The sequence below is a fragment of the Arvicola amphibius genome, chromosome 11 (assembly GCF_903992535.2).
Source record: "Arvicola amphibius chromosome 11, mArvAmp1.2, whole genome shotgun sequence".
Lineage (NCBI taxonomy): Eukaryota > Metazoa > Chordata > Mammalia > Rodentia > Cricetidae > Arvicola > Arvicola amphibius.
Genome location: NC_052057.2, coordinates 34461140 through 34522087, shown reverse-complemented (window position 1 = coordinate 34522087; position 60948 = coordinate 34461140). Strand labels below are relative to the sequence as shown.

Genomic DNA, 60948 nt, shown 5'->3' with positions numbered 1-60948 from the left:
GTGGGCGTATATGTGTTGAACTCTTACTCCATCTTGTGGTGATACAGAATTATCCATGACTTGAATTCCTAATATTAATACATATTTCCCTGTTTATTAGTAAATTATTCTGAGCTATTTCGTTATTGATAGAGAAAACATAAAATTTTTGCTTTGGTATTGTGTCCTTCCACTTGAGAGTTTATGATTAACTCTCTTGGAATGGAAACAGAGGGAGAAGATTATCGGATCAATGCATTTAAATGTCTGGCCAGCATAACCCATGTAATTAAATCATTGGTAAGTAGCTCCTGGAACGCGAGGAACCCAGCCAGGCGAATGGCCAGCCTGGGGCTGGGGCTCTGGGGCTGGGGCTGGGACTGGGGCTCTGGGGCTGGGGCTGGGACTAGGGCTCTGGGGCTGGGGCTCTGGGGCTGAGGCTCTGGGGCTGGGGCTCGGGGCTGGGGCTCGGGGCTGGGTCTCTGAGGCTGGGGCTCTGGGGCTGGGGCTCTGGGGCTGGGACTGGGGCTGGGGCTCTTGGGGCTGGAGTTCTGCGGCTGGGGCTCTGAGGCTGGGGCTGGGGCTCTGGGCTGGGGCTCTGAGGCTGGGGCTCTGGGGCTGGGGCTCTGGGGCTGGGGCTGGGGCTCTGGGGCTCTGAGGCTGGGGTTCTGGGGCTGGGGCTCTTGGGGCTGGGGTTCTGGGGCTGGGGGCTCTGGGGCTGGGGCTGGGGCTCTGAGGCTGGGGCTCTGGTGCTGGGGCTGGGGCTCAGAGCTGGGGCTCTGGGGCTGGGGCTCAGGGCTGGGGCTCTGGGGCTCTGGGGCTCTGGGGCTCTGGGGCTGGGGCTGGGGCTCTGGGGCTGGGGCTCTAGGGTTGGGGCTCTGGGGCTGGGGCTCTGAGGCTGGGGCTCTGGGGCTGGGGCTCTGGGGCTGGGGCTCTGAAGGTGGGGTTCTTGGGGCTGGGGCTCTGGGGCTGGGGCTCTGGGGCTGGGGCTCGGGGCTGGGGCTCTGGGGTTGGGGCTCGGGGCTGGGGCTCTGGGGCTGGGGCTCTGGGGCTGGGGCTGGGGCCCTGGTGCACAAGCTATAGGCTGTGGCCTGATGTCCTTTAACCAGCGGGAGCCTAACAGCAGCGTTTGTCGCTCTGCAAGTCAGAAGTCAAGACTGGGTGCTCATGGGTAGATTTTATTTTTTGCATGTTTAGTGTTTTCTGGCAGAGACTTGTCTGGTATTTGGATAAGTCCTCTCGGGAAATATAACGGTTAGAAAAGAATAGAATCCTGATTTTTCCAGAAGTAGAGAAGGTAAAATACGAAGCAAAAATGAGCATTTTTATTCCATTGTTATTGGCGACTGAGGATCCCAGACTACTCAGAAGTACTCTTTTTCTGGTCTTACGGTATGAAGAACTTGTGTTCCGAGGTTAAGAAGAAGAGCCGTCTCAGGCTGCAGTCGTTGGAGTAGGAGCTAGCCTTACAGGTGAACAGAGCCCACATCAGGCTTCTCATGAGGGCTGGAACCGCCAGCCCTGTGGTATTCAGCACCTTCTTCTGGCTTCTGTGGTTACCTGCACACATGCACAGTAATAAGAATAAGATTCTGGCTTGGTAGTGGTGGTGCACGCCTTTAACCCTAGCACTCGGGAGGAAGAGGCAGGTGGTTCTCAATGATTTCGAGGCCAGCCTGGTCTACAAGAGCCAGTTCCAGGACAGGCTCCAAAGCTACAGAGAAACCCTGTCTTGAAAAACCAAAAAAGGAAAGAAAAAAAAAAGAATAAGATTCTACTTTAAAGGAATCTTCTATAGTTTTCTACTGCTTGCCAGTTCGACTTTTTAATAATTTTTAACAATATGGTGCCAAGGTTCGAGCCAGGGCCACTCTTTCTAGGCAAATACTCCGCCTCTAGAAACATCCCTGGCTTGCTTCCAGTGATTCTGTCTTTTCTCTTGTCCAGTGAAGAAAGACTTCCTAGTAGAATGCTAACAGCACATATTACTGCAGTAAAATCTAAGCCAGAATGTGCCATTGCTTTCTTATTTTCCAAGTGGTTCTGAGTTTACAAACTCAGTTTTCAGAGTGGGTGTTTTGTTGGTTTGAGACAGGGCCTCACTACAAAGCATAAACTACACTGGAATTTAACCAATTTCTGCCTTGGCATACCCCTGCTCTCTCATACACACACACATGCCCGTGCGCACACACATGTGTGCACACACACACTCAGGTGTATACCACCACTCCCACAGTTTTTAAGGTATTTGGTTTTTATTATAATGTAGCTGCCTAGTCCTCTGATGTCTAATGTCCAGATTGGTTTGCAGTAATCTAAGGTGTGGGCTTAGAAGGTCCCTGGAAGCCCACAGGCTTGGAGGTTCTTTGAGAGAACAGTGCACATTAATTATCAAACTCCTGAGGTTTTACGGTGGGAAGTTAACAGCTGCTGGGAACTGCTTGTCTTGTCTGTGGAGTCCAGGCTCCTTGTGCTAAGTTCCTGTCCTCCATCCACAAAGTCCTGTTTATCTTAGGGGGGTCAGAACCCAAGCAGAGCACTGGACACAGATGGGGAGCCCCGTGTAAACACTTGCCGAGACTAGACACTCACTGCGCATGGCTCACGTCCTCTAGGAAGTTTCTGATGTCCCCTTTAATCGGCGGCTCTCAACCTTCCTATTGCTGTGATCACTTAATACAGTTCCTCACGTTGTAGTGACCCCCACCCTTAAGGTTATTGCATTGCTACTTCATAGCTATAATTTTGCTACTCTTATGAGCTGTAATACGGATAACTGATAATACAGGATATCTGCTATGCAATCTGAGGGCCATGATCCCCAGGTTGAGAACCACTGCTTTAACTGTTCTGTGAAATCAACATACTTATAGCTCCAGTACATTGAACTGGCCTGCAGACAAGTTAGGACTGTTTTCCCTGCCTCGTTTGCGTCAGGGTCACTTGCCTGTCAGAAGCAGGAGGCTCAGCCACCGTGACTGGACTGGACAGAGCAGCTGACCGCAGGGCAGTTTCCGTGGGTCTGAACCGCTGACCCCCTCCCTCTCCATGCCTGGGAGCTGTTATGAGCCTTCAGATGCTGAGGTGGATGGGACTGCCTGCCGTGGCCTTGCCCACAGGCTGAGGCCCCTCTGTATGGCACACATTTCCGGCTTGGACTTCAGCTCTTCAGAAACCACATATATACTTTGGGAGGGGGGTGTTGAAACAGGGTTTCTCTGTAGCTCTGGAGTTTGTCCTGGAACTAGCTCATGTAGACCAGGCTGGTCTCGAACTCATAGAGATCGGCCTGTTTCTGCCTCCCGAGTGCTGGGATTAAAGGTGTGCGCCACCAACGCCTGGCTCCATATTTTGTTCACTCTTGAGAATTTGCCCTAGGAATTCTATAACTTTTGCAACTTTTATAACAACATTAACAATAACTGATTCCCAGCACGTGAGTTATCTTTTATCCTCTGTAAATTGGTTTTACTGAAGGTCAGCATGCCCCTGCTTTTTCCTCTACTTAGGTTGAAACCAGTTTTGGCAGATACCCTGACTGAGCAGGAACCATCCAGTCATGACCATGCCAGCCGACTTTATTCTCATTGTACTTTTTAGTAAGTGCTTTTGTGAAAATTCTGAGATACAGTATAGACTGTAAGGAACTCGCATATGTTCTGAGCTGTTTCTTTTTTGAGGTAGGATGGCACCCAGCTGAGCAGCTACTTGCTGAGTAGCTGAGCTGACCCTGAACTTCAGATCCTCCTCCCTCTACTTCCCGAGTGCTGGGCTTCCAGGCAGGCATCCCACACCTGGTTCAATAGGTACAGTTTTCTCGTCTTCTCAGAGTTTACAGAGCACAGAAGACGCAGCCTTGCTGTGCTCTGTGGCAGCGGCGGATCTCCACTTTCAAGTACCAGTTTCCCAGAAACAACAGTCTTAACGGCTGTTCCTGAAATTTTTGTATTTCCATCGTGGCTGTGTTTGAACTATTAATGACTTAACTCACACTGAGCCGACACAGTCCGAGCTCAGGAAGTCACAACAAGGGTATTTTGAGGAAGAAGTATCAGGGAAGTTATGATCCAGGCGAAACTTGGCATCTCCCATAGTTGACCGTTTAACTGCAATAAGGGCCCGAAATGCTGTCTCTGGCCACGGCTCTTTCCAGGAAGCATGCGGGAAAGACCAGAAGGAGGCAGACACCTGAAATCCATCTGCCACACACACCGCCATCGCTTGTAGAAATTCTTAAGCTGTTGGCGGCGAATGTGTGAAGTATTTTAAGCAGATGTGGACAGAACAATCAAGTGGTGGGGGGCGGAGGGGCAGCGGTGATAGCAGGAGTTCCACTCCTGCCCCTTGCGTATCTGGCACAACCTCCTGCCTTTCGCCTTCAAAGTTGTGAGCCAGCCTCGCTATCTCCCAGGACCTGCCTAAAATCCAAACATAACTAGAGTGAATTCTGGCCCCTGTTCTGAAAGGACCTTGGAATCCTGGCTCGTTTCTGTCTTCGGCAGTCCCAGCCCTGACAAGTTTCCTGTTTCCCTGACCATTGGTAGGATTTGTCTCACCTTCCTTGGTGCTGCCATTTGGTAGTCTTTGTTTTGTTTGCTAGTGTTTGTTTTTTTCGTTTGTTTGTTTTTAGATGACTCTGGAACTTGGCTTCTGTTGTTTTTAGCCCGAAAGTGACCAGTTCTAGGAAGCTTCATAAAAGGACAGTAAAGAAACCCTGAGGAAGGGAGCGAGGGAGCTGGAGACCCCCTACTAGCTGCAGTTATACAGTTCGTGGACGCCCAAAGTGTGTAACTGTTGGCTTCCTTTAGTGTCCCAAATGTTATGTAACAGGCAACACGGGGTAGAGAGGCAAAGGTGTCCCTTCCTGGACCAGGGGACTTGGTGTGCTAGGGGGAGATGCATTTCCTCTCCCCACCATGCCAGTTTCCCAGGCTACGACAGCAATTGTTTGTTCAGAGATCCCCCGTAAGCTCATGGAGGCGGCTAAGAATTAAGTTGCTTATTAATTCATTTAGTCTTGACCTACATATGGCTGAATAATCACAGGGCCATCTGTCCTCCTTAATTAACATGCAGAGACGAAGGGATTTCTCTGTACTTCTGTGGGTGGCGTGAGTCCTATCAAGGAGCCCAGAGTGACTTGTCAGGAGCCCTGGCAATGGCTCTGAGGCCAACAGTCAAAGGGCCAGTGTTGGCTGTTTGGACTGATTGTGTCTTTTAAGACACCTCCTGTTGGGACAGGTCCTCCTGTTCCCCAGCCAGCACAGGGCAGCCTGGTAATGCAACCTGAACTCTTCCTCACACGTTCAGGAAGGGAGAGGGAGCTTCCTGCAGATGCTCGGGAGTTCCCTCTCCCTCTGGCTTCCCAGCTTCTCCAGTCTTTCCTTGGCTGTGTGACAGTGTGGCTCCTTGGTTGTCCCCTGAGCTGATCGGGTAAGAAGCTGTCAGCTGAAACTCTTAGCAATGAACCTTGGAGAATCTATGAACTTTCATGACCAGAAAATCCTACTTAATGGTTGTCAAGGGCCTGACCAAGAATGCTTCATGACTCTGGAGAGATGGAAGATCAATAGTCAGGTGAACGGTAACAGCTTCCGAGTTAGCAAACTTCTCAGTATTGCAAGGACTGTCGCATGCTTCTGTCAGTCGGGCCTCAGAGTATCTCTGAGAGACTGGCAGGGCAGGTAATGTAACCCCCACGGACGGATCAATGAAAATAAAAGAACGAGGGAAGAGCTTTGGAGAATTAACACTGCTGTGTGTGTGTGCTTGCACACTCACAAATGTGTGTATGCTCCTGTTCATCTGTGCACACTCGGGTGTGCGTACTTGCACACACGTGACTGTGCACATGGAGGTGGATGTCACCCTCTGTCCCTCTCCATTTTATTTGTTGAGACAGTCTCTCATTGAGCCTGGAACAACAGCTAGCCAGCAAGCTCCAGGGATCCCCACACCGTCACCTCCCCAGAGTTGGGGTTGCCGATGCGTGCTGCCCAACCTACTTTTTATGGGATGTGGGGATCCTAAACTCAGATCTGGGTGCTTTAGCAGCGGTGTCTTTACCGGATGGGCCCCTCTCCAGCTCCAAGCCTGTTGCAAAAAAGTGCAGAGTTGGGGCTTGTCTTCATTTTCTGGTTTTGGATTTTTTTCAATCCTCCTATCTTAGCTCCCTAAGTGCTGGGTGGACCGGCAAGCTCTGCCACGGCTAGCTAGGACTCTAGTGTTCGTGCAGCTCCTTTTATAAAGCTCCAGTGGGTTTTCCCAGGTTCCTTATGCCACGCCCATTTGTCCATAGTGTGGCTGCGTTACAGATGCCTTACATGTCCAGCACAGTGTGACCCACTCTGAGAACAGCCATTGGCTCCTTCAAAAGGCAGAGCTCAGGGCCGGAGAGATGGCTCAGTGGTTATGATCACTGGCTGCTCTGCCAGAGGACCTGGGTTCGATTCCCAGCACACACATGGCAACTCACAACCATACATACAGACAAAACACAAGGTAAATAAATACAAAGTTCAAGTTGGAGAGCTACAAGAGAGCATGACTTTGGAGCCTCCCTGTCTTGTGTGTGTTCACCACACTCTCAAGTCTAGCTGCATAAAAGTGACCAAAAAATATTGAGAATGAGCAAAGTTGACTCATTCTTAAGTTTAAAACTTTTAAAGGTACAGTAATTGAAACTGTGGGCCCGACACACATACAGATTGGCACAGACAACCAGAAGTAAACATCCACATGGCTGATGAATTCTAACAGCACCAAGACTATCCAATAGGGAAGCAACTACCAGGTCAACTAATGGCTCTGGGAAAGCTGATCTATATGCAAAAGAATGAGGCTGAGCCAGATGTGGTGGCGCGTGCCTTTAATCCCAGTACGTGGGAGGCAGAAGCAGGTGGATCTCTGTGAGTTCAAGTTTGAGGCCAGCCTGGTCTACAGAGTGAGTTCCAGGATAGCCAAAGATACGCAGAAAAACCCTGTCTTGGAAAAAAAATGAGACTGAACACCTGGCATCATGTACTCCAAATGGATTGAAGACTATAACCTCTTGGTATGAAGCATAAGGAAAATTTGTATGACCTTAGGTTTGATAATAGTTTCTTTCTTTCTTTCTTTCTTTCTTTCTTTCTTTCTTTCTTTCTTTCTTCCTTTCTTTCTTTCTGAGACAGAATTTCTCTGTAGCTTTGGTGCCTGTCCTGGAACTAGCTCTTGTAGACCAGGCTGACCTCGAACTCACAGAGATCCACCTGCCTCTGCCTCCTGAGTGCTGGGATTAAAGGCGTGCGCCACCACCACCCAGCTGACACTAGTATCTTAACAAAAGCAAAAGCAACAAAAAGGGAATAGGTAAGTTGGACTCCACCCAAACTGTGACTCATGTGTTGGCTACTGTGCTGCTGTATCTAATACCTGAACCGAGCAATCTAGTGGAAGAAAGGATGGCTTTGGCTTCCCGTCCAGAGTTTCAGTTCATCGTGGGTGGGAAGACATGGCAGAACGGCTCAGTTCCGGGCTGCAGGAGTGTGCAGGGGAGGCTGTTTAGTTCACATCCCAGAGGACCAGTAAGCATAGTGAAGCCCAAATGCCAGGGCAGGATGTAACCTTCAAAGTTTCTTCCCCAGTGATCTGATTCTGCCTAGAGATCTGCCTGCCTCTGCCTCTTGAGTGCTGGGATTAAAGGCGGGCATGCCTACCTTCTAAGGATCCACAATCTTCCAAAATAATGCCACTATCTGGGAAAGAATTGTTCAAACATGCCAGCATCATCAAACATCCAAACATCTGAGTATCAGAGGACACCATAAAGAAAATGAAAAGCGGGCTGGAGAGATGGCTCAGAGGTTAAGAGCAATGTCTGCTCTTCCAAAGGTCCTGCGTTTGATTCCCAGCAACCACATGGTGACTCATAGCCATCTGTAATGAGATCTGATGCCCTCTTCTGGCCTGCAGGCATACACACAAGCAGAAAACTATGCATAATTAGTAAATAAATCTTTAGGAAAAAAGAAAAAGAAAAGAAAAAAAAAACCCACAGGTAGAAAGCATTTTCAAATCCCATATCGGATAAGAGGTTAATATCCGGAGTACAGAGAGATCTATAACTCCACTACAGCAGAGACAGCTCTAACATACACAAAGGATTTCAGCAGACATTTCTCCAAAGATTTCTACATTAGGAACATGCAAACCAGAACTGTGATGAAATCCTGGAGTGTATTTAAGGGGAAAGGGAAGCTGGGCTTGTTGGTGCGCGCCTGTAATCTCAGCAGTCCAGGGGCAGATACCGAGGGCCCCGGGTTCACCAGCCTGTTCTCCATCCATTCATTCACTCATTTCCCCCAGATCCCATATCTACAAACACAGCTTTGCTGTGTTAAGGGCTCTGATTTGTTCATTGATCAGAGGAAAGGAATGAGATTCAATATTTAGGGCAAGGAAGCCAGGAGGAGACACTAAAATTCTCCTGGATGATTGTGTTTGTCTGTTTTTCTTTGTTTGTTTGTTTGCTTATTAAAGTAGTGGAGAAAAATCTCAAATTCACACTTGTTTAAAGACAAAGCAAAGCCACGCATGGCTCATGCCTATAATCCCAGTGTCCGGGAGGCTGAGAGCCAAGGACTGCTGCAAGGTCAGGGATAGCCTGGGCTACGATGTTACAGAGAGATCCCATCTTTGAAAACCAGAACCGACAACAAAACCAAGCATGGCATTCTGGATAATATAGGCCTGTACCTGGGTGTCCTAGCCAGCGGGACTCAAACAGGGGTCCCTGATAAACCTGGAGGAGGAAGAGGAATGAAGGGGACAAGAGACAATAGAAACAACACCAAGTCTGGCTTTCTGATCAAGCTACCATTTTATTATTCCTCGGGAGCTGTTATATAGCAAACAGGCACAGAGGAGGGGAGGGGGTCAGGTCAGCTGGAAAGTTATTGATCTAACTGCAGTGTCAGGTCTGGAGACCTCCCTAGCCGATAAGGAAATACTGAGGGTCTGTGACCGTTAACTAACAAAGGAAATGCTAATTGCTTCTAAAGCCTAGTACCTGCTGGTCTCACTAGGTTAATTTCCTAGGTCCGGAACTTGCCCTGCGAAGGTGAATATCTTAACTTGTGAACTTAAGGTGGTTATAAACAAAATACAGGTCTCAGAATACAGGTCTTTGCTTCCGGCACCTAGGTATCCCGGAGGCTGAGGCAGGAACCCATATTTGTAGGCCAGCCTGACAAAATAAGATTCGCCATCTCGTAAAAACAAAGTAACAGCAAAAACCAACCGAACCCTAGCACGCATTGTTTAAAAAGGCTACCGGGTCACACAGTGCGTGGATCCCACTGAGGTGTTGCGTCTCTCCAGGAGGATTAATTCCGTTTGTCTTTTACTCTCACCAGATTTGGTAACTCATTTCCTTTTAGAGGGGCGGTTATCAAAATGATCTGATCTGTAATAAGATTAAGAGCATCCTGGCGCCGAGAAAAAGGAATTAGTATGTGCAAAAGTCTGGTGATTGTGGAGAAGGAGAGCCAAGGGTGGCGGTGCCTGCTTGGGGGGCAGGAGTGTGAGTTTGAGGCAGCCAGATGTTGCCTCTTCCATAATAGAGGGGAGGAAAAGTATGGATCCTTAGGGGAGCCTGTCCTTCCCAGCTTCCCTCGGGTCCCTCCAACCTAAAGGCTCACAAAGTCTCAAGAACAGCCCGTGTGGAGGTGTGCACCGCTCTCCCAGTTGATATCCTTTCCTGAAAACAGGAAGCTCTTAACAGAATGAACATGGTCTTGTCACCTCCAATGTGCCAGTGTGGAAGATAATGCTGATTCATTCTGGAATGATTATAGCTTAACTCAATGACTCCCTAAAATGGCAACATTTGTATTTTTATTTGAAATTATGTACTTTTACCCCATAAAGGAATCAAGGTGATTTACAAGAAGTTTAACCTTATGCTAAATAGAAATTTTAAAGACAAATTGTTTGAGACTGGGCTTGACATTAGAGAATAACTCCTGTGACCCTAGCACTAGGAAGGTGCCAGCAGGCAGGCCAGAGTTCAAGGCCAGAGCTAGAGAGATGGGTTAGTAGTTAAGAGCACTGACTGCTCTTTCAGAGGACCCTGGTTCCATTCCTGGTATGCATATGGTGGCTCACAACCACCTGTAACTCCAGCTCCATGGGACCCTTTGCCCTCTTCTGGACTCTATGGGCTCCAGACACACATATGCTGCACAGACATTCATGCAGGCAAAACACTCATACACATAAAATAATAAATTAAAAAAATATTTCAAGGCCAGAGTCACACACAATGCAAGTATGCAACCAGACTGGGCTGCGTAAGAACCTGTCTCAAGAACAGCAAATAAAAACAAACAAACAAACAAAACCAAATGACTTAAAGCTAGGCGAGCATACCATAATCCTCCTGAGCAGATGGTAGCCTAAGTAAAAAAGGAAACATGAGGAATTAAAGTTTCACACCCATTAAAACATAACTCAATCCCGTAAGAGAGAGAAAACATCCTTTTGTTTGTCAAGCACCTGTACGCCGCTGTCCTGTGCGGGCATCATGCAGCAGCAGGGCCCCTGAACACCAACCCTTGGTAAACGAAGGAGTAGCTGGGGTCTGCCTGCAATTTCTCTATCATTTCTCTGAATAAAGCAAAGGTACAAGAGCATACTGCAAACCAAAGGCAACTGAAGGGCAGTGACGTGTCGGTGTCCTAGACAACACTGGGACGGTCAGGAATAAGCACAGTATAGCTAGCTAGATTCTTGCAAACTTCCTTTAAACTTTTGATCGAGTCGAACAGCAGAGATTCCAAGAGCATGCTGCTTTCTGTGAGAGTGATATTCAGCTACTCTATAGTTAGATAAGAGAAGACCTACAAACAGGAGGAATGGTACCTTTATAAAAAACTGAAGGCTTAATACCTCGGGGATTCTATCTCCTGCAACTTCTAGAAAGTCCAATTCAAAGAGGATGAAAACATGGATACCTCAGTGTTTATTTCCTACAAATTTCTTTAAAGTTATTGATGACCTTGTGCAGTGCTGGCAGAATCCCGTAGATCTGGGCGAGGGTGCGGTGGGGTGGAGATGGGGAGGGGTCCATTTCCATCCCCGCTAACCTTCTGTGCCGGCTGCTGTTTTCAGTTTCCAAGTGTGAGATTTAACAAGATGTCCTCGGGTGCTAACCTCCATCTTCTGACAGGTGGCAAGGTCAAAAGGGACTCCCCTCCTTGGCACATCTTCGGCTGTTGGTACGAATGCATTAAGCTACTTCTGTAAGTCTGTCTTGTGCTCTTGAAAAGAAAGTCTGTTGTCTGTTGAATGCTGTTTTCCTGACCAGGGTAAGCTTACTCGTTTCTGCCATTCAGGTCTTTGCATGTCTCTGCATAGTGTCAAATACATTCAAAATCCAGACAGAGCTGGAGGGACAGTCAGCCAGGACATGCATAAGGACCTGAGTCTGATCCCAGAGCTCTCACAAAACTGGGCATAGTGTAATCCAGGCACAGAGTAGGCAGAGACAAGCAACAAGCAGACCCTGGGGCTCACTGCCCAGCCAACCTAACCTAACCGGCAAGTTCCAGGCAGTGAGGATCCCTGTCTCCAAAAGCTAGGGGAATGGCATAGGAAAAGTGACATCCAAGGTTGATCTCTAGCGTTGGTGTGCACACACAAGCACACGCACACATACAATGCATTACAGTCTAGGAAAGGGGAATTCCAAGGGCTTTTGTTGTTGTTGTTTTGTTTTGTTTTGAGACAGGATTTCTCTATGTAACAGGCCTGACTGTTCTGGAACTTGCTCTATAGACTAGGTCGACCTCAGACTCAAAGATCTGCCTGCCTTTGACTCCTGGGTGTTGGGATGAAAGGCGCGTACTGCCACCGCCACCTGGCAAGGTAATCCCAAATTCTGAAACTCAAGACAGCAACAGTACTCTTGAAATAGAATTCCTGAATTGGAAGACCTGGGATCATTTGAGCAGTATTGAGTTGAAGTCCTAGTCCGAATGGTAGATGTAGAAATGTCAGCGATCAAAACTGTGCTCTTTGCCCTTAATGACTTAACTGTATCCAGAAGCCTGCTGGGCTGGGCTGAAGAGACGAGAGAAAGAGAATGGTACGCTGGCTACTGACGGGGATGCCAAAGAAAGAGTCCTACACCACTTCATCCTCTTAGCTACGACCAGTTTATAAATGGACACAAAGGCTGTGACTACCTTGGGAGGTGGCGAGACACACAAAGCAGTTCTGGTGGCAAGAAAGATCACATGGGACTCTGCCGACCTTGGTGATGTCTTGTGTGCTCGGCATGCTTGGAAGCAACAAAGGACAGCAAATGGCTGGTCAGACCTGAGAAACAAGACCTAGAGAAGTGTCCTAATGGAAGCGAAGGATTTTATTTGGAGTGGTTTCAATGAGAATGATCCTGTAGGCTCATATATTTTAATATTCGGCCCTTGGTAGGTCCAACTATTTGTGTTGTTGGAGGAGGTGTGTCTTTGAGAGCTTTGAGGTTTCAAAAGACGCAAGCCATCTCCAGTCCTCCTTTCTCTCTCCCCTCTCTTTCTCTGCTTCCTGTTTGTGGATCAAGATGTGAGCTCTCAGCTGTTTCTGCCCCCTGCATTTTCTCTGCCATCATGGACTCGAACCCTCTGAAACCCTAAACCAAATTGAACACTTTCTTTTAAAAGTTGCCTTGGTTGTGGTAGGTACAGCAAGAAAAAGGTGATGTAGTGTTCATTCACAACTCGGGAGATCCAGAATCACCTGGGAGAAGGGCCTCTGAGAATATCTGTGAGGAATTATTGCAATAATTAATTGCTGCATGAGGACCAGCCTACTCTGAGTGCACCATTTCCCTGGGCGTGAGATTCATCAGAACTGCATAATTGTGGAGAGAGCCAGCTGAGCACTGGCACGTACCCATTCATCCATTGCTCTCTGCTCTCTCTCTCTCTCTCTCTCTCTCTCTCTCTCTCTCTCTCTCTCTCTCTCTCTCTCTCTCGCTCGCTCGCTCGCTCTGGCTCTGCCACTGTTTGCTTGCTTGCTTATTTATTTATTTATTATGTATACAATATTCTGTCTGTGTGTGCAGCTGCAGGCCATTATAATGGGCACCAGACCCCATTACAGATGGTTGTGAGCCACCATGTGGTTGCTGGGAATTGAACTCAGGACCTTTGGAAGAGCAGACAGTGCTCTTAACCACTGAGCCATCTCTCCAGCCCCAGCTCTCTGCTCTTTTTTTTTTTTTTAAATTTTATTTATTTATTATGTGTACAGCATTTCTTCCATGTAAGCCCGCATGCCAGAAGTGGGTACCAGGTCTCATTATAGATGGTTGTGAGTCACCATGTGGTTGCTGGGAATTGAACTCAGGACCTCTGGAAGAGCAGTCAGTGCTCTTAACCACTGAGCCATCTCTCCAGCCCTGCTCTTTTTAACTTATAAAAATTACGTATATGAGCGTTTCGCTTGTGTTTCTGTCTATGTACCACCTTCGTACCTACAGCCTGGAGAGACCAGAAGGACTAACAGGACTCCCGGAACTGGAGTTAAAGGGGGCCACTATGTGCGTCCTGGGAACTGAACCAACGTTCTCTGGAAGAGCAGCCAGTGCTCTAAGACACTGAGACATCTCTCAGCCCTCGGCTCTCCGCTCTTGACAGTCAATAGGATGTATGCTTCAAGCTCCTCACAGGATGGACTCTACCCCTGAACTGTGAGCTGGAATGAACCATTCTTCTCTGAAGTTCCTTTAAAGGGACTCTTGTCACATCAGCAGGAAAGACACGAGGGCAGGGCTGGCGACTACTGTCCAAGCTCCAGGACTGAAGACACAATTTGTGGAGAGCAACCGTGAACAAGCTCTAAGTGAGAGTCCATCTTTCCCAGTGCTCGCAAAAAGGGTGAGCGGAGTATCTTTGATGCTGTGTGCATGCATGTAGAAGCCCATAGATCTAACCTGGGTGTGTAGGGAGAAGGTTTGAATGGGTACTTTTAAATGGATCTAATTTAAAACAAACTCACTTCCTAGGATTAACATCATGCTTTCAAATGCCCGGCGTACTGTTCCCTGTTGTTGCGTGGTAAATCTCCCGCAAAGTTAGTAAACCAAAGAACAGTGTTCCTTTCTTCTTCCTTTATGTGGCTTGCCCAGACAGGGTTTGTTATTTGCTCAGTGACTGAGATGGGATGGGCTTCTCTTTCCCTGTAAGCCTTTCACACTGTGGGAGACACTTTCCAAGAAGTAGAAGCTTTGCTGGTCTCTTAAGGTCAGAAGACTTGTGTGCCTTTTGTCCCGTCTTCACACAGGTCAATCAGAGTCTCAAAAGGTGGGGAACGAATTTCTCCTCTTGATGGGAGGAGTGTCTGGGACCATTTTAATCCCTCTGAAAGGGAAATGAGATTCATAACAGAAGCCATGCTTCATTACAGGGAAGGGGCATTTTCTGTCTCGGACACAGTTTGTGTACCTGCGTGATAGACGAAGTATGCAGTAAACAAGGTCATCGGTCCTGGAGGAACTCGATTCTCAGGGCACACACAGCGTCCGTCGGACTCTGGGGAGTCATTTCTTGGCTATCTCAACAGGCTGTTGGATGCCTAGTTAGAAATCCAATTTAGATCCCTTACAGAGGCTCCAGGGCTTCGCCTGAGAAGACAGAGTATGGTGTGCGGGGGTGGGCAGAAGGGGCACTGCCCATGCGCGAGCAAACTCGAGTTGTACATAGCTTGCATATGAGGTCAGAGAACAGCTCCTAGGGCTGGGTTCTCTCCTACCACGGACTACCAGGATAGAACTGCAAGGGCTTTTATACACCTTCCCAGCCAAAGGGCACAACTTCTGCACAGGTTAGGGCCTGTCCCAGTTAGGTTTTTGTCAACTTGGCACAATCCAGGATCATGGGGAAGAGGAATCTCATTGAGAAAATGCCCCCCATCAGGTTGCCTCTGAGTAAGTCTGTAGGGCATTTTCTTGATTTACGATTATTGACGTGGGAGGGCCCAGCTCACCTTGGGAGTGAGCTTCTGGGCAGGTGGTCTTGAGTGTAGAAGGAAGTCTTGGTGACCAAGCTAGTAAGCAGCCTTCCCCATGACCGCTGCTTGAGTTCCTGCCCTTACTTTCCTTGATGATAAACTAGGATGTGGAAGTGTAACACAAATAAATCCTTTTCTCGTTAAGTTGCTCTTGGTCATGGTCTTTATCCCATCAATAGAAAGCAGACTAAGACAGGGCCTCACTTTTATCTAAGGCCTCAGTGGGAACATTTCTTTGTGTGTGTGTGTTAGGTCTCAATCCTGGGGCAAATGGCTAATTGAGGTACCTATTTAAACATACCAAGGCGGTCCCTGCCTCTAGGTTCTCCCAGCAACCCTCAGTCCCTACCCGGTACAGGGTATGGCTGGCATACCCTGCCCACCCCCCGCCTCACCCCCCAAAATTTCTCCAGCCTAGTGGCTGGGCTGCCCTTCCCTGTAAAACCCAGCCATTTTGGCTACCTGCCCTTTTCTTCTACCCTTTGCTCCCCTGGTTTTCTCCTCTCCCTTCCCCCTCTCCTCTGCCAAGTCTAGTTATGTGCACTCTGGACTCTCCCGATGCCTCTGCCTGTGACCCTTTTATCTGCAATACACTTTCTCCTCCACTGGACCTGGGAGCAATCATGTCCTCCCTTCTCACTTAGTTTTCCTTCAACGTGGACTTCAGGGTCCACGTTCAAGGCCTAAGCTGAACTTAATTGCCGAGGAAGCACGGGCGGTTTAATCAACAGTCAGAAATGAAGGCGGCGTGGAGGAATGCTGACCTTGAAATCTCAGCAGTTCTGAGCGGCAACTGTGTGGTGGCAGCCAGTGAAGAGAAACCTTGCTCTATGGGTGAAGACAGAGAGCGGAGAGTTCATTCAAGAATGGCTTTTTGACGCTTGGCTTGCTGGGACAGGGCTGTGAACCTAGCTGCTTGAAAGGCCGAGGCAGGAGGATTCCAAGTGCAAGGACAGCCTGGACAACTGATACCTTGTCTCAAAAAAATCTTTTTTCTTTTTAATGAGGAAAAATAAAAATCTCTTTCCGTTCCTTTCCTTCGGAAGCACCTCACTTTCTGCTTTGCAAACAGTTCCAGTCACACACACACACACACACACACACACACACACACACACCCGCCTCTCCCAGGACTCTGGGTCTCTGGGATCTGGTTTAGGAGAGGGCTTGGAGTCCTTTGCCCCTTTGCCTGATGGTGACCTTTCTGGCACCCGCCTAAGTTAGCAAATATGAGCAGGATTCGGTGAGAGCAAGGGATATGAGTGTCCTGGTGGTGTTTATGCTTTCATCCTGCGCACAATGAGACGGTCCCACACCTGACTGGCTGGTCCCCTGGGGATGTCTGTCATATTTCTTTACTGTGGTAGAAGGAAGAAAACCCGTTCATTTGACCTTGGAATGCCTGTGGAAACTCTCGCCAGGCCCCAATTTCTGTTCTTTTTTCTTCCAGGGCGCTGGCTGTCACCTGAGCGTCCCAGCCCAGTGCTGAGTGTGGTGGTACCCTTCAGAGCTCATGGCTCCCTGCCTGACTGTGCCGTCTCCTGCTGTGCTGGTCAGACAAGCCGTGCACACTCTCCCAGAGGCGGCTGATTGTTATGAAAACCTTTGCCACATAAACAGAAACAAGACACGGACTCTTGCAGATACGAGTGCCAGCAAATGCCAGCAACTTTTCTCTTCTAACCTCTGGAACACAATTGCATCAGCTTAGCCGTGTGACTGGGAAGAAATACCAGCTCGAAGACCATCTGGTAAGAATGATCCTGCTGCATGGTGGATGGCACCATGCCCAGGTGCCTTGGGCAGATCCGCCTCATCTCTAATTTCTAAAACACCCACACCCACGCATTCTGACATGGCCTTGTAAAGGTGGGTCTGCTCTGGCATAGGCTAGAGGGGTCTGAGCCTAGGTTGTTTGTCCTGAGAAGCAATGTCAGGGGCGGCTGCCCTTCTGGATTAATCTGAAGTACAAGTGTGGCTTCAGGCCAGAGCTGACTCTGTTCAGTTACTTATCTAAAGCACATACAGTCTGAGGAGCGAGAGATAATGTCCGTGCTGCCCTGACAAGACATCGGCGATGGAGTAATTCATACACAGGTGAAATTTATTTTCCTGCGTTCGAGAGGTTTGAAGTTGTCAGCCAAGTGCTGGCGAGTTGGTGTCTTGTGAAGGGGTTTGCTTATAGAGGGCAGATAGACCTGCTTATCCTCATAGCGAGAGTAGAAAAGCGCACCCCCCAAGTCCTTCTGTAGAGCACTAACCCAATCGCATGGGCAGAGTCTTTACGGCCCAGTGAGCTCTAACAAGAGAGACACAAACATTCAGACCACCGCACACACAAAGCCAGGAAAGATCCAACTGAAAGGCACCTACAGGAAGGTGAAGGCCCCAGAGGAGGGAGGGACAGCTGGCCTACACCAGTGTGGATATTACCCTGCTGCTGTACAGGCCAAGGTAAGTGATGGTACCACAGGGGTGTGCACCGCAGAGATAGCACCGTTAATAAAGGCTTTGTGGAGAGAAGGATTCGTTCTTGAAGAGAAAACCATCGTAGTTAGCTACGCAGAGGAGAATTGTGCTCACGCCCGGAGGGCTGAGGGTCCAGAGGACAGTCTCGGGTCTCGAATGTGAGGTAGGAGCAGGCTGAACTAACATTCCAACCCTCGGCTTGCGAAGTGTTACTGGTGGTCGGGGTCTCTGGACCAGATGTTTCCAGGTTCTTGGCTTCTTATCCAAAGGATTGACAAAAGGGCTCATAAAGATTTGCAAAAGAAGCAAGACCACATGAGTATTCAAGGCCCCAGGCTACAGACATTGTTTTTTAAAATAGTGTCCACAAGAAGAGGGGGGTACTTACTTACTCAGGGCTTTCATTTGGGTCATTCTCTGTTTTGATTGATAGAGACGGTCATATATTCACCTTCCGTCTTTCCTTCCTTTCTTGTTTTCTGAGACAGGTGTCTCTCTATGTAGCCCTGCCTGTTCTCGAACTCTCTACTTAGACCAGGCCAGCCTTAGACTCAGAGATCCTTTGCCTTTGCCTCCCAAGTGCTGGGATTAAGGTCTATACCATCACAGCTGGCATGCATTCATTTTTCTTAATTGTGCATGTCCTTTCCCATAATGCATCTAGTTTTAATCACATGCATATACAATTGTGCATAGGCATAAGATGACAAACAGGGGTGTCTTCCTAAAAGGTTACTACAGGACACAGTTTTGACTTATTGTATATGAACCCAAAGTGAGTTCAGGCCTGATTGGTCCTTTGGTTCTTCATATGTGGGTACATTGAGACTACATTTGAATAGACATTGTCTAAGTCTGACTGTTCCCAGGGGCAGGGAGACATATCATTGTTTGGAGATGGGCCCACGATAGCTCAGTATGTGGACTGGGTGTACTGGGGTGTACTAGGGAGGGTTCTGAGGTTGCTGGGCACATTGCTTAGAGCAGGGGTTTGTGTGCATAGTGCGTGCAGGAGAAGGAACGGCTACTAAGTATGTCACGGTGGGAGAGAATGTGCATAGCCCCAAACCACATAGGGTTCCAGGGAACAAAGCTGTTTCCTAGGCTGCCTGCCTCCAAAAGACAGCAAAAGAACTCCTGATGACCTGATCCTAAGCTGTTAAGAGAATGTCCATACTTGAGACAAGATTCTATGGCATGAATGGGAGGTGGAGAAAGGGGGGCCTTTTTGGATGGAGAATTTAGCAGGGTTGGGTAGTAGGCCTGGCATGGGTGCTTAAGGACAAAGTTGCTGGTACGTGAGCAGGTGTGTGGGGGGGAGCAACAGAGTGGGGGAGCCTGTGGGTCATCCAAAAAAGGGTGCTCAGGACATGCTAGCCATCGGACCTCCATGCCAAGGGTCAGGAGCTTTATCCAGGAGTGTACCGGACGAGGAAAGAGGAGGCCCTGGAGGATTGGTGAAGGGAGCGGCTGTGACCAGAGATGGGAACAGAAGAGGTGGCGCAGGTCTGTGGTGAGGGTCTGTAGTGAGGGTCTGTGGTGAGGGCCTGTGGTGAGGGTCTGTGGTGAGGGCCTGTGGTGCGGGTCTGTGGCGCGGGTCTGTGGTGCGGGTCTGTAGTGAGGGTCGCGAGGAAGAAGCAATAACGAAGTAGAGCAAACACAGCTGGACATGGGGGCTGAGAGCTCTTCCAGGAGTGAGGGACAGTGGGAAAGGAGGGGCACTCGGCCTGCGTGAGAAAGGGTTCTGGCTGGGCCGACTCTCACCAGCCTGGGCCCTCCTTTCCAGAGCCCACGCACTGTCTAGGTTAGTTTTGTGCTCACATCACACACTCAGCCCTATAAGAAGCGGCAGGAGGCACAAGGTTGCTGGGAACTCGTGCTCTTTTCCGGCCGCACCACTGTCCACCAGCAAATCCTCTCCTTCCCTGGGCCTTTTCCTTCTGGTGCATTCTACCTCTCAACATCTGAAATGAAAGAAAACAACAACCAAACAAAACCCACAAAATAAAATAGAAAAAAAAAAAACAACAACCAACCAAACACCTTTCCCACATCATTCTTCTTTTGGTTGTCTCTCTAAGATATATTATTATTAGTTTTAATTGTATGTATCTGTATGTGTGTGCAGGTGCCCGTGTTGACTAGAGGCATTGGATTCCTTGGAGCTTGTGAGCCAACAGACATGGGCACTAGTCACCTAATGGGGTCCTCTGCAGGAAGAGCATACTGTTAACTTTCCCTCTAGGTGTCTTTCCCTTGCTTTTCGGTGAGTTCTCTCTTCTGGACCATGTCCGGTTCAGTGTGGGTTGAGGTTTGTATGCCAACAGCAGTAGCCAGAGGAACCGGCACTTTCTAATCCTTCGTGGGCGGGAAGGAGGAACCGCCTCCACTGGAAACCTCAGAGGGCAAATCCATAGTATAAACATAACCTTTGACCGCACCACGCGCTTGTGTTTTAAACACACTTGTGGTTTTCTTCACAGAGAGGCAGCTGTGGAGCAAGAGAGAACTTTGCCAGAAGGTTCTTCCTCCTCAGCGAGCCACTGTCCTCAGATATGCAAGACTCAAAGGCCAACAGAGGCCACAGAGGGAGGAGATCACCCCAAATAACATCAGAAGCTTCTTATCTGTGCTCAATGGAGACTCACAGACAGACATTTTCATAATGTTTAAATGGCAATTATTGGCAAATCTTGTACATGTATGTGTTTTGACCATATCCATACTAACTCCCTCCAGTTCTACATACTGACTTCTCTCTACTGGATCTCCCAGCTTCACCATTTAATTTGCCAAACCTTTTTTTTCCCAGAATATTTAGCCCATTGAATCATAAAGAAAAAGAAGTAAGCTTTTCAGATAAATGTATTTCTTCTAGGTACGACTGAAATCATTTTATGGAGAATGAGACTTGAGACTGGAAAGAGATGGCGTCATCAGTGAGTGATCCTCTGGAGTGATACCTACAGGCCATTAATGAAGTCAGTGGGCTTACACATAAAATAACACCCAGGAGGATGCCACTTATGTTAGAAAAAAGAGGAGGGGAAATAATCGTAGCTAGATGCCAGACAGTGCTGGCTGCTTTGCGTAATAGACTCTTGGGACCCTAAAATCTGTCCTATGAATTAGTCAGTTTGAGATGTTAAGTGTCTTGCTCAAAGCCAGATAGGAAATAGTGGAGCCAGGCTCTAAGCCAAGCAGTTAGTGTGTATCCCATACCCCGCCCTGCAAGCATGGCTCAGGTTATAGAAGCATAAACTCACACAATAAAGTCAGATATATTCACATAAACTGAAAATGACCATTGTCTTGGGCGAGAACTAAGACTTGAACTTGGGGCAGTCAATTCCAATGCTGTTAGGTTCAGTTTTGAAGTTTCTTGTGCTTTCTTCCCCAAAGAGAATGGTTTCAAGTTAGTTACGAAGCTAAATGTATCTATAAATAATTGCTAAATGCCTTAAAAAAATCAACGTTGGGGTCAATGTAGTGATTCAGAACCGAGTCCCTAGATGATGCTCTTCATCGTTAACATCAGATGACTCTGTTGTCACTGAGGTAAGGACAGTTCCATCTTTACTCTTGGACACTGTATGACTTACTTCTTTCAGAGAAGAAATGAGAATGATTGTTTTTGCTGGAAAACAGAAGGCATATTGGTAAATGTAGTATCCCAGGGCTGAGACGTACTTCAGAGTTCAGAAACGGAAGCCCAGATGGTCCTAGCAGATCAAGGACTGAACTAAGTCAAGAAGAAATCTGTTAACTGTCTTGGTTAGGGGTTCTACTGTAATGAAACTCTATGACCGAAATGTGGGGTTTCTTTGGCTTACATTTCCACACTGCTGCTCACCACCGAAGGAAGTCAGGACAGGAACTCACACAGGGCAGGAAACTGGAGGCAGGAACCTGGAGGCAGGAGCTGACGTGGAGGCCATGGAGGAGAGCTGCTTACTTTCTCCCTATGGCTTGCTTGTTCAGCCTGCTTTCTTATAGAAACAAGGAGCACCACCCACAATGGGCTGAGTCCGCCCCTGTTGATCACTAATTAAGAAAATGCTCTACGGGCTGGCCCACAGCCATGCCTTAAAGCATTTTCTGAACTGACTGCAGTTTGTGTCAAGTTGACATAAACATAGCCAGAACCTAATTACAAAAATGAAGCAGACATTTGGAAAAGGGATACTCATGATTAAGGAGTATCCCTATATTGGGGCAACCACAAAAAGAAACCATGAGGGAGGGAGGGATGGAGGGAGGAGGGAGAGAGAGGAGAGGAGAAGAGAAGAGGAGAGAGAGGAGAGAGAGAGAGAGGAGAGAGAGGGAGAGAGAGAGAGAGAGAGAGAGAGAGAGAGAGAGAGAGAGAGAGAGAGAGAGAGAGAGAGAGAATTTACACTTGGCTTACACTGTTGAGAGTTCTGAAATCTGCAGAGCTGGCTGGCTGACATTCAGGTAGGAGTTGATGCAATTTTGAGTCCAAAATCTACAAGGTTTACAGGAAGCAGGACACAGGCTGGCTCTACGCTGAATGCTGGAGACAGAATTGTTCTGGGGGTCTTGGACTTGACAGTGGTCTGTCCACATGCAGCCGGTGATGTGCTCAATCTGCTGACTGCGCACTGTAATCACGTCTACAGATGCCTTCACAACATCTGTTCAAACAACTGGGCATTGCCAGGCAAATCAACATACAAAATGAACCTCCGGGAGCACATCTTAATGAACTAGATTCTGTCTGTTCAAGCACGTGATACTTGATTCCATGACTTTCTTTTAGCCAGGCCTGATAAAGTATTCACTGGTTTTAGAGACTTAGTCGTTGTTTTGGAGAAATCTCTGAGCAGCACGTGTGTGGTATATTTAGTCTTTCTAAGCACTCATTTTGCTTAACACAAGTCAGGTTGTGATGTGATGCTGAGTTATTTCATAGCAGCTGAAAGATAACCGAGACAAAGCAAACAAATCCGGAAGGGTAAGCAGGAAATACCGCAGACTCGGCTGCCATCTTGCAGGTTCGGTTTTGCCGCTAGGTAAAATTAGTTACCACACACTGTGGGCTCTTCTGCAGTGAAGATATCCACCACGAGCTCCCCGCACAATTTAATTTCTCGTTCCAATTCTGGTATCTCAACTCGATTCAGCATTATGCACACAATTTTAGAAATCACAACTGTGAGTGTTCAGACACCAAATAAATTATAAGCGAGAAGAGCGAATGCATGGCGGGCCAGAGGACAATTTCTGTCTTCTCTTTTTGTTCTGACGAATGCTCAGACAAAACAACTCAAGGGAGAAATGATTTATTTTGGCTGACAACTCAAGGGTACATACAGTCCATCATGCTGGGGAAGTCAAGGCGACAGGAGCTTGAAGCGGCTGCTCACACAACCACAATCAGAAAACAGCTGGGAATGCACGCCACCGCTCAGTTCACTTCCTCTCCCCTTTACACAGACCAGGATCCCGTGCCAAGGGGGTGTTCTCACCCAGTCAAGATGATTTGTCCCAAATCAAATAATGTATGTAATAAGGAAATCCTCCACAGCCGTGACCAGACACGTCTCTAGTTGACTCTAGATTCTGTCAATTGACAGCCCCTATTGCAGGTGATGTTCCTCAGGTGGCATCCACTTTCCTGATCAGGGCCTCTCACTGGCCTGGGACTGTCTCTGTAGGCTATGCTGGTTGGTTACATGGGTTGCTGGTTCAGACTTAGGCCTTCCGAGCTCTTCACTGTCCCAGCTCTGAGAATATTAATGTGGAAACTGTGCCTTGGGCTTATTTGTTGAAATACTTATTATCTGATGTTATTACCAATCATCTGTGGGCAAAGTAGAAAACGGTTTTCCTATTGGGACTAGCAGCTTAGCTACCAAAGGATGGTTCAGTTTATTAGTAAATTGTACGCCATTTAAAGATGCTAAAGGTTCAAGAAATGAAATGCCCTCACTCCAGGGCCCACTTTCCATGCTTACAAAACACATGGATACAAGCAAAGTGCTCCCTTCAAGAACTTTCTTCTGTGACACATGACTTAACCCTATCTTTCCCCATTCCCTATTTCTTACTACTATAAGGGCAAAGGTCTCTTCCCACAGGTGAGTGAGGGTCCCCACCTCCAGGAAAGGACATCGGATCCAGGCCAGTTTCCATTTACCTTAATCACACTGTAGTTTGGCCCTTTAAAAATATTTTAGAATGATGTTATGTGTATGTGCACACACATGCAGGTGCCTGTGGAGTTCAGCGGAGGGCATCAGATCCCCTGGAGCTGGAGTTCCAGGCAGTTGTGACCCATCCAACATGGCAGCTTGGAGTCCTCTTGCCAGAACGGTACATGCTCTTAACTAGTGAGCTATTTCTCCAGCCCCTGTAGATCAAACTGAAGTGTTTCTTCTTACCTTTTTTTCGAATTTCCCGTTGGTATCTGCTAGGCCCTGTAAGCAGTGCGGGTAGCCGGGGACAGTGAGAAGACTTCCCTAGGGCAGGGCGGCAGGACGTTTTCCTGGTCATGTGGGCTCACTCGGGTCCAGGCTGCACTGCTGGAGGGTTGGCGAGCAACCAGCTGTAATAGAACTCCATTCGATCTTAAATGTGCACAGTCTACTCTTGGTTTCATCAACAGTCTCAGCTCTTCTCTTCCCTACCCCTCTCCTCTTCTTTAAGCAACCAATTTTAACTATTTTCACTTGGGAATGGATAAAAGCACAATAAAGGTACACATAGATAGTCATCAGGCTGCGGACTGCAAACTTCTGCAGGGTCGGCCGGGCCCTGTGTGCGAATGATAGCTCGGCAGGTCCAGCCTGTGCTCACAGCACCGCATGTGGTCCCTTGGATGGGGGCAGAGTAGATGGAGAGCGGTGTCTAGCCCCACATTCCTCAGTATCTCAGCTGTGAAGAAGTGGTGTTCCTGACGCTGGCTGGGAATTATATTTTCTACATAAAGACAGTGGCTGATCATCATTGACCTTTTCCCCAGAGCCAAATAGGTCATGGTCTGATTAGTATTATTTACCCAGTCAATAGCTAACGCGGTGGAACACACTCCACCTTAGAGGCAGCATCAGAACTATAATTACTCTTATCTCAGTAGAACAGTACTCAACTCTGCTTTCAATAGAGAAATGTATATATTCCCAAGTAGAGGACTGCCAGTCTATTCCTGCCACCCAGAGCTCCCAGGCCACACTGTCAGCACCTCACTGGCACAGATGAGGCTGGTTTCAAGGCAGCTCTGCTTTCTAGGACAAATTTCTCAAGTGCCAATTCAACATTCTGACTTGAGCCTTGAAGCCTGTGGGAAGAGTTGAACGACCAAGTCTACGGCTCTAAGGAAGGCGGCGAGAATTAGGAAAATGGCACCAATCAAGGCCTGGGAAACTTCATCTGAATGGGTTTATCCCCTGCAGGGCACCTCAGTTTCTACTCCAAGGATACTTACATTTAGGGATGCTGCAAGAGACAAAAATCTAAGTAATGTTAGGTTTCTAAAATCATGGTTTAAATTGACAAGAAACTGACTTTAACTCAGAACTCTAAAGAAGAAACCGAATAATACAAAACCAAGTATAGAGGGCTGGACACGGTTGAGTGGCTAAGAGCCCTTGCGCCCTTCCAGAGCACAGGAACTCAATTCCAGCACCTACATGTCGTCTTACAACCATGTAACCCCAGTAGCACGGGGTCTGACGCCCTCTTCTGACCTCTGAGGGCACTGCAGGCATATGGTGCACAGAGATACATGCAGACAAAACACTCATAAACATAAAAGTATTTAAAACATGAGGGAATGAGGCCAAAATTATAAGCTCTATTTTTATTGTATGGTGGATATGGACCACACAACCTCAGAACACGAATGTGGTGTTTCTCAGGCATGCCCAATCCTAAGGATGATTGTTGGAATCATTACAAACGGATTTACGCTCAGCAGGTAGGAAGAGTGGACTCTGGAGCTGGGGATGTAGCTGAACAGCTGAGCAATGTGTGAAGCCTTAGGTCTGAATTCTAACACTGAAAGAAAAGAAAATGAACGTTTTTTAGACCCCTAAGAAGTAGGCATTGGGAAAACATGCCAGTTCACAGACCCTCCAAGACTGCTGCACCATACTGACAAGAGACATTTGACTGGAGGTAAGAAATTGTCTATAGAACACAGTTTATTTTCAAGTCCAAAACACAAAACCACTTCCTTTTAAAAAAACAAAATGCATTGTTTTTACCGCATGAATACCTGGGGCTGCGCACAGATGCAGATTTTCAACCTTCAGGTCCAATGGGTCAGATATAGCAGTTTATTACATCAGAGATTATATACTTTAACAATTTGTTTCTAGAAAACATTTTACATAAAAAAGAAACAATTTATCAACTCTTCAGTCATCCCATGAGCTCTTCAGCCAGGATTTGGCGACAACCCCTTTCTAGAGAATGCTCCAGGACTGACAGGAGCACAGCATGCTGCACCCTTCTGCTTATGTCATCTTGATGATTTCTGCATGCATCACACTCAGCAAGCACAAGTCTTTCACAACCCCCATTTTGGGCTTTTCTGTGTAGGAGCAACTTGTCCCTGACCAAGAATCCAGCATGAAGCCAAAATCTGTCCTAAGCAGGCTCTGAAGTAAAACTTTTCCAACTCACAATGAAGGGATTTAATAGCTATCCGTAATACTGTTTTTATGTCACTGCTGCCGGCATAACCAGCGGCAGCGAAGCCTAAATACAAATGTGTGCACTGTAATACATCACCTCCTACCCAAACGACCTCACAGAAGGAGTGTCCCACCAAGTACAAATGTGTGCGCTGTAATACATCACCTCCTACCTGAATGACCCCACAGCGGGAGTGTCCACCAAGGTGGAATTGCCTCAAAGTTACACTGAACATGGTATATGTAGAGCTTGGCTAACCAGTGCCGATTTTCATTTCCAAGAGGTTTTCCTCATCCTGAATCAAACGCAGTCTTATTAGTATATGACACACTGGCTCCCGACTCGAGTGCGTTTGGTTTACTGTACATGCTTTATTAAAACGGTACTCGTATTTACAGCATCGCAGAAAGAGTCCCTTCCAAGGTGCTCTCACACGCATCCAGACTCACCCACACGGACATTCACACCACGGCCCACGCACCCACACCGGCGACATGTGAGGGGCAGACTCCTAAATTTAGGCAGCTGCTGGGGAAAGAGTTGTTGATTTTTCACGTTTTCTTGAAGAAAAACAAAAAGCATAGGGGACACATTTGGCCATCACAACGCTAGCTATGTGTGTGTATACACATGGCAGTTAACACTGAGTGTTCTTCTCACAGTCCACACACAGAATGACAGCAACCTCAGTCTCAATGCTGCTTGTAGTGACTTCTCAATTCACAGAGGGGCTTTTCCTAAAAATAATTCAAGTTTATGGAAGTGAAATAAGGCACAATTAATATTGATTTGACCTAGTGGAAGGAAGGGAAGAAAATAAAACTGGTCTCAAATTATCTTAGCTAGGGAACTGCTTGCTTCAATCCACTGGAAATCCCTCTAATTTCCAAACCTTTCTTAGAAGGAAGTTTTTCCCTCTTCCCTGACAAAGCCCCAAAATAAAAAAGTTCGGGAAATCACTTTTAATGTTTCAGTAGCCTGGACTTCTTAAACGAATGTGCAACCACGACTCCCTGCCCAAGGCTCTTCCCTTAACACAAATAAAACAGCCTGTGAAACAGGGTCCCTTGCTGTTTCAGAGAGCTACACACTTGAGTAGCAAATACCTATCTGGTTGTCTTTGATACTTTTTGTTTTGTTTTAAAAGGGGTGGGGGACAGGAAGGCAGAGAGAGGAAGGGGAAGAGGGAAGAGGGAAAGGGAAGGAAGAGAAAAGAGAGAGGAGGGGAGGTGTGAAAATAACCTGGTGACTTTCTTGCAGTTAAGGCCCTGTCTCCTTGTCAGGATGAGAGCCCACCAGACATTACAAACAACTGCAACAAATTCATCCGGCAGCACAAACAATGCTCCTATTCAGATCTCCACAGGGAAGCTCATTATCGGGTACACTCGGGCCAAGTGTTCCTCACAGCAGGTGTGCCACCCAAGACTGGCCGTCCTCTGAAAGGAGTAAGAGTTGTAGTTCTGAAGGCCCCTGGCTTTGGTTGTTCACAAAGTTCAGTCCTGTTTACTGTGATCCTTGGTGTCCTCTTCGTCTGTGTACTCTGACGGTTCTTCCCCTGGCTTTAGGAGTCTGCCTACATAATCATATTTTTCTGAAAGATACACCAAAAGAAAGTCAGTAATGGTTAAATTCACTTCATGATTCACTGTACTTCAAGATGGCACTTGCCTCTTAAGACATACAGCAGCTAAATTCCCCCAGTGCTTCATTTATATGCATGTAAGGCCCAAACAGAAGGCCACAGGAACTGACAAGGTTTAGGACTGCTCTTTGAAGGGGAGCTCAGTGTTAGTGGGTCTTAGCAGCAGTCATGCATGGGCCATCTTGGAGCTGTCCAGCATGGCTTTGCTAACATGAAGCCTTGGAATGTGGCTGTTTGTTTTTGCGGTGCTAGGACTGACCTCAGGCTTTATACAAGTGCCTACCTCTGAGTTCTATCAGTCCAGCTCTCTGAACTTTTTGCTGTTTTGTTTTTGTTTCAAGACAGGTTCCTCTGTGTAACTCTGGCTGTCCTGGAACTCACTCTGTAGACCAGGCTGGCCTCGAACTCACAGAGATCCACCTGCTTCTGCATCCAATTCTTTTAACTCTTACTTAATAACTTAAAATATCGTAGCTAAAATATTATAATCAGATATAGTAGTTCATACACACAGTCCCAGGACTGGGCCTGCTGAGTCTGAGGTCAATCTATGCTACACAAACAAACATATGCACATATATAATTGGAAATTTCTTAGTCATTCGAACAGTGGATTACAAAACTCCATGGCTAATGTTTTGGAATATTAACCGTGCAGAAGGAGACTTTCTTGGGCTGAAGGAAGATGGGGTGGTGGTAGCCACAGAGCCTATGAGGTGGAGAACCAGAGGGTAAACAGATTGGAGGAATATTCTGGAGAGAAAAATCCAAAGACAAAGAAGTAGGGATGAGGCTCTCTGCAGGCTCTGCAAAGGCCCCCACCACATCTTCATGTTTTCCCACACTGAGCTCTTCCCTTAGATCTGTTACTTTGCTTACTTCATGTGTCAAGTATTTAGTTTAGAACCTTGTATGCAGGTAAAACATACTTTCTGTCTGAAAGGAAAACCTGGGCTAAGAATTAAACCAAGTGAATTAGCTGTGGAAAGGGTGAGCAGTGGGCTCTACACACGGGAGAACCAAGATAGGTGCCAAGAAGCCCAATGAGCCACTCCAAAGACTCAGCAGGAGACAAATGGCTCAGGCACACCACACAGGAGGTAAAAACTACTACTGAGATGGCTTAGTAATCCTTCTTTACTAAACATTAAGAGTTTAGTTTAAATTAATTAAATCAACTCATGTTGCAATACATTATCATTAATGTTGATATCACTTACTCATTTGCGGTTGTTCCTGGTTGTGGTAGTTCTCAAGGCACTGGGATGGAACCCATGGCACAAGGAGATCATGCAATCTACTACATTGCTATGCTCTAGCCCTTGAGCTTGTTTTAAATACAAGCCTGTATTTAGCAAAACAGAACTATTCCCTAATAACAAGTCTTAGAAGACTAGTAAAAGCATCACAGTTTGAGGCTGTTGGGCTCATAGGCACGTGCCACACCTGGTCCTAAATATATTTTCAAATATGGACTTTCAACCTAATTGTCACACGTAACAGTCTTATTAATTAAAATACATCCTAATAATGATAGAAGCAAAACTAGGAGGTGTCTATAAAGTATGTACAAAAGCGTATGTTCAGTTTTCCTAACAACGATACCTTTAAACTGCATTTCCCATTCTCGAACACTCTCCATCTGCACTGCGTTCAAGTCCGAGAGGTCGTCGTACTCATCTCTAAGCGCGTCCTTATCCAGGCAGAATGTCGCCAGCCCCCTGGAGGCGTCCCTGCCAGCAAAGATCCCATATGGGCCCGCTGAAAAACAAAGAGACAGCTCAGAGTCTAACGCCATCTTAAGGTGTGTCTAAACACCGGGGTCCTCTCCATGATGTGCATTCGGTGCACAGCCTCAATTTTGAAATATGGAGACACTGGAGAGATAATCACATTTGTTGGAAATTTCCCTGGTACCTAAGTAAAGCTTCTTTTCTTTCTTTCTTTTTTTTTTTTTTACTAACAATAAATTCATGTCTGATACCCGGAACCTTGTTCACTGGGAGAGGAGGATCAGTGGGATGCAGCCCATGAGGTTCCTCATGCTCCAGTAGGTGGCCCCACACCCATGCCCTCACCGACAGAGCCACATGGATGTAGTGGGTATTTAAAAAGCACACTAAATTGGGATCACAAAGTTGTGGGATAGGGAAGGAATTGTAAGGGAGGCAATGGGTGTGACCAACCACATCGTGTTCCTGTATGAAATTCTCAAAACAAAAAAGGAGCTTACAAACTATGTTGGTGTTGATGTGTGCACCGATGCCAGGGGTCTCAACCTCCTGCTCACTTCATGAGGCAGCTTGTCTCACTGATGTGGCTCTACTGCTGGTCAGACAGCTCCAGGAACCCCTCCACCCCTCCCCAACATGGGACCTTGCTTTTAATGTAGATGCGGGAGATATGAAGTCAGTGTCTCACAATCATCTACCAAGTACCTAACTGCCAGAGCCACCTCTCCACCCTACAACAGAAATTGTTTAAGACTGAACTGTTTGCATCTCATACTGCAGAAGGGGCCAAAGAGATCTTTCTGTTTAAAATGTTTCAGAAATATTTAAATAATAAGATTTCCAAAATATGATTTTACAAATGACAATTTCTTTTGAGTTTCTGAGCTTCCTTCACAGATAACAGAAGTCATCCTGAGGTAACGGAAACAGTTTTAAACCATAATTAGAGGTTTACCCTCATGAGCAGCCAGTTACTGGCTTAAGATTGACTCTTAAAAAAAAAAAAACAAAACAAAAACCAACACAACACAAAACAAAACCCAAAAATGTATCTTGCGTATGTGTATACATGTTTGTGTGTAAAAGATATGCCACAGTGTAAGTATAGTCCAAGGACTTGGGCCTCAACCTAGGCCAGGCAGGGGCTTTTATCCACTAAGCCACCTCCCAGGTCCATGGAAGCTATTAATTAATAAAGGGACTTATGAGAATAAATTATTGCCCAACTAGGAAAACAAGAGTGAAAATGCCTTGGTGTCTGAGGGAAAGATGACGCTCGCATCTGCTCGCATTTAGGAAACTCCTGACATCAGAAACTTGCGCCTTTGAGACAGGAAATGAGACAGCACCTACACAGAGCGCTTCACTATGAGGAGGAATTTGAATTGCTGACTGTACTTCATTGGAAACATGACTGGGTAGGAGTTCATTCTTGGAAAGGTCCGTTACATGGAGCGAGAACGGCTTTCTCAGGAGTTTTCAAGCAGCTGGTTTAGGCCTGGCCACAGGTGGCAGGTGTGCAGTACCTGGTTTAGGCCTGGCCACAGGTGGCAGGCGTGCAGCACCTGCCTCTTGAATTACTAAGCATTCTCCATGTCACTTATAGGTATTATCACAAATTATAACTAAATGGCTAAATTTTTTCTTACTGAATGGATGTACCCATGATTTAATTATTCTCTCAATAATAAAACATTGTTATGCTCCCTTAAATGTGTCTTCTATAAGAAAACAGATACTACCATTGGTCAACATACATGACTTTCAAATTTTGCTATGCTCTCAACTGACATTCAAGGAGACGTGTGAGCAGACAAGAACACCGAGCAAAGGTGGGCCTTTTGGTTCTTGGAAACAAAGATGACCAAAGCCTATCAGCTTAAAACGGTGGCAAATGAATCAAAGAAGAAATAATAAAAACAACACAAGAGCAACAACCTTGAGGAGGAAATGACAATCTCTAATTTAAAGAGTTTCCCAGTAACTTCACACTTTGGTCTTTCAGGATTTCATGAAGGAGGAATAGATTTTGCTTTTTTCCTCCACTTGGCAGATTAAAAAATGAGAACACAGAATTCAGCGGCTCACCCAGAGTCACTGGCAGAAGCAGGACACTACCCCTCCTTCCTCACCACTCCAAACACGGTGTCTCTGGAAAGCCGAGGCCCCACAAGCTCTGAGCATTTGTGCGGAGAACACTGAGGGTAGAGGCGCACTCCATGCAAGTGCTCCTCCACTCACTGCTGCTGCCTCAGCTCGTTCCACTTCTCACTACTGTCAGAAAGCAACATCTGGTTGGCCTTCCAGAGCTCACTCTCTGTAGAGTTGACCTTGCACTCCTCTTGCCTGTCTGCGGGGCACAGGTGGGAGAGATGATCAGTGCCTACACGAACAGCAAGCACAACGACACTGCAGCCTCATCACCACAAAAACAAGCCCGCCACAGAAAACCCCTAGTCTTTGAGTATGTTAGTCTACACACCAGTGGGCTCAAGTACATTTCTGTCAGCTTTTATAAGGAAGGGTCAATTTTGCTAATCTTTTCATTGCTAAGTAAATTGTAGATAAAACTGGGCTTCTGTCAACTCGTTAAAGGAAAACAATGAGTAATCTATCCCTGTCCTCCCTAAACTATATTAAGTGTCCCCTTTACAAACAGACTTCTGTGGAAGCATCTCCTGCTGCACAGGCCTTGGCTTACAAGCTCTCTGCTCCATGCTGTAAAGCCATTGAAGAAGTAGGGTTGGAATTGGGCAGCTCCTCAAGGAGGATTTGATGGCAAACAAAAAGATACTTTCCTACATTTCTAACACAAGCAGCTATTCCTTCCCCCCTGAGATAGCTTCCACAACAAATAAAGATATCACAATAGTATTTTGCTAAGTACACATGGCTGCTCACAAAACAAAACAACAGAAATGGGAGCTACCCAAGAAAAGCAAATCTGATCTAGTGTTAGCCTCTGTGGTACAGTTTACCAAAAAAGCAAATGCAGTATTCTAAGTGTCAAGACTTCTTTAGACATTATTAAAACGATCCCCAACCAAGTAATTGGCTAACCTAACATCCTTTGCCTTTATGATGCTGAATATGCTTGGAATTTTGACCGCTCCCTGGACTAGCAACAGGTAGAACACTCAGTGCAGATCCCAAGCAGCCATGGGATGGAGAATTCAATAAATTACACCAGATACCAAACACTGTAGTGTCAAATGGCTTTACGTAAGGTGAGTGTGTTCAACTGTGGGCTAACGTAGGTGATATGAATATGTTCAAGGGAGGCTTGGCTAAGGTAGGATGCTCCACAGGTTAAGACTAGATACATCTTTGACTATTTTCTCTTCCTCATTTTTTTTAAAAAAGACAAGGCCTCATTACACAACACTGTGTGGCCTCAAACTCACAAAATCAGTCTGCTTTTAAGATTTTTCTAAAGTTCAGGATCAATAAACTTGGCTGGGTGTAGACAGCACATTTATAATCTCAGCATTCTGGCAGTGAAGGCAGTAGGATTGTGAATTTGAGGTCTGCCTGGGCAGACAAAATAAGAAAAAAAAAATCTGAAACAAAAGTCAATCAGCTTTTTAGTTACTAAACCCTAAAGCTGCTTATTTTTGATACAATTGTATAGAATGTGTGACACATGGTAGCAAACCACATGCATATGCCACGCTCATATGAAACAATAATATAAAATAACAAACAGAAAATGTGGTAAGTAAAATCTATGACTGTAGGATGATAAAGGAAAAATATTCCATAAGTTATTTCCACAGCTTGAAACTGATATCTATAAAGCTGCTGTAAATGTATAGAGATACTTTCCACTCTAATCTGGGAAGCTTCAGGACTTTCAGGGTTAGTACAGCAAAGCTGAAGAATATTTCTGTCAAGAAGACAAGACACGGCTGCACAGTGGTGGTGTATGACTTTAATTCCAGCACTTGGGAGGCAGAGGCAGGTGGATCTCTGCAAGTTCTAGGTCAGTCTGGTATACAAAGCGAGTTCCAGGACTGCCAGGACTAGAAAGAGAAACCCTGTCTTGGAAAATAAAAAAGAAAAAAAAAAAGACTGTATGCTGGAGGGGCCACCCACCAAGTAACACACTGATGCTTCAAACCCAACACAGAGCAAGTATTTCATAGGGCTAAAATTGAGACCAAATTAGATGTTTCATGTGACTGAAAATCCCACCTTGTCTCTGAATGTCCAACCGGAAGGCTTGAGCACACAGAAACATGCATCATCTACAGGAAAAGGGCAAACTGGAGAATCATCATGTTAAATAAGAAAAAGAGCCTGTGCATGTCTTACATGGTGAATACAGATTAAAACACACACACACACACACACACACACACACACACACACACACCCCAAAGTAGAATGAGGACAAAAGGAAGGGAAAGGAAGGCGTAAGTATGAGACATAACCTAGACATAAAAGATAAGTATATAAAACCACAAATTTGTGGTTTAAAACACTGTACAGAGATAGACGATGCGGTAGAGTGCTTGTCAAGGAAGGGAGGGGCCAATCCCTAGTGTGTGTGTGTGTGTGTGTCTGTCTGTCTGTCTGTCTGTCTCTCTCTCTCTTTCTCTCTCTCTCTCTCTCTCACACACACACACACGCACACATGCAAAGGTAAAAATACTATGCAGGGCTGATGAGGAACACAGCAGACATAAACATGCACCAAGCTCACTGATGACCTGAATTCTGATACCCAGATCCCATGACAGGAGGAGAATGGATTCCTAAAAATTGACCTAGAAACCTCCATACATATACCGAGCACCGTAATTCACGAACACACATCATACATACAGATAATAAAACATCAACACAACAATGAGGGTTGGAGAGGTGGTTCAGCAGTTAAGAGGCGACTGATCCAGAGGGCATGGGTTCTATTCCCACCACCCACATGGCAGCTTACACTGTAACTCCAGTCCAGGAGATCTGATCCCCTCTTCTGCCCTCCACAAGGCACCCAGCATACACACAGTGCAGGCACACATGCAGCCAAATACCATACACATAAGTTTAAAAATTCAAAGCAGACAAATAAATCCAAGCCAAAAACCAAACCCCAGCTATACATTAAGTGGCAAAGATTTGCAGCAAATGCTGAAATGATGACTATCACTTGAAAAATGTGGCCAACACTATAAAACAAACCTATGTGGAAAAGGAAATAAAGTGACTCAGTTTTCTTTAAAGATGCGAAATTTTGGGCTAGGGAGATAGTTTAGTTTTTAAAATGCTTGCCCTGCAATCAAGATGGTTCAGCAGGAACTCACTTGTTGCCAAGCCTCATGGCCTGAATTCAACAAACTGGGCACTGCATGGAAGAAAGTAATCACTCCAGCAAGTTGTTCTGTGAGCTCTACATGTGCACCATGGCGTGCCTGCTTGTGTGCACTTGCACACACATTCTCTAAAAAAAAAAAAAAAAAAAGTTAAAAATATGCTAAAAAAAAAAAAGCCCAAGTTCAATCCCTGGAATGGACATTGAAAATTATAAAGGCGAGTGTGGTGGAATGTTTGCAATCCCAGCACGCGGAGTGGAGAAAGGCTAATCCCCTGTGTTCCACTAGCCAGCAAGGCTCCTCACTCACTGAGTTCTACACTGGAGACAGGTCCTGCCTGATACAAAAAAAAAGGCAGACAGACAGACAGCAACTGAGGAATGACATTCAAGGTTGGCCTCTGGCCTCCATATGCATGCACACCTATGCCTGTATTCTCTGTCTCTCTCCCTCCCCTGCCACCCCTTTCAACTCTCTCTCTCTCTCTCTCTCTCTCTCTCTCTCTCTCTCTCTCTCTCTCTCTCTCTCTCTCTCACTCAAAATAAGAGAAATGACTGGAAGCTGTTTCAACCTCAGACTTACAAAGAGCAAGCAGTTTAAAGCATCACGTTTTTGGCAAGGATGAGAAGTACATAGGTTGAGCTCTCTGGATGGCAGGCAAATCCAAATGAAGTCCCCACACCAAGCACAGCCACACTGTCAGCCTTGGTGATTCTGCTTCTAGGATGCAGTTTTATCGACATCTACAACATTGGCACAAGGCTGCCTCTCACAGCACCACTGCTAAGAGACGGGGAAAATTCACATGCTCACACACAGGGTTAATGAGATAGCTTCTATATGATGTGAGTGATACGAAAGGATCTTGGGATTGTGATACTGCTCAAGGGATGTACAGTATGCTATAATTAAGTGTGGGGAAATAGGACTCTGGTTCAGATGCTTTGACCTACACAGCACAGCCCTGCGACACCCACCCTGATCCATTTCCACCTCAGAGAGGCACTAAGGGACTCTCGGGAAGATTCTTCCTTTTCCCAAGTCCTTGGGTTTTCAGTCCATGTATTATCTTTGAAAATTTTATCATAAAAAACCTTACATACAAGACCTTATTTTGGGATGTACTTCAAAGCACCCTACAGTAGCACACCCACAACTGACAGCATGGAAACGCCAGGATACGGACAAGAAACAAAGAATGGGAAAGACAGTGCAGCAAGAACGACAACTACATGAAGCAAGCACCACCGGGTGAGCAGACACACTCGTGCCCCAAGAACAAACCAAGACGGGCAAAGGAAGACTCAAGCTGCTTAAGGTTATCAGAAACTTAGCCAGGCTGTGGTGGTGCCTGCCTCTAATCTCAGCACTGGGGAGGCAGGGGCGGGCAGATCTCGAGGCCAGCCTGGTCTATAAGAGCTAGTTCCAGGACAGGCTTCAAGAGAAAACCCTGTCTCGAAAAAAAACCAAAAGAAACTAAGACACAGAACATAAAGAAGACAGTCATGAAGAACAGGTGGGAAGTTAATATGCATATACATCTACTTCTCTTCCAGGGGGATGGAAGAGAGAATGAGGGCACAATAACTTAAAGGCAGGTTTATGTGCTCTAAAATGGACAGATGACAGCTTGCATGGACTTTCAGCAGAATCCAGCATGTAACAATCTTAGCCAGTGAACTGATTGTTGCACAAGTGTGAGGACCTGAGTGTGGATCTCGCACAGAAGGCCAGGTGTGTGCCTATAACTTAAGTCTGGCAAGAACACAAACAGATTCCCATAGCTTGCTGGCAGCCTAGCTAAACTAAATCAGTGAGACCTTGTCTCGAAAACTAAGGTGGAGAGAGGCTAAAGAAGACACTGCTGCTCACCTTTGCCTTCCACATGCAGTATGCAGACATATACACAACAGAACAGGACTGGAGATAGAGAAAAACATGTCAACCACAACAGAATAGGGGAGAGCACTGTCGAAGCAAACTTAACACCCAGAAGGCAGTGCACAAACTACTCAAGTGAAGGCTTAATAAGAATCCAGCATACAATTTCATATGCTGACCTCGTATCATTACTCCCGAACAAGGACAGATAAGCACAGGCCGTTTTCCTACCAGTGAAAAGAAGTTCAGGCCTTTTAGTAAATTGAAGACAGAACTCCAAGAAAAATTGAGGTGTAAGAAATAGTAACTCCGCCCCCACCCTCGCCCCTAGACAGGGTTTCTCTGTGTAGCAGCTCTAGCTGTCCTGGAACTCAGTTTGTAGTCCAGGTTGGCCTCAAACTCAGAGTTCCACCCACCTCTGCATTTCTGGGTGCTGGGATTAAAGGTGTGCACCACCACACCTGGCTAAGTAGTAGTAAATTTTCAGTTAGGTGGTGGTGGCGCATGCCTTTATCCCAGCAGTCAGGGAGGCAGAGGAAATAGTAAATTTTCAAAAAGGCAACCACACTGTAAAGACCGGAGTTCCACTCAGCACCACACTGGGCAGCTCTGGGGGATCTGACTCCTTTTGCTGGATTCCATAGGACTTACATAAATGTGATGCACATGCGCACACACACAGACACACACACATGTTTCCACATCTCCTACAAAGAAAAAACCTTCCAGGGCTATGGGGACACAGGTGAGAATTGCTGTATCTGCCCTAAATGCCTAAATGCTTGAGGCCCAGGTTCATCTAAGCATTAACAGGAAGAAAAATCTGTCAAGTGGCAGTAAGGTATCTTCAAGAGACACAACAAGAAGAAAACCTAATTTACACAGCTGTTCCAAAGGCCAGTCAACATCTAAACCGTATCTGAACAAAATCACCAGGAGAATGGAACAGATTCGTCCATGCCAGCAAAGAGAGAGGAGAAGGGAAACCAGAGAATACCTCCAGTAGAGGGGAGTGAAGACCCCCAGTAGAGTTCTTCTCAACTAAACTGTATTCAGAGCATTGCTAGACACAAAGGTGTGGCCAGATACGATGGTGGAACCAAAAGAACAATGGCACTCACAAAAATGGACCGGGATTGAGCTAGGAGAACATAAAATGCTGATGAGAATTCAAAATCTAGCTACACACACACACATTTTGTTTTTTAAAGACAGGGTTTCTATGTAGCCCTAGCTGTCCTGGAACTTGCTCTGTAGACCAGGCTAGCCTTGAACTCAGAGATCCGCCAGTCTGCCTGCCTCTACCTCTGAGTGCTGGGATTAAATGTGTGTTCTACCACCTCCTGTCCTAATTACCAAACATACATACATACATACATACATACATACATACATATATTTTAAGAACAAAATAGTACTAGTTGGTTTCAAGGGCTGGAGTAGTAAACCTTGAGTTAACTACAAGTAAACACAGGTTGATACCAAACCTAAACAGTCAATGGAGATAACAGACAAAGGTCTGATTAGACGGCTTCCATGTGCTCACCCCATGGTACAGTAAGGCTAATAACCCATTTCAGAACACTCACACACCTGAGCTCTGTACAGTCGGTCCGTTCACAGTTAAGAGGCCAACCCCCCACACTTTGTAACCATCTAACCGAAATAAGGTACTTCTAAATACCCAAATAAGCCCCTTGATCATAACCTAATTTCATTCATAGCATAAAAAAACCAGAGTATAATTACACGCTGAGATGTGTCTGTACACTTATTGCCTGTCCTCAAGTGATGCCAAGTCCACAGATACGGACTGGTCTGTGCCAAAGACTAATTCCAATTCTGAAATTGCCTTATTTAATGTCTTACTGTAATGGAATCTAAGGCGCTGCTTCTTAGTATTTAAAAATGGAAATGAAGTCTTATAGTAAAGATCTTAAGAAAGGATAGAGGCACCAAGAGTTATACAGTGATGTATGCCAGAGGTATAAGGGCCTCGAAAAGCACCTGACCGGCTAAGTACATGCAACTAGTTCTGTTCCTTCTAAACTTAATAGGCATTCTCTGGTCTCAATTTTGTTATTTTAATTTGCTGTAGTATTTAATACAATACAGTTCCCTAAAACATTAAAAGCAAGGCAATGATGCAGAATTCATAAGAGGTAACCGATACTATAGAAATGATATAAATTAAATATAAAGCACAATATAAAACTTTTGTGAACTTTGCTTTTTTCAAGACAGGAACTCACAGTATAGCCATCCTGGAGCTCAACTATGTAACCTGGTTATCTACCCTCTAACTAAAGGCCATCCTCCTGCCTCTGCCTCAAGAACGTTGGCATTTCAAGTGTGTACCACCACACTTAGCTACTTCAGAAATGTGAGCTGGTCCCCTTTATCTTACTGGTAGCTAACACGATGCATGTGGTAACTAGCCCAAATAGCAAACCTACTTGGCTTCAAAGCAAGAAACAGTGATGACAGCAGGATTGTGACAACATGGGAGATCCATGCAGCAGGTCAGGCTGGGCTTGGCCTTTATGTTGCAACTCTTGCTTAAACCACAGTTTTCTAAACTAAAATGTTAAATGAAAAACAACATTGAAGACAAGATTCAAAGGGGGAAGGGCTTAGGTTCATGGGCTCCTTTCCTTAACTTTCTACTAGGTAGCTCCAAGGGGCTACTTATGTGGCCTGTTCCTTTTCAGTAGAATTTAAAAGGTAAGTTTGTTATAGCTTTGGCATATATTGACAAATGAGTAAGAGAAAACACCAAATAGCCCAACTATATGCTTTTTTGCCATTCCAAAATAAATAAATAAATAAAGTACACAAATTTCTCTGCTGCAATATAATTATCTAACAGTATACTGTTAACATCGTCAAATCCTATCCTGGATGTAAGCATAGACGTCATGGATAATGTGCCAACAAGAAGGGTGCATGAGCTGTGGAGCCAGCTGGACTTGGGTTTGATTTCAGTGTGGCTACTTAGTGCACAGGTGCTTTGGGGCAAAATCTCCGAGCTCCAGTTTTCACAAATGTAAAACAAGAATACAAATATCTTGTAGAGCCATAAAAAAAAAACATTCTCAGGAAATGGAGCGTGAACTTCTGTTCACTGGCTTCCAGAATCGATGCTGGGCACTAGGAACTCCTGGGAAGCAGGAGTGTGGCCCTCTATGAGGTACAGTGCTTAGTGTGCTAGCCATGTGGCTGCCTGTTACCAAATAACTCATTTTAAAGAATATTAATTCTAAGTATCTATTTGTGGCTTGGGCTACATACTGGGCAGCGAGAACATAAAGCCATGAAAATGAAATGTTTGAAGTCCAAAACCTGTATGGGAAGGAACCAGAAAAAGGTATAAAGAAAAACCAGTAATAGGATTCTCTAAGTTTTTCCCTGAAGCTGTTTACCAGTGCACAAAAACCTTGTGGTCAAACGTTCCTAGAGTTTTCAGCTTACTTAAACCTCAGACTCATCACTAAGGCAGATACTCTGCAACTTCACCAAAGACCTGCAGGAATGACAAATGGTAGATCCAATCCAGGAAATGCAGTTTGCTACATGACCACACTTTCTGTCCAGCCAGTCAAGTACCTGCCTATTACTAAAAACAATACCGACAACAAGTCAACACATTCTAGTAAGTAGCTGGCAGATAACTACATCTGAAGTATTGCCATTTCATCTTATTTTTAAGAGGTGAAACTTTAAAGATGCACAGCTAGAAGAGAATGTGTCCAGTACTGTGGAGCAAAAATCTCAAAGAACAATCATTAATCCTAAACATACCACTGCAAAATGGGAACTGATAGTAGTTAGGACATAGAAAATAAGCTTTCCAACTTTAGGCTGAGTTGTTCAAATTACTAAGATGCTTAGATAAGGAGAACTGTGTGCTGAACTATAACTCTACACAATTACCTTACCTTGCTTATTCAAGAATAAAATGAAAACAGCATCCAGACTCCTGGAAAATATTTCAAACTCTTGTCTATTTCACCCCAACAGATTCAAAGCTCCCAAGATGCTCTGTCTACACTTAAGCTCTTCTCAATAATAAAATCTTTCAGACATTCCTATTAGGTTGTATACTGATACCTGTAATAAAATAATTGTGCATCAGAACAAAGACATTCTCTATTCTTTTTGTCTTGGACAGGGTCTCACTATGCAACCCCAACTGGCCTGGAACTCACAGAGTCACCTGCCTCTGACTCGAGGGTGCACCAGGGTGGTTCTTCACTAGCATCTGAAGAATGCCTTCAGTGCTCAAGCCAGAGCCCCAACTTACACAGCTCTTACTCTTAGTCTAACTTCTGCCACACATTTACACCTGGAGGCTGCCCAAATGGTCTCTTTCCTAATGCGTGAGGACTAATAATGGTTCTTTTAACAAGTACTCTAGACAATCTTTAACCACTGAACACACTTTATAATGCAACTGAGGGAAAGGCTGTAACTAGGTACAAAAATCTGTGTAAATCCTTGACTTTAAAAAGTTTATTTGACTTGGTCTGTGTAAATAATATACTTTTGTCCTAGTCTCTTGTTCAACATGCTTTTAAACAAAAAAAGTATTAACCACTGACGTTGATGGAAGCATGGAAGGAGGCATGTGGTATTTGTTTATACATCCAGAATATCTATACATCTACATATATACGTAATGAAATACACGCTAAGAAATAAACAGAGCCAACACCAAGCACTCCAGTTTCTTACCTCTAATCCAATCAACAAACCCAAACATTTCTAAAATAGCATCCAGCTAAGCTGAAATCAGAAGCATATTCAGTGTCAATAAATCACGTGCACTAACAAAATTAAAAGGAAAACTTGTTTAAAAGCTGGATGTAGTCCTTCCAGTGATGGGTCACTTTTGGTTCTTGCTTTATTCTTATTGTACCTGCTCTCTCTCTCTCCCTCCTCCCGCCCCCTCCTTAAAGCTTAATATTAATCACTGCATAACCAGGACTCACAATATTGCTCAATTTTATGGACTACCAACAGATTCCCCTAGTCTGTCGCTTATTTGTGTAATCTGAAACATTACCACTACACTGTAAAAGGGCTTCTACAGCAACTACCCTACACATAGTTTTCTGAAAACAAAAGTTACAAAACAAAACCCTCTAATTTGGAGAACCAGTGCATGGCAGGGGCGGTCAAAAGTTTTTGACTCTTTCAGGCCACCCTCTCAGTTCTGCTAAAAGGAAACAGAATAATTCATTATCAACGGGTATTTGAACACTTATCTTACTACAGCGAGAGAGAGAGAGAGAGAGAGAGAGAGAGAGAGAGAGAGAGAGAGAGAGAGAGAGAGAGAGAGAGAGAGAGAGAGAGAGAGAGGAGACGACGAGACAGAGACACGCCTGCTAGGCAGATGAGCTCCACCCCAGACACTCAGGGCTAATATCGTTGCCAGTCTTATTTATTAAGATCTACTTTATGGTTCGTCCTCATCTCACATACAGTGTTAATCTTGGAAAGCATCTTGGAGCCCAAACTGGCTTTTTAGAAAAAAAAAAAAAAAGAAAATGAGTCCGAGGTGGTTCCTATACCAAGCTCCAGAACCGGGAGGGTTGGAACTTGAAACTACGTGTCCCTAACCCTGGCTCTATGCAGACAAGTCCAGAGAAGAATAGCTAAGTGTCAGACAATTCAGAGTAAAAAGCTGTAACTTACACAGGGCCGAAAACTTTGGGTCGCCACTTTTCCCTTTTGCCCTCACAAAGCCCAGAAATCGGAAAGCTCAGGAGAAAGGTTGAGGACCAATGTGACAGAGTCAAAGAATTTTGAGAATTTCAGCCCCAGGAAAGGCTGCGAGGAGACACGGGGTGGGAAGGGAAGGGACGCTGAGAGCAGGTCTGCGGGGCGCCCTTGGAGCCCCCGACGCCCGCAGCTGGAGGGAGGCACGAGGCGGCCGTCTAGGTGCGTGGCCGCGGCGGGGATAGGGTGTCCCGGACCCCCGACACCCCTCATTCCTCACCGGGGCCGTAGAACTTGCTGCCTTTGGTCACGTCGAAGACTTTCCCATTGACCGCGAGCAGGATGCGCGGCGTGCGCGCCCCGTCGTACTGGCGCAGCTGCTCCAGGCTGAAGTCCCGTTTCTTCATGCGTGGTAGCGTGGCGGCCGGGCTGTCTTCGCCCGCCCCGGGCCCCGCGCCCAGACCCCGCCGCCCCCAGCGCACCCACAGCCGGTAGGCCCCCAGCAGCACCAGCGCCACTAGCGCCACGTTCAGCAGCATCTCCCCGCCCGTGGCCAGCAGCGTCGCAGCCCAACTGCTCCCCGCCGCCGTAGCTCCCGAGCCGCCAGGGCTCCCGTCACCGCCGCGCTCACCGCTGCTCCCCAGGGTGCCTAGCTTTACGTCCCCATCACCCGCCGCCATCACTGCCCGCCAGCGCCTTCCTCCTCCCGCCCCCTGCCCTCCCCAAGCCCGAGGCCGGGCCCGCCCACCAGGCGGCGCGCAGCCAATCACGTGAGGGGACGGGGCGTGGCCGCGCCGGCTGCTTATTGGCTGTTGGCGGGGTAACGTTGTCTGGCTTCGCTCTCTCGGCTCCGGCTTTTGCTGGCGGCGCGCGCGGGCGATGCCCCGCCCACCTCGCCCCACCCTTCCCGGCTCTCACGCTCTCCGCGCTTTGGCCCACAGAGTGTGAGGGAGGGGCGGGGCTAAGGAGAAAGCAGGGAGGAGGAGCCGGCCGCGCGCGTGCGTCCTCGAGCGTCTGGGCGGGGCGCCGCTGGGGCGCGTGCGCGGGTCCCGGAGCGCCACGCGCTGGGATCTGACCGGCGACCCACCCCCCCCCCCCGCTTCTGCGCGCGTGCGCCCCGCCACAGCGTCTCGCGGCCGCGTCTATGACGCCGTAAGCGGAGGCCAGGACGGAGCGAGAGCTGCGGGACCGTGCGTGAAGCCGGGCTGCGTTGCACCCGATGCCTCGGCTCCGGATCCGGGTCCACGCTGCCCTTGGGCGGTGCCCCTAACCGGAGCCCGACGCGAGCTCGCCCGCGCCCTGCCTCCTCCTCCTCGGTGGTGGGAGTGTGCAGCTAAGGCCGCCCGCCTCGAGCTCTCCCTGCTGTGGGGCCCGCGGGAGCCCTGGCCTTCCAGCGTGGATGCCGCCTGCTGCCAGCCACGCCCGCCTCGCTCTCCCAACTTGTTTGACAGGCTTCTGCCGCCCTGCCTTGTGAGGAAGGAAGGTGGATCCAGGGAATGAGCCAACGAGGGGGTGGGGGACAGGTATAGACGAGCTGTGGGACCTTAGGGCTGAGCTCCCCAGCCCCAAGCTGCCGACTCTGCCTTTAACGAGAGAGGTAGTCTAGAAACGTAGGAACGGGCTTTTTAGGTTGCTGTTAGTTTTTAGGAGGTTGTCTTAAGATAAAAGGATAGGACAACTACCCATTAACGATACTGGTGATCGAAACTTCCCTCGAGAGGATTTAGCACTTGGAGAAAGGGGTGGGAATGGGAAATCAATTATGCTGCTGAAGCTGTAGCTAAGAGTCTAATGGTGGCGTCAGTGTGGGGGTTGAGAACAGCTTTCTGTAATGAATTATATATTTGGGTGCTATGGACCTTAAGGCCTCTGTCCCAACTTCTCAAGTCATAGTTAAAGCTTAAGTGAATGAGTGTGGCCGTGTACCGATTAAAACTGTACTTAGAGACACTTAATTTTAATTTCCCTTGCCATGAAATGCATCCCTTGTTTTTGTGAGACAGGTTCTCTCATACTTGATACGTAGATGAGGATGACCACGAACTCCTGATCCTACGTCCTGCGCACGCCAACAAGCACTTGTAGCCAACCGAGCTACATTTCCCCTGCCCATCTTTTTGATTTTTAAATCACTTCGTAACATTAAAGTCAGTTTCAGCCCCTAAGTAGGTACAAAAACAGCCTATAAGCCATTGTTAGCCAGTCCCTGTCTGAGAACTTTTTTTTTTCTTGGAGTCAGGGCTATCTGATTGAAAATAAGTGACCATATAATCTTTACACTGAGAGAACAGGATTAAAGTCACTTTGTCACTGGCCAATCTCAGTAGTCACTGTAAAGTTAGGGGTTAGAAGTCACAGTTGCTGTGGGGACTTGGTAACAGAAAATAGGTCAGTGATAGAAAGCTGTAGGTGGAAAGAAACTGGTTTTGGGAAAGAAATGGTGGTTACAGTCTCGTGTCTGCACAGTTGAAACGACAGTAAGAAGAAAGGACCCCAGAGGCTTCGTAGGAGGCCATTCATATCTTACATTCAGAACTGGGTCACTAGCTACCTCTAAAGCATTAACTGACAGTCTGATTGCTTTTCCTTCCATGGCTTTGGGGCGATCTTATGAAAGGCTGTACTGGACATGGGACACAGTCAGTCACCCCAGCCAGGCATTATGACATGGAAAACACTCTTCCTCTACTGCATACTTGCTCCCTAGAAAGTTAGTACTGACTGTCAAAGGTGTCCTGGCTTAACTTTGGGGCTGATTATGGGATGTTTAGTTTTGCTTAATTGGTTTAGAAGAGAGGAATTGAAAGCATTGTATTCTGTTACCCTATACATGGGTGGGGGTTGTTGAGTGGCTAATATTGTCTAGTGAAGCAGAAAATTTTATGCCCTTTCTAAAATAAATGTTTTGAGTTCACATCTGAAACCCCATCCCACTGGAGGGGACCCTTAAGGTAAGCCTCAACTGGTCTAAAAGAAATCTTCCTTTTTTTGCCCTGTCATAGTAATCTCTTCCAGTTTGATATTCCTGCTTTGAATACTGCAGTAATTTTCCACTTGTGATTTCCTAACTTCATTGCAACGTGAAGGGACTCATCGTGGTATATGTTAATTTCCTTTGATCAACATCAGTCTTGGGCCAGGATTGGGAACTCAGCAATTCAGAAAAACTGCATTTAGAAATTTCCACATATCCCTAAGTGGTCTGCTCTTCTTTTTCTAGATAAACTAATCTGTGATATGTCCTCTCTTAAGATGATCTATTTTTTCCCCCTATACTAGTTTGTTCCATGGTCCACAGTTGCTGTCTTCATTACCCACTCCAGCTCAGCTCACACTGCTTTTTCATTGAGTGTCCTTGAATTTTCGCCTGTCCAATATTACTTTCCTTTTCTCTCCCTCTGTCTGAGGCTTGTGACTGATTTCTTTCTTTGAATGTATCTGAATCTCTTTCCTATATCACCCATTTTGGCTTTTTATTCTTGACTGATGTGTTGTTTTGAGGCAAGATCTCACTGTGAGGCTGAGACTGCACTCAAACTCATTATGTATGTACCTAAGATTGGCCTCCAACTCTTGATTTTCCTGTCCCATCCTCCCTACTGCTGGGATTTTAGATTTGTATCAGGTTATTGAAAAGTTTTTGCATCCCAATAAGCCCAATCATCCAAATCAGACCAAATCAAACAAAATTAGGAAAAGCCCAGGTTTAATGGATACAAATACTCCCGGATGGCTTTCCAGTCCCTAGAGAAGATGAGAAAGGAAGAATGGAAAACTATGTGTTTGTTCTCTGGGGGGCAGTTTAAATACCCTGTGGAGGGGTCATCCTTTGGCAGGCTTTCTTAGAGGCAGAGTCTGGACTGAGGCAACTCCAGGGGAGGGGGCTTGGGATGGAACTTCCACCTGAACATTACACATTCTTTGGATATATGGATGCCGGTTCCTGTCTGGCTGTTTCCTGCTGGCATGGGACCACAAGGAGGGGAGAGTTGGGAGTTGATGGGCTCACGCTCAGCAGAAGGTAGGAGCATCCGGTTGAATTTCAAGATTCCTCCTTGTGCATTCTTGATAGTCTTTTTCTGATTCTTCCTCCTCCCCCTTCCCTTCCCTTGTTTAGAGGTCATTTACAAACTCCTGTCTTCAACATTCTCTACTTTTTTTTTTTTTTTTTTTTTTTTTAAATTTCAAGACAGGGTTTCTTTGTGTAGATAGACCAGGCTGGCCTTGAACTCAAAGAGATCCTTCTGCCTCAGGGATTAAAAGCTCAGGCCACCACCATTGGCTCTACCCGTACTCTAACTTTGGTTCCTTGGCATGTTACCCAAATCTGCAAAGTCCCTGCAAAAGCCAACAAGGAAACTGAGTCCCATATGTAAAAGCAAAAAGCCTTTATTTAATCAAATTTGCAAACTTGGTCTCTCCGCATGTCCAACGTATTGAAATAACCGGAGAGCCCCGAGCTCAATTAGAATTTGTTTTTTATAGTAGTAAAGGTGGGGGTGAGGGGGGTCTCTGAGGTTCAGGACCCCTGATTGGCTGACATTTGTCTAGGGGTGTCCTGGTGAGGTTGCTGGCAGGTGATTCTATCTACAGTGGTTGGAATGTTAGGCATTCCTTTGAATGGTCTGCTCCTGGGCAGTGGTCGGGTAATTTCAGTTTGTGTTTTTTTCCTGCTACCAGGTATTGCTTCAGGGTAAACAACTGAGACTCAGACCTCTTATTAAATTTATCTAAATGGTTGGAAATAAAGAACTTCCTTTGGATGACCTGTCCATACTTAGCTTATCATGGCTGGCCCCACATAGCACTGTTTGTACTTCCTGATTTACCAGTTATCTCTTGGAGGTGTACCTCTGACACACTTCTCCACAGGAGATGAACATACTGTGTTCACCCCTACCCCCCAAATTTATTTGTGTCACTTCCAAAGCGAAGCTTAGAATACCTGTGTACCTTGCCCGGTCTCTGTCTTGCTAGAGGATGACAAAATGTTTTCGTTACCTATTGTCCTGTGTTTACCACTTAGTAATGTTAAACAGGGCAGCTTTTGTTTTCTCCCATGGTTTTGTGGGTTGAAGCTCATGGGGCAATTGTCTAATTTTGCTTTGAGGTTTCTCATGAGGTTCCGGGCAGAAGTGATTGGGAGTCTCATCCTGCTTTGTAGCTGAGTTTTTCTCTCCTGTTGTCTCCAGAGCCTCTTCACATGGCTTCTCCAGAAGGGTAGCCTGCTGACTCAGGACTTGGAAAGCAAAAGAACAAAACTTCTAGGTCTTTCCAAATCTGCAGTTGGAAACAACACATTTCTGTTGGTGAAAACAGTCATAGGTCTAGCCGAATATTAACATAAGAAAACAAGTACCGGTGAGGAGGGGTGACAGTCTCCGGTGATGTTTCAAATGATGGCTGATTTCATCATTCAGAGCCCAGCATCTGGATGAAGCAGAACACACGGCATCATACGGATGAGAAATACAGTGCTGTGTTTCAACTCACAGGTCCTTGAGGTGGTGTTACTAACTTTGCTGGGTAGAGCATCGATAAAGCAATCTAAGGCCTGGCGTATGTGGCTGGCAGCATCCGACTCTCACAAATTTCTACCATGATGCCTAATAAATAATTATTTATAAAAATAAACCTTATTTCTTAAAGAAAAGAGTCTGTCTCTTGTAATTCTTTCCTGTCTTAGGGGAAACACTTTATTGCTGAAGACAATTCCTGATATATGGAGGAAGAAAGTTGGTCCTCTACAGTATGCCAGAGAATTTTCAGATGAGTGAACTTGGTACTTATGCAACCCACCATCATCCTCTCCTTTCTCCTTCCTCATTGGAGTCAGAAACCTACATTCTTTTTTGACTATTTCATATCTCAAGTTTGATAAGGATTGCTCCTGCTGGGGGACATCCCTGTAAACTTAGTAGGATCCCTGGACAAAGGGAAGCTTCTGGTTTGGGAGCTAAGTTCACTTCCAGAGACCAACGAGACCTGATGTTTGAACTTTAAGTCACAGTGGTCAGAGAGTTCAATGTTGTACATGTAATTTTGGACTTTAACACAAGTTGACACTGATTACTTTGAACTGTTATTTAGAATAAAGCAATCTGATCTCCTTTTTTCTCCCTGAAAACTTCATATTGAGAGAGGTGTAAGTCAAACCGGAGACGGATTTTGAATTACCTAAATTTTGGATTTTCTTCTAGAAAGATTATCAGCAAGGTAGAGCATAATTTGAGATGGTAACAGAACAGGTTATGAACTAACTAGATAGAACTTTGGGCACAAGCTGATTTCTGACCTATTAAGGGTCTCCTGGGAAAAAAGTTACACTTTATCGTTGGTACTAGAAGCTTCTACAAAAAGGTAAAGGTTATAGAAGCAGAAACAGGGCTATCCCAATTGACTGCGGACTTCTCCAAGTGAGTTATATCCCAAGTTGATCGCAGTGGATACACTAGAAGGGGTAAGGCAATGGTTACTTCTTTGTTGATACACTCCCTGAAATAATGTTTTAAAAGACAGGTCTCAACCCAGGCTTGCACTGACTCTACAATCTTTCTGTTTTAATATATTACGTACTGGAATTTCAGGCTGTATACCACCATGCCTGACTCTCATAAGTACATTTTAAATTGGTAAATGACATTTCTTTGTCCTAAGTCTTTGAAAACAATTAAGTTTTTGGTATAACAAACGCGAATATTTAACAATTAATATAAAACAAGGATTATAGAGCCAGGTGTGGTCCACCACTGCTGTAATTATAACGTTTAGGAGGTAGAGGCCCTGTCTTAAGAAACAAACCCAAACAAGAAGTGTTATTGTATTAGTTACTTTTCTGTAGCTGTGATAAAGCAGCAAGACACACCTCCTCCAACCAGGCCATACAGCCTAATGTTTTCCAAACAGTTCCACCAGCGGGAGACCAAGTGTTCAAACATGAGCATATGGGAGCCATTCTCATTCAAACCACCACAAGCACTTAAAACTGTACTTGATAAAATATAAACCCCTTAGAAATTTAGTACATCACTGTCAGAAATTTTACACGATTATTTTGTCTTTTTGAATTTGTATTTCGGTTTCCTCAAAGAACTTTCTGTTTGAATATATTTTATCATTTACCATTTTTTTACAATAAAAGATTTTAATTTAAAAGGTTTTTTCTTTTTGAGTTATTATTACAGTTATAGCATATTAAAATCATATTTATACTGTACCTTTTAAAAATTATTTGTATTTTATATATATTGGTGTTTTGCCCACATGTATATCTGTGTGAGGGTGTCAGATCCCCTGGAACAGTAATTACAGACAGTTGTAAACTGTTGTGTGGTTGCTGGGAATTTAACCTGTGTCCTCTGGAAGAGTAGCCAGTGCTTTGAACCACTGAGCCATCTCTCCAGCCCCTGCACTGTGCATTTTTATAATTACCAAAAAGAATTTTTATTGGAAATGTCTTTTAGTGATTTAAAGTTCTTACCACCCCAGTTCAGCTATCTATAGACAAATATAATTTTTGCTAGAATATAAAAGAAGAAATAGTATTAATGACCAATTCAGGACTTCAAAAGTAAATAAATGATTTTTACTAAATGTGTTATTTATAGTAGAAAACTCACGACACAAATGGTAGGGATGAATAATAAGGTAATAAATGGTTGTCCTACTTCTTATCTATTGCTGTGATAAAAATATTTCCAAAACCGACTTGGAGAGAAAAGGATTTATTTGGCTTATACATACTGATCAGTCGATTGTTGAGAGATGTCAGGGCAGGAACCCAAACCAAAGAGGCAGGAATCATGGAGGAAGTTGTTTATCAGCTTCTTCCCTAAATCATCCACCTACCTTTCTTATGTCTTCCAGGACTACCTGCCCATGAATGGCACCACCCACAGAGGGCTGAGTCCTTCCGCATCAATCAGCAAGCAAGGAAATGCTACACAGACGTGGCCTTTTTGATAGAGGCATTCCCTCAGTTATGGAGACTCCTGTTTGTCTTAAGTTAACAAAAGATAACCAGCAAACAAAATCAAACAGCTTTGTTTGGGTTAGGAAATGAATGTAGATTTAATGTATTCAATAATTAGGTTTTGATTCATGGTCTGGCTCTGTAGCCCAGACTGGCTTTCAAGTGGTGATCTGCCTGCCTTGGTTTCCCCAGTGCATGGGTGTGTACTACCATGCCTAGATAAAGTTATATTTCGCCAGAAGTATTTCTCCAGTAGTTCAAGGTTAGTATGTGTTATAAAACACTAACTTGCATGCCTTTTTCATCAACATTGATCTATTGGGATGGAAATCTATGATTATTTTTACATTCTTTACATCATATAGAGTAAGCTGCTGAGACTGAGGGTATGAGGTTTGGCACTGGGACCTTCCTAAATAGTGAATGTGTGAGTCTTGCCACAGATGAGTAATTTCCAGGATGCTGCTCACAAATCTTGCATGCTTGAACTCTGAGGTAGGTATGTGGAGCATGACACCGGCTGGGAGTTTGCTGTTTGGATGAAGTAGAGCCCTGCCTCTTCCACGGTTCCTTTTGTTCTGTGCACATTCTTTGACATCATTAGAAATAGTTAAGAAAATGACATTAGACAATATATAGATCCTGTCTGCTTCACAGTATATAATAACTACAATGCAGATCAGAATTTTCCATTTTTTTTTTTTGCACAGTGCTTTCCTCTTAATAGATATCCATAAGGTAAGGAAAGAGGAAATACGAGTTTACCATGTGTAGCTGTCTTTTTTTCTAAGCATTCGCTCCTGGAAGAGAGAAGATTCAGGAAGCTCCTGGAAGTTACAAGATTCATACAGCGCTTCCCTGAGGTTATGAAAGGAGAAAACAATTTCTGTGAATAGGAGACTCTTACAGCTGAGACACTTACAAGTTAAGTGAGGTGCTCCCAGGATGTAGCTTTTCTCAAATTAGTTTAGGCATGAAAATATTTCATTACTGCCTTTGTCTCTAGTATTTATATTATATTTATTTTCAGTGTTATTTTCCAAAGGACTCTTACTGAATACATACAACCAGAAGTGTTAGTTCAGAACAAAGAAAGTCTCTATGACTTTAAACATTTCTTCAAGTTTCATTGTGGCCAAGGTTTCACAAAGGTGAATGACTTTTTATTAAGAGTTGATTTCAGGAGCTGGAGACGTGGCCAATGGTTAAGAGTGCTTGCTGCTCTTTCAGAGGATGGAGTTCCATTCTCAGCACTCATGGAGGGCAAACCACAACTGCCTTTAACTCAGGCTCTAGAGCATTCAACATCCTCACCTGTCCCCTGTGGACACCGCATGTATGTGCACTACCCATGCACATAAAATATGTGTAAGAGTTGACCCTAAGGAATACAGGCTTATCCAGATTCTTCTTGTAGTATAAGTTACTTGCCTAGGCCATCCTAAAACAAAATATGGCCATCATATAAAAAATGTTATAAAGCAAACTAAAGAAGTGATTTGACAGAACTAGTGTGTTTATGGATTTCTAATCTTTTATTTATTTTTTCTTTTATTGAAAATAGATTCTTTTCTCATATAATATATCCTAATTATATTTTCCCCTCTCTCTACTCCCAGTTTCTCCCACCTCCCTTCCTTTTTGGACCCATTTCTTTCTGTCTCTCATTAGAAAAGAACAGACTCCTAAGAGATAACCAAACATGACAAAATAAAATGTAAGGCGAAGTCAAAATTATCCTATTAAAGTTGGCCATGATATCCCAACAGGAGGAAAACAGACCCAAGAAAAGGCATAAGATGTTCTCACAGTTGGAGATCTAATATTTTCAAATGGGTACAACTTTATTTTATAAACACCTGGGTCTCTAGAAAATAAGCACTTTTTTTAAAGTGGAAAAAAAATAACCAGAAGCCAAGAGTCACAGTTTAAGCAAAATAAACTGTTCTTGGAATCCTCTTGAATAAATTGATGCAGACAGTTCACATATTGTCGTGCACTGCCAGAAATTCTGAAATGCTTTACCTTGTCCCAGTGAATGGAAGTTCACATGGTTATAGAATTTTGATTAGAAGAGACAAAAGACCATAATATTGTGGTTTTTTTTATTTTTATTTTTTATTTTTCTGTTTCTGCCAACTCCGTGGTTATGGTTTGGGCTATGATTTAGCCCCTTGTTTCAGAACTTGGTCCCTAGCTAGTAGTGCCATTCTGGGAGATTGTGGATCCTTTAAGAGATGGTGTGGGGCTGAAGGGAAAGTGGGTTACTGGGGAGTCAGGCCTTGAAGTTTATAGCCTAATCTCATTTCCTGTCCCATCTCTATGTCCTGATCTGCCCATGTGTGAGCAAGCAGCCTCACATCTGCTGACACATCTACAAGATGCTCCTGTTACCATGCCTACCCTGCTGAGAGGGCCTGTATCCCTTCAAACTATGAGTCAAGAAGATTCTTTCTTAAGTTGTCTTAGGCAGGCATGGCATCACAGTGACAGAAAAAAGCAGCTACACAAACATCAAGTTCTAAGGGTCTCCCGGATGTTGTTTAAATCTGACTGACTAGATCTTATCCATCGCTGCTGTTCTAGGAGAATCCAGCAGTACTTTCCACTTGAACAGTGATAATACCCTCCTGCCTGCCCTTTCAGCTTCCATTCTCGCCTTTGTAGAACTCATTCTCCATTATTAGCTCTTTAATAACAATGTCAGTCAGATTCTATTACGGTGGTTCTCAACCTACCTAACGCTGTGATACTTTAAGGCAGTTTCTCCCATTGTGGTGACCCCCCAACCCCCAAATTATTTTTTTGTTGCTACTTCATAATGGTAATTTTGCTACTGTTATGAATTGGAATGTAAATATCTGATATACAGGATATCTGATATGCAACCCCTGTAAGAATCTACGAATCCCAAACAGATCGCAACCCATAGGTTGAGAACCACTCCTCTATCACGTCCCTGATTTTACCTTGTTAGCATCTCTTCTTTTCAAGTAGAATAAAATTCAAACTTCTTTTCATAGCCTACCTGTTTTATCCTTTCTCTCTTGTTGCTTTTAAACTCCTTTCTTTGAATACTCAAGGCCCATTCCTGTCTCACAGACTTTGCATTTTTTTTAAATAGCCCCGGAATTCTCTACCCTAGGTTTCTCATGGCTAACTTGGTCTCAACTCAAGTCTCAGCACAAATATCACTTCTCAGAGAATCCTTTTCCTTATGTCTATGGAACTCCCATTTCTATTCCCCTTACTTTATATTTTCCCATGCTTAATTTTTCTTGGTAGCAATTAGTACTCCTTGAACATTTTTTACATATTTCTCATCTGTTTATTAGTTCTTAGTAGAATATGAGTTTGTGATTGTCCGTCTTGTGCCCTGCTCTATCCTCAAAGCTTAGAACAAAGGTTGGCATTTGCTGGCGATTATTAGATATTTGCTGAATTAATGAATCCAGCTTCTGACGTGCCCACAAAAGACTTCTCAGGAGAGCTTTAAGTGAGTAATTTGCCATAGCTCCGAGGTGTGGCCTCTGTTTCTGAGCATTCAAAAGTCTGCATTTACTTGCATGTGGAAGTTGATTTTCTGCAGGGCAGAGCTTACATTAACCAAGGTACTTGATTGACATGTAAAATCCCTGTGCTGATCTCTCAGTTTCAGTGAGCAGTATGTCACGGGAGCTGAGACTTGTGCAGTGATAAGATCTACTGGAAAAAGTTCCTGACATACATAGGACAGGAAATTAAATCAGAATGCATTTTGGAAAATACAAGAATGGAGAATTAGGTGGCTTGTGTGCTTAAAGCTTTAATTTACTTAATATCGTGCACCCCTAGCTGTTGTGTGTTCTGTGAGGAATTCTGAAGAATCAACAAGGAATAATACCAATTAGCAGTCTTTAAGGATTTATGATTTAGTTGGTGCATTAGATTTTCTCCTAAAAGTTTTGTGGTGAATACCTGGAATTTAAAGGAGGAAGGATTTATTTTGATTCATGGTGTCTTAGTTAGGGTTTCTATTGCAGTGAGGAGTGTAGCAACTCTTATGATATAAACATTCAATTGAGGTGGTGGTTTGGAGTTCAGAGGTTCAGTTCATTATCATCATGGCGGGTAACATGGCGGTATGCATGCTAGCGTGGTGCTGGAGAAGTAGCTGAGAGTCCTAGTCTTGCAGGAAATAGGAAGTGGACCAGGCAATATACCGAGCATAGGAAACCTCAAAGCCCACTCTCACAATGACACACTTCCTCTAACAAGGCCGTACCTATGCCAACAAAGCCACACCTCCTAATTGCGTCACTTCCTGTGAGTTTCTTGGGGGCCAATTACATTCAACTCACCACACATGGTGTCAGAGATTTTATACAGTGCTCTGCTGGCTTGATGGTTGTTGGGCCTTTGGGCATGATGGCGCAGAGATTCTCACCTCAGGGCGGTGATGAAGCCCAGACACAGAGGAACAAGATACTCTGTTCAGACAAGCTTCTATCACCCCCCACCACCAGCTGAGGTGAACACACCAGGCTGTACAGGACATTTCATATCCATAGCCGATGGGAAGGCAGACAATGGGCAATAGATCAGTTTCCGGAATAGTATGGCAGGCCTCAATGCCCCCCCCCCCCAGGAATGCAGTTGTGGAGTAGATTCGGAGTAGAGCACTTTCCTAGTTCCCCAGCACCCCGTGGTTCAGTTCAGCACTAGGAGTGAGAGGGATTGGATTAAGGCTCGGGGGCTTCAGGGAAACCTTCCAGGAAGGGGATGTTTTAGCTGATGGAGGGCAAGTGAGCTAGGACTGAAGGCAGGTTGGGGCAGGGAAGAGCTGTGGGCAGATGGAGCTGGAGTGACGGGCTAGAACAGGAGGGCACAACTGTTGAACGACGTCAAGTTCTATGGTGCCAGAGTGAAGAAACTGAGTCTGGGGTTGTGTAGTGGCAGGGTTACAGATAGTGCTCATGGACCTCGGTTTGGACTTTAGTCCCATAAAATGCAAGGAGAAATAGCTACTGGGAGCTTTCCTCCGGGTGAGGAGGCAGAGTTCATCCTTCAGCTCCCCAGATCATAGCTAACACTCCACATTCCTTTCATCTGTGAACTTCCCATAAACATCTGGGTAATGCCCATATTCCTTCGAGAACACAGGACCCTGTCTTTACCTATGCCCAGCCTTTGTGCCTGCTGCTAAACACTTGATGCTTCTGCACCAGCTGCCATAGGCTGTACCCACCGTTTCCTTCCAAAAGATTATTGGTTCTCTCTCTCTTTCTCTTCCTCCCTCTCTCGTTCTTTCTTCCTCCCCTTTCCTGTCCTCTCTCTTCTATTTCTTCTCTCTCCTTCTCTGTCCCTCTCCCTTCCTCCCTCCCTCTCCCTTCTCTCTTCCCCCATCCCTTCCTCTCTCCTTTTTCTCCCCCTCACCTCCCTCCTTCCCTCCCCACTCACTTGTCCTGGCAGATATCAAATTTCTGGGCTCAGGCAATCTTCTTTTTGCCCCAGCCTTTTGAGAAGGTGGCTTACAGCATGTATCACTGCTTGGATTATCTTTTGAAATGACAAAATATTGAATGCATTTTTGCAACAAGCCAGGCAATACAGAAATGTACAAAGAAAAAGTTAAAACTTAGGCAGGAAATATGGCTCAGTGGCTAAGAGCACTCACTGCTCTTGCAGAGGACCCTCGCAACTGCTTATAACCATAGTTCCAGAGGATGCGATGATGCCCTTTGAACTCTGTGGCACCTGCATGTGCCTAGTGCCATAAGATCATGCAGGCACATACACATAACTAAAAATAGAAATTATCTTCTCTCAAAGCTTTCTCTCTCTCCTCACTGCCCCCCAAGACTGGGTTTATCTGTGTAACTAGTTGTCCTGGAACTTGCTCTGTAGACCAGATTGGCCTCGAACTCACAGAGATCTGTCTGCCTCTGCCTTCCGAGTGCTGGAATTAAAGGCATGCGCCACCACTGTCCAGCAAAGTTTTCAGATACACATGCTATGCTGTCAAAAATTATAAATATAGGTGCATATATATATATATATATATATATATTACCAAAAGAGAGCCTTGCTATTTAATTTGAGTTATGCCTGGCACCCCAACAGAGCATTGTTTCAACAGCTGCTGGAAGCCAGGTCCTGTGTTTTATCTCATCTAATGCATGACGTCAATATGCAGAGGGGACTGTGATGTGACAAATTTGTCTATGCCTAATGATGGTGGGAGCAGCAATTTGAAGCTGGCCTCTGGTTCCTGAGACTGAAGTGCTGCCTTTGCCTTTTGTAGTCTTCCAAATAATGCTTCGACTTAAAAAAAAAAGTGCTCAGTGTTTAGGTGGGGGGTGGAATTTATTCAGTCGTTTTCCCGATTTACCAATGTTGAGCTTGCTTTTTGCCTCTTCATAAATTGCATTGATAAGCAGTTCTTCAACACGAAACGAGGTCAGTGAACATTTTAAAAAAAAAAAAAAACTTTTATTATGTGTGTCCATGTGGGAGTATGTCTGTGTGTGTGTGTGTGTGTCTGTGCTTGAGTGTGTGTGTGGAGAGGGAGCATGTACATGCCCCAACCTGCATATAGAGGTCAGAGAACAACTGGAGGAAAGTCGCTTCCCTTCTTCCACAGTACGCTGTCAGGATGGGCAGCTAGCATCTTTATAGGCTGAGCCGTCTCACTGACCCCAGCAACAGACATTTAAAAGTGTATGCGTTTACTGTGTGCAGGCCAGAGGAAATCTTTCGGGAGTTGTGGGTTTCAGAGATCTAATTCAGGATTTCAGGCTCCAGCAACGAAGCCACCGGTGCTAGTTAGCTTTCACTGTCCACTTGACACAGCCTGGACTCACCTGGAAGAGAGTCTTAATAAGAATGTTCCAGATAAGCTTGGCCTGTGGGCACATCTGAGGGCAATGTCTTGATTGTTAATTGATACAGGAAGAACCAGCCCACTGCGGGCAGTGACGTTCTCTAGGTCCTGGACTGTGCAAAAGTGGACAAACAGCTGGGCACAGCGGGCATGCGAGCAAGGCTGTATTTCTTCCTTTCAGCTCTTGACTACGGCTGTGATGTGACTTGAGTTCCTGCCTTGTCTTCCTCGAGATGATGGACTGTAATTTGGAACTGTAAGCCGAACAAAACTTTCCCTCCTCTGTGTTGCTTTTTGCAGGGCATTTTTTTTTTTTTTTAATCACAGCTATAGAAATGAAACTAAGACACCATCCCAGCAGCCCAGGCCCAGGGCACGCTTATTTTTATTAGCCATGGCTAAATCAGTCTGAACATATTCTATATTATCCTTGAGAGCTTCTTTGCAGTGCTAGCAGGGGCTTGAAGCTGCTCGTGCACCCTTGACTGAAGGAGAGAGCCTTTCTTTCATGTCTCCTACAGCCATCCTCTTAGTGCTAGAGCAGAGATTACCGCATCGTTCTTACAATACCCCCGAGAAGTATGGGGCACAGGGTTTTCCCTTTACCCTCTCCAATCGTCCATGATTTTGATAGTCTAGGTGTTTTTTTCTTCTTCCTCTTCAAGCAGGTGACCAGTAAATATGATACATGTTTGATTAGTGTCTTTTCTGACTGCCGATGAGGGTGAGGTATAATTTTAGGAGTGTGTGCATTTCATAGTTCATGAATTGTCTGTCTCTTCTGTCAGGTTTTTCTTTTGAGCTGTTGGTTCTTGGTCTTTTACAGTAGTAGTAAGTAATTTGAACCCTTTATTTTGCCCTTTTCTATGATTACTGGACTTTTTGCTTTAAGCTTTACCATATGGAAATGTTTATCTTAGTGTTTGAGAGTGCATAGATGGCTCAGTGGATAAGAGCACTTGCTTAGCAAACTTGAGGACCTGAGTTTGGATTTTCAGCATCTTTGTAAAAGCTGGGGTGCACCAGTAACCTTAGTGTTGGAGGTGGAAGGGTGAAGACAGGAGGACCTCAGGTTTGCTAGCCAGCCTAGGTGGAAAAAAGAAAAGAAAAGAGAAACTACAGGTTTAGTAAGAGACCCTGTCTCAAGACAGTGCAAGTGTCATAGAGCAGTGCAGGGGACAGCCTCCGGCACACTACACACACACACACACACACATACACACACAGAGAGAGAGAGAGAGAGAGAGAGAGAGAGAGAGAGAGAGAGAGAGAGAGAGAGAGAGACAGAGAGAGAGAGACAGAGAGGGAGAGAAAAGGAGAGGATAGTGGGTAGTGGGCAGGGATTGATGAATTTTTATGAGACAGATTTGTCTTTTCCTGAACTTGATGCTTTGGGCGTCTCCTCATTAAGGATTGGGGGGCAGCTGGCCTGTACTCCCTTGCAGGCTGCTTTCGAGGTTTTGCTAACTTCTGTCTCTGTCTCTTTGAACCTAACATCCGGTATCCTGGGAGACCCCATCTTTTCTTCTTAAGAGTTGTTAATTATATCCCACTAGAGTAAATCAAAGTCTGCCTGATCTTGGAGCCGTTTGTCACCTATAGAGGTGCACCGTCATGTTTGTGTTCTCTCTCTCCTGCTTGAGAAGCAGTCAACACGCTCATTTTATTTTATGGTGGGCTTTTCAAATCATCTGTAGTCTTGGAGTCTGTAACTTTTTCAAGACGATTTAGAAAGTGGATATGCCCTTGGTACAAGACCCGAGGATGGTGACGATAGGTTGGTAACGGGGAGGCTGTGGATTGGAGAATGAGTTTGGCTCTGTCTTTGATTACAGCAGTGTGTTATCCTGGAGAGGTTGTTAGAAGCCTCAGGGCCCTCTCCCATAAGCCAGCGTGGCAAGAACGCTGCTCTGAGGCCTCTTTTCGACAGTTCAGGAGAAGCCTGTAGGAGTTAATTTGGATGTAGCCTCCTTTTTGGGCATATTTCAAGAATGTTTTTAATGAGGTCGAGTCTTCACAAATTACCTTGGTATATCCCTTTTGGCAAAACACTCTTTTCATTTGCTGTCAGGCCAGTGAAAGAAGGATACAATTTGTTGGCCATAATGACTGGTATCCTTTACAGAGTCTCAGGGATGAACTGCCAAGTTCATTACTGCGATGAGAAATTCTTAGTGGAAATTAAACTGGGGTCCATTTTGCCTCAGCCAGGGCTCAGGACCAAGGGATTAACATGGAGGATGTGTAGGTTGGGGATGGGCCTGCAGGTTGAATCTAGCCTGTATTTTAGAGGATACTTTTAAATCTCTGTTTTCAGTATACAAATGATAGTGGTGTGTATATGTGGGGGCAATGTAATGGAGATATTTATACATTATAAAATGATTATATCAAACTAAGTACCTTATCTCCAACTTTATATATATTTTTATAGTGAGAACACTTAAAAATCCATTCTTTTAGCAATTTTGAAACACACAGTTATAGTTAAATATGATTATTAATGATAACGTTTATTGTTCAGCACATGTCTTGATTGATACAATAATCACATGTAATAAATTTCAAAACCCCTTTCTTGGGGTTTTCATGGCAGAAAATATAGCCATGACTGACATCTCCCCACCCCAACCTCTGACATCTACTCTTCTGTTCATGGATTCTGTAAGTCATTTTTTTTAGGCTTCATGCCTAAGTGAGACTGTGTAGGTTTTTTTTATTTCTCTGTGTTTGGCTCATTTTGTCTAAGACCTCCAACTTCATTCATTTTGTCCCAAATGGTAGAATCCTGCTTTGTTTGTTTGTTTGTTTATTTGTTTGTGAGCTAAGCAAGGTTTAGCATTATACCAGGGAAGCTAGAACTCAGCGCTCTTTATCTCCCCAGATTAGGGTGGAGTGCAACAAATTTACCTCTAAATAGTTCCACCAGAAGAATTTTAGTAGTTTGGCATTTCTGGATCCTGTCAAATACTCCTCTGATAAAGTTTGGAATGGGCAGCTCTGGCGTCAACATCGTGGCTGCCGTTCACGAGGCTTTTGTATAGGTTTTGCCCACATGCACGTCTGCACGTCAGAAGGTTGCATCGGATTCCGTTATAGACATTGTGAGTCACCACGTGTTGCTGGAAATTGAACTCAGTACTTCTAGAAGACTCTTAACAGTGCTTTTAACTGCTGAGCCGTCTCTTCAGTCCCTCACCTGGGCTTTCAGAAGGGCTGTTCTTCTATGTTCCTGGTCCAGGGAAAGAAGGGGAGAGTGATTGTTCGTGATTGCCCAGCTTTGTACTGGAAAGATCTCATGTAAAACGTGTGAGCGATGTTTAGTCTTCTCTTTCCTCATCTTCCCTCTGTAACACCCCCGTGATGGCTGTGCTCATGTGCCTATTGACAGACAGATGCGGAGACACAGACATGGCAACTGTGGAAGCCTCTTTGCTCAGGTCGGCAATGGGCTTTAGGAGGAGGAACTGCTGAGCATCTCCTGGAGAACCTTGCTTGGCTCAGGATCAGCTTCGGCTTCCCCTCTCTCCTTTATCACTAGGGTAAGGTGTGGGTTTCAGCCTTGACTTGGATGCTCTCTTACTTTGTTAACTAGTTCGGAAACTGCACAGTAATTCTACATAACATGCCATTTCCTTTGCCCGTAACAACAGCTTTATTTC

General features: G+C 45.3%; 1 protein-coding gene and 1 long non-coding RNA gene across 3 annotated transcripts; one reads left to right on the top strand and one right to left on the bottom strand.

The window, feature by feature from the left end:
* Window positions 1–16118: 16118 nt before the first annotated feature.
* On the top strand, window positions 16119–20803 carry LOC119825935. Of its 2 annotated transcripts, XR_005287340.1 has the most exons (4): window positions 16119–16373; window positions 16484–16784; window positions 19631–19768; window positions 19986–20803. It is a non-coding gene; the product is annotated as an uncharacterized LOC119825935 (long non-coding RNA). The 2 variants fall into 2 exon arrangements; XR_005287339.1 differs by having other exon boundaries at window positions 16119–16784.
* A 5708-nt stretch (window positions 20804–26511) lies between these two features.
* Pgrmc2 (progesterone receptor membrane component 2) lies at window positions 26512–43154 on the bottom strand. Its single transcript, XM_038346953.2, has 3 exons — window positions 42733–43154; window positions 29411–29566; window positions 26512–27754 (listed from the first exon to the last, which is right to left on the bottom strand). The coding sequence occupies exons 1-3, from the start codon at window positions 43130–43132 to the stop codon at window positions 27657–27659; spliced, it is 654 nt and encodes a 217-aa protein (XP_038202881.1). The 5' UTR covers window positions 43133–43154; the 3' UTR covers window positions 26512–27656.
* Window positions 43155–60948: the final 17794 nt, after the last annotated feature.

What these genes read in the sequence shown, in the direction of transcription:
- Pgrmc2 (XM_038346953.2), bottom strand. Translation starts at nt 43,132, where the DNA reads ATGGCGGCGGGTGATGGGGACGTAAAGCTAGGCACCCTGGGGAGCAGC. An exon ending in CAGCAAGTTCTACGGCCCCG is followed by an intron (nt 29,567 to 42,732) that starts GTGAGGAATGAG and finishes TTTGTTTTTCAG; the next exon opens with CGGGCCCATATGGGATCTTT. An exon ending in ATGGGAAATGCAGTTTAAAG is followed by an intron (nt 27,755 to 29,410) that starts GTATCGTTGTTA and finishes TGTATCTTTCAG; the next exon opens with AAAAATATGATTATGTAGGC.